Below are 72,089 nucleotides of genomic sequence, written 5' to 3'. Positions count from 1 at the left end.
CATATTTATGTGTGGTGCTTAAGATAGCTAAGGGATTGTGTGTGAAACCCACCCTTCTCACATCTGATGTGCCCACCTTTGGTTAGGTCACTGTGGTAGCAGTATAGGGACACCAGTTAAAACCAGGTCAGGCACTGTCACCCATGTCTGATTGAGCCACAACCCTGCAATGTTACCCATCAGTGGATATCTCTCCAGACTGTCTTGTTTCTTGTCAGCTGCAAGAGGCATTGCAGGATTAAGGCTACAGGAAATCCAAGTGGCAAAGACAGCGAACCAACACCAGTTTTAGGTGTATTTGCCAATATTCTCTCAGACAGCTTTTACTCTGACAATCTTAAATAGCTGAAGTTGTACAACAGAGGCCCTTTTTCTTTTGTGGCAGTAATCTTCTGGTAAATTCTGCATAGGCAAACTTCTCACTTGCATTATAAGGTTGCACCCCTTGATATTTCTGATTGCTGCTTTGAGCAAAGTGTTGGAACATAACCATTCAAAACTATCTCCTCTGCAACTGTGAAAAATCTTTTTTGCCATATGTCCAAAGTAATTGCACAAAATTTTCCTCGATTGAAGTGCATTGAAAGCACACCAACCCTTTTGTCCCAAAGAGGAACACACAAATAACTATAAACTTAGTCTCTCTTTGAATCTGTAAATACAGAAAACACAGTAAATAATTCAGATAAAGCCAAATATTCACAAGGAAAAGTAGCTGGGCACTAAGAATTTGCCTCAACAGTAGACAAAGATCTTTATGTGGATAGAAACTCTTGAAATAAGTTCTTTTCTTCCACCCTTTTCAAACCAAAAAGCATTCTCTGAACCTGTATGAAACAGACGTGATCTAATTTTCAGCATTAAATGGAACAAATAAAACAAATGTCTATTTCTTCTTACGGGGCAGGAGCACAATCAAATAAATTAATTTTGAGGAGAGAAGAATTTGAGGCAGTTTTCTTGAACTGGCATGAGTTCCCCTTCAACCTGTGGAGGGAAACAAGAAAATCCTGCTGTGCCAAGTGAAGGCATTCATTTTAATACAGTACATCTTCAATAGGTATAAATGTGTGTAGCCCCCTGCACGTTGATGGTTGCTGCACCCAAGCATCTGAGTTTTTGATTGTTCAAGTGTAACATGCTGTTATGAGCATTTGTGTATTATTGATTTGATCCCTACCATATCACCAAAGCTGTTTAAACGCATCCCAGATCTGTAAGAGATTACAGCACCCCAATTTCTGACTGGGTCATTTTAGAAGCTCCTGCCAGGTCAAGTTTTGAAGTCTTTGTCAAAATGTAGAAAAAAGAAATATTTGAGTGTCAGGCTGCAGTAGGTAGCACCTCTTGATGGTGGATCTCCATGCACTGTTTGGCATCTGGGTACTGGCAGGTGGCTGCGTAGTCTGAGCCTATCTGAGGGGGCTCCTACGTGCCTAGGGTTAGCACATGCACTTTCTTATAGGACTTTGTAAAAGGAGACCAGACATTGTAAGAATCTCTGTTACATTGGCTCTCCAGTAAATCCTCTTTTTGGCCTGGACTCTGTTCTTTTTTAAACCTTGTTCTCATTGTTTAACTGCTTGTTGCGTCCTCAATAGGTTTTGGTACTCTTGAGGCACTTAATAGAGATACAGATTAGTGATGGAGCTTATGGATGTTGCAATCTGAGCAAGGTGACTGACACTGATGTACATCCATCCACTTGAATGTCCAAGCACTTGCAGTATCTTTTCTCTTTCATACACATATTCAAAGAGCGTGTTGGGCAGAGAGAGGCAGCTCTGACCCAAACGAGGCGATTGCAGGTGTCAAGATTACTGTGAAGAAAAACTTGATATATCTGAGACACAGCTGGTCTGTGATCTGGTCCAGGAGTATTGCAGGCAGGGGATCTAGGATTCAAAGATTCTGAGCCCATCTTGCTCCACAGACATGATGTGGCAGCTCAGCTCAGCACAGCCTGCTACTGAATATATCCTGGGGCACTAGTCCCATGCAAGGATGGGCAAACCTTGTGGATCTTGAGGTTTTCTGCATCATTACTTAAAATGTTTATCAGAATGGCAAAACCCAGTCTGAGCTCAGACTTTTTTTTCCCTATAATTCAAACTCACAGTTGGCTTAATTTTCTTGCCCCTAGAAGTGACTCAACTTCAAAACCAAAGTATAGCTTTCATGAGACTGTACTGAGTTAGGGTTAGAAAGGTATCCACAAAAGGTAGGCTGAGAATGTGCCCATAAATATATATCCACTTACCCATCCCCAATTTTACTTTTTTTTTGCTGAATCTATTTTTCGGTCTGTCCTTTATACATAAGCTTTCTCGTCTCTCTTCTCAGTCAATTCTATTTTTAATCAATTTATCTGTACCTTAGACTTTAGAATGAGATTCTGACTTTTGAACCGTAAGTTGTAATACAAAATTAGTGGAATAAAATTTCTCCTCACTGTTTTAAAATTATCTTTAGTTATCCTGCAGTTACATGGGGTTTGTGGTTTTTTTGGTATTTTGTTTTTAATTCTGAGAAGCAGCTCCATCATAATTGTTCTCCTGTTTGTGTGGAGGGTTTTTTGTTTGTTTGTGGGGGGTTTTATGGGTTTGGGCTTTTTGTTTGTTTGGGTGTGGGGTTTTTCTTTTTGTTTGTTTGTTTTGGGTTTTTTTTTCTCCTTTTTTTTGTTCTTTTTTTGTGCAAGTGCTTGAGTGTGTATGTGTGTGAAAAGAATGATAGTCTCCCTGGTTATTTATTTTCCTCAGAAAGCTCTTTTGAGAAATTTCCTTTGAAAGTCTAAGTAAATTGTTCCCGGTTGATCCGCACTTTATTTTAACTTTTCAAGAGAACTTTAATACAATAGAAAGCAAATAGAAAGCAAATCTTTGCAGAATTGTGCCAGCTGAGAATCTAGGTGCTGTGTAGTTCATTGGTAGGAATGACCCTGGTTAGCTCTAGAAATAGGGAAGGTTCCTAAGATCTGAGCGTTTACTGTGGCCTTCCCCTACCTGACCCCTTAAGTTCCTTTCTTAGGGGAACTTTCCACTCTTCAACAGCATCAGCTCTTTGTAGCTCCTTTTGTGTGTTACCTGATGGCTTGCTGGTCCTTAGAGGACTAAGTCTGATCTGCTCACTTTTCTAATATTGCCTGTGATTTCTTGAAGGCCACTTTGTTTTTCTCTAAGAGTGATTTTATTTTATTGCTTTTCTATAGGTAAATTCTCAGTGGAATAGGAATTTTTCCTAAGATATTCTAGAAATGCAAAAGTTGTACCTGGTATGCTTTAACTATTTATTCAGAATTTCAGAAGGACCAGAGGATGTTGAGAGTACCTTTCTGGGAAGCTAGAAGTGTGATGTCTGTTGTTCTTATTGCTTTAAGATTGTTGTGCCATCTGTCTTGGTGTCTTGGGATAGTTGTTCCTCGGGTTCTTTGAAGGAGCATCTGGCTACCTTTTGTATTTCTCCTTTCCCATGAACACAGCAGTATTTGTGTCGCATGCTACTTAAGCTTTTCAGGCATGATTGCCATTTTGTACTTAGACCTGAAAGCATTTGTGTTCTTTATCAGCCAACCAGATTTGGTTTATTTTTTCAGCCTGTCCTTCATGGCAGTGGCTGGAGGATGTCTGGATGGAGGGCAAAGGAATATGTATGTTCCACAGTACAGAAATTAGGAACTCAACTGCCAAATGCCCAATTCAGCATTTGCAGTTGAGACCATGGCAAGGCATTTACCCATGCTTTTTTCTTGTAATATTTGAGATTTATGCATAGGAATGTAGTATAAGAGAATACTGTTATAGAAATACCATTTCTTCCCCTTCTTCCCCTTCTATCTAGTCTAAATCTCCCCTATTTTAGTTTAAAACTATTAGCCCTTGTTCTGTGGCAACAGGCTAGGCTAAAAAGACTGACCCCATCTTTCTTTAGGCCCCCTATAGGCATAGAGAGGCTGCAATGAGACCTCTGTGGAGCCTTCTTTTCCCCAAGCTGAATGATCTCAGATCTCTTGGAGAGGTATTCCAGTCCTTTGAAGGTCACTCACAAAGATAAGCCTACTTTAGGTAGGAATACCTAAAGCAGATATCTTTACAATCATATTCTGTGTTTAGGAAGTGTAAGACAAGTGTGAAAACATTTTACAGTGCCTATTGTTTTTGTATTTCTGCAGTGATTCTACCTCGGTTCAGTCTGTCGTAGCTACTAGAGGCATAGCCTCTCACCTCAGCTACTCATCTGGCTCATAGTACCCTTAGTTAAAACCATTGCTTAAATAAACCACAGATTCTTAGTGTGTGAGATAACCTCAAACTGGTTTGCAAGTCTGTCAGCATAGCAAACCCAATTTTTCTCTATACCCCTTTCCCTGCTCATCTGCTCATATCCTCATCACTCAAAGTGATAGGAGCTTTAGCTACATATCTCCTCACACCTGCCAGCAGTCATCTTTCTTAGTGAGAGAGCTCCTTGGGGAGAAATACACTCAGGCAGTATTTGTATCAGCGTTGTTGTGGGCTCATTGATCCTAGGCAACTTTGAACTGGTTGGATACAGCAGACCAGATCCTCAGCTAATATGGAGGAACTAATCCTCAGCTCACTTTCTCTTAGATTTCTCTACGTTTTTATTTGAGTACAGTGTTTTCCTAAAGAGTCTTGAACTTTTGTGTAGAGGATATTTTAAATGCCAGATAGATAACACATTTCAAAACTGAATGCTTGCCAGGTTAACAGGTTTCTGGCAAGTTTTCTAAAGGTATTGTTAGCTCTTGCTGCTGAGTTGAATATAAGATTGTGATTAACAGGAAAGGAACACCCATGCTTAGCATGGACACTGCCCTTGAGATGCTTGTTACTTCATACAAAATTAAACTCCTGAAACTTACAGATATTTAGGTGTGTTTTGTTGTAGCAATCTCCGAAGAACCATCCTTCCTGAAAAACACAGCCAAACTTCTGAACCTGGTTTCTAAATCTCTGTTTAAAAATGTGTTGTTTTCAGCTGCATTTGCAGACTTGGAAACTTCTGGTAATTGATATATTTCTTATTACCTATACGTACTCCATATTATGAGACCTGGACAAAAAGAATCTCTACTTGGTACTCTTAATTATGGGAGCCCTGGAGGAAATGTCTATTTCACTCACTGTAATTCTGTTTTAGTTTGATATTGGAAGTGTGTTGCTATTGTCCCACATCTCTCCTATTTCTACTTACTAGTCACATTGCAGAAAGGAACAGTAATATGTTGTTAGAATAGATTTTGGTATAAATGATCAAGTTTTATCCTTTACTACCACAGCACAGAAGTCCACAGGAGTTATTTAGGTAAGATTCTGTCAAGCTGATCAATTAGCATCTCTGCTGTGTGAATATTCGTAGATCTGACGAACCTAATCTTTTAGTGACATGGAGACATTTCTGGTGTTTGTCATGCCAAGCTTTGTCCTATCATCTGTGACCTGTATTTGCTAGAAGAGCTGTTTTATCTGCTCTGGTCACCAATAAGCCACCCTAAATATGACTGGTTTATTATTTCACATTCTTGGTGGTAATTTCTAGTACAACATGGCCCAAAATACTTTCTGTACTTTTGGAAGCTGTGCTTTAAGAATCTGATCCAATAGTCACTGAAGTCAGTAAGTCTCCCCATAGATTTCAGTTGACTTTGGATAAGGTCCTTGTTTAGGGGCTATAAATACATCACTGGAGGAGAAAAATTCCATCCCAGACTTCTTGATACTTCTTTTTTCTAAATTTTTCTTCTTTTTATTCTCTTATATTTTTGTCAAATGAAATCTGTAAAGCTCTGCTGCATTTGTTAATCTTCACTCTTCTGACAGACTGCAGGCCAGTAGAAAGACAAGCTTAAAACCATGAAAATGAAGTGCATTTTCCCATTATGCTGTCTAAGATGTTTTCAATAAAGCAGAAAGAGATATCACTTTGCCAGATTGGTGTCATGACGTTCCAAAGGTTTTGGCTAGCTAGCAGACTTCCAGTAAAAATACATGTTGCTCTTCAGACCTCTTGTGGGTGATCCACACCTCTCTTGGAGCCTCCTCTTATTATCTTGTGGCTTCAGATGGAAGAAAGTCTAAATTATTTTGGACCTGTACTAAGAGTTCTCTGTATTATTAATAGCATACTGAGTGAGCTTACTATGTGCAATACACTGATTGCCTCTCTGTCTTCGTTATAGCAATCATTTAGCAAACAAACAACCAATATTGGAGAAAACATGACTTGCTTCTCACATGGAGCCAAAAAATAGGAGACTATCTAATAGGACAAGGCGTTTCTGTGAGGAATAAAGAGCAAGCTCCTGAACTCTAAGAGGAAAGCAGTGCTCTACATTGTTTTGTTGTGTGCTTCTGCCTTCCTGAGATTTTTTTTTTTTTTTTCCTGATTCTACCCATTGCACTTTCATATTTTCATGATTTGGAAATTAGGCAACAGAGACTTTGCCACCAGGAAGCTACTTCTCTCACTTTTTTTGGTGCCTATTTTCAAAGTCAGTAGTCATAGACCCAAAATACTTGTCCGGTTTTATTTTCATCACACATAACATCATGCTATTTTGCATGTATCTAGTTATTCTGGAAAATGTCATTATCAGTACGTATAAAAATTCTGGGGTTTTATGTATGTGCTAATTATCATGTAATTTATTTATTTTTTTGATACATGGTTTAAAAAGGAGAAGGTGAAAGCAAAGGACTGTAATTGTTGGAATTAAAAATCAGCACAAAGCAAAAACCTGGACATTCCTTTGCCTAACTGCTGTGTTGGATGGATTTAAAACAGAATTTTCCACCATTATCCAGGGAAAAGAATCTGAAATGTAATAATACTTCTGGCACCATCTTTCACAAATAAGGCAACTGCATTCAGTTAGTAGGCATTTAAAATTCTGCAATAGGATACTTGCAGCACACTTCAGAGACTGCAGCTGACTTCAGAGACATCCTCACTGGAGTCTGGGAAGCAGCCAGTATCACTGGAAAACTTTTACAAAGAAAAGCAGTATTAGTATGACTTGCTAAAAAACCCTAAACAGCCAAAACAAAGTACTGGGCTCAATGCTACTTTCCCCATATGTGCCCAGAGGTGCAGCCAGGTCCTGCGTGGTCTGGAGAGCTTTCAGTGTGGCTGACTGGAGCTGGCATTGAGGAACCTGAGCAAAAGCACAGCAGCTTCACGTTGAAAGCTAGTTTTGATTTGGAGCAGCTGTGATCTTGAAGTGTTTACAGGTCTTTGGTATGAATGACAGGCAACATGGTGGCAGGAAGCTTGCTTCTCTAGTTCAATGCATCCCTTGATTCCAGGATCTTTTGTATCTGTTCCACACCTACACGGGAAACCACTGCCTGATAGGACATGAAAATACTGAAACAAAAAGGACTGTCAAAAATCCCTTTCTGCACAACTGTCAAATGATGTATTTGCATAGGCTGTCCAGGCAGCAGGTTGGAAAACTAAAATATTGCAATGAGTGCAAGCCAGCATGCTATCAGGGAAACTAAGACAAACAACATAGATAATTGTAGAAAGTATTCACCCCTGTTAAAAATCATTTCCCAAGCTGCCTACATGCATGAAGTTCTATAGCTTGTACAACCCTCAGTGAACAAAAAATTAGAGGACTGAAGGAAAAAAAAAAAATTAAAAACAAGTTTGAGAAACGCCAAACAAACAGAGCTGAATCTTATCTAAATTTTCAATTTTGAAACTGATGTTCAAGATGCTGATGTAGTGTAGATGTTTGATGAATAAACAGACCACTTCAATCCTCAAGTACAGCCAGGCCCCATCATTCCTGCTATGCTATGTCCTGCTAATAGAGTACAGTAGTTATCAAGGTCAAGAGAGGTGGATATGAAGCTTCACTTGGATTTTATTCTGATTTCAGTGGATTTACTGCAGTGCAGTCACTCTACTTGAGTGCTGGCTGAATAACAGAGCAATATTTATATACATATTTTTAAACTTTTTCTTAAAAAATGTTGAAAGAAAAAATGTTTGATGGATGAAAAATTAAAGTGAAAACTGTATTCTGTTTATGAACAATTTTTTTTTGTTTTTATTTGATTTTTTTTTTATGCCTGCAGTGAAGGTGGTCTTTTTCCACCCTCCCCTCTATTTCCTAGATATTTCTACTAGAAAGTTAAGGAATCTTTCTTTTAAAGCTCCTTTTTGCAAAACTTGTTTTACACCACACTTTCATGGGGGGGGGGGGGGGGAGATAAAATTTGTATGCTTTTTAGTCTGACTTGATTTTTGTCTGAATTTCTTTTTAGAGTTTTATGGGCATTTTTCTAATAACTGTCCTCATATTTTTCAGTATATAAATGAAAGAAGTAACTTGTTTTGATTAATCAAGACTATAAAGCCTATTCTGCTTAGTTTCCCCTTAGGAAGTTGGCCTTAAATTCTGAGTTTTTAGATGTTGAAATTAGCAGTAGTTCTTGTAGCAAAAGACAGGATCTGTAAGATAGACCTGCTGGAGCAGTAACTTGCTTTTACAGACTTGGCTACTTTCTTCCCTTCACCAGCTGCTTACCAAACCAAGCTTCTCAGCAATTGTTATGCACCCAGTGATTACACAGAGCAGAAAACCTTCCCTTTGAAACCCCATTTTGTTTTCTTATGTGCAACTAGTGAAAGCTAATTATATTATAATTAAGGCTCGTGTCTTCCCATGGATTGTTCTATGGTGATCAAAGATGGATATGCACAAAAGCCTTGGAATGCTAAAGCTCTTGGGCTGTTTTATAATCTCTGCATTATTATTAATTGGCATGTTGCAAATGAGGATGAGCAAATGTTATGTGAACTTCCACTTCTGGATTTTTTTTGATAACTACATTTGAGTAAACTAAGGGTTAACTACAGCCTCAGATGCAATTTATGAATTGATTATAAGCTTGATAGTAGATAGAATACAAAGCCACATTCACAAAAAAGGTCTCAGTGACATCATACCCTTGTGACATCAACAAATCCTTGAGTGTGAATTACCATCTTTGTCTGCATTGCAGGAGCAGGCATTGCTGTATATAGTGCTTTGTACAAGAGAAAGTCTTGCTGTTAGCTCGGATTGGAGAATGAGGATTGAATTTGGGCTCAGCGAATCATCGCTTTGCTGTAGTGGTTATTTTTCACTAAGTCTGTGAAAGGGATCAAACCACAGGTAAAGTTTTGTTGGGTTCATTTGTAATATTGAAAGGTCTTATAAGGCCATATAGTAAAGTTCTGTGGCTCAAGCATACTTCTCAGAAATACTATAATTTAAATATAGTGCTGCGTGAAAGTACGGACTTATTTTAACTACCTTCTAATGGCTATTTTTTGTAAGTATTTCTAATTCATGTTGAGTAAATGTTAATTGGGTAAAAAAGACAAGAATTTTTGAAGATAGAGTATGTTGAGGAGCAAAACAACTTATGCTCATCATCAATCATCCTGTAAACTGCCCAGCATTCAGAGAACAGCAAGTGTTTAGCAGAAGAGAAATATTATACCACTTGGGGAAATCTGCAACATGTTCGAAACATGGGGGAAATGCTGGCACTGCAAACAGAATGGTGAACAGTATTTTGAACTATTACTTGCTGCTTCTTTGAAGACACCTTCAAGGGTCTCCCTTTCATCATTTGAATGACTTTTTTTCTATAATGCTCATGTTACATATTTTTCAGGCAAATTTAGTGTGTTGTGGTTCCAGGAAATTATAACTCTCAAATCCACTCTCAAATATTCAGACTGAAAATGTTAGCCACTCCTCTAAAAGAATTTATCATTAAGCAAAAATCGGTATGAAAATATGCTTTAATGAGAGACAAACATCAAGCATTTAAAGATTAATTGCTGGCCCCATCAAAATAATGATGTTGTTATTACCTGAACTGCTACTGTTAATTGATTTATAGATTACCTTGCACATGTCTCAAGGTGGTTTAAAATACAGTCATAAAAATGACACAAAACCACAAAGGCATAATAAAATATAATTAGAACAAATAATAAATCCAAAAGTTGCTGGAATAGTCACATGGGAAATAGCTGTAGCTTTAGGAACTGCCTTCCATCAGTGAAGGATCAATGGGGGTTAAGTTTGCTCTTTTTTTAATTGCTACAGCTATTTTCTCCATTTCTAACAGTGGTTAGCAGTATTATAGCCTTTGAGTATCACTGTCATAAAGTTGGAGACACAAAAAAGAATCAAGTAGGAAAGCTTCTCAAATTCCTGCCTGTTCATTTTCACATTTTACAGTTGGAAGCAGTTTTCAACAACACTTTTCCTGAAATTAGGTAATTAATTTCCATTGCTCAAGGTCACAGAAGCTGTATCTATACCTTGGAATTAGTGTGCAATTTAGAATTTCTGTAGTTTTGAAGCTTCTTAATAGATAAACAGGAGTCTGTTTTCTAAGCCTCCCTTTTCTTTGTGTTGTAACAGGGCTTATGAAATACTAGACTGGAATGGATTTAATTTTCTTTTAATTCTGTATTAAAATGTTGCTATTTTGTTAAAAAGAACTTTCATTTTTCCTTCTTCCATTAAAACTTTTGTTTGTTCTGCTGCCCCCTTCTGCCCCTTGCCTTCCCCCCCCCCCCCCCCCCCCGAACTACATTCTACTAGTCGTGGAAGGAAAAATAGACAGTTTGGGATTTTGTTGTAGGTTTGGGGTATCTTTTGAAAGAAAAGCTACCACAAAAAGGTGGTAAGGTTTACAACAGTATCTATGCTTCTACAGCATCTCATGATAATCTTCTGCAACTACATACCACATCTTTATCAGAAGAGCCCATTTGATATCATGAGATTCCTTTCTGATTACTTAAAATGTTTGAGAAAATGCAGGCTTGGCAAAATCCGGTGAAGGTTATTATCTCATATACTACATTCTTTCAATCTGGTGAAGAAAATGCTAGGCTAATAAAACTTTATGATTCAAGTCAAAGACATGACAGCAAATGTTGCATGATTGCAAAATGTCTCAGTTCTCATACTGTTTACATTCTGCCCTCTGTGATTCTATATAAACAGACCTAATATATCTGTCATAAGTATCTGCTGGAGCAACACTTCCCAGGGCAGATCTGAAACATTTGGGAATCTATGGAAACATTCCTGTCTGCTACCATGAGTCTCAGATGAGGCCCAAGCCTTCTGGGTTATCTTTTATTATGTGCCTGATTTTGTTACCACTGTCTAGGGGCTGTAGCTAGATGCTCAAATGAAGCAATCAAGTAATTGCCAAAAATATAGAAAGAATCCTTTTGCTGAGAGTGATGTGGTCCATGATGTGGTCTGCTGCTCTTTTGTTGGTGAGTAACAGGTCAGTCCTTGAAGTCAGGCAAGTGTAATAGTGTGTGCTCTAAATATGCTGCAAGTGGGCTTGATATTGTGTTTTGGACAGTGTTAGAAACTCACTTTGTGATGACAGAGCTTGATTTTGTTTGATAATTTGTCTGTAGAGGGCAATAAGCCTTTTATGGTGATTGAATTTAAAAAAATCCTTCTGGAAAGGCAAAATACTATTAAAAACATGCAAAGAACAAAAAAACCAACAGTAACAAGTAAAACCAAAACCAAACAAAAGTTAGTAAAAAACCCACACAACATAAGCAAAGAAAGCACTCCAATCAAACCACCTTCCCTGTTGGGACATTAGCTACTGTGATGGAGCTGTGTCATGTGAAGAGGATCATAATAACCTGTCATGCCATAGCTATGAAAATATGCTGGTTCTCTATGGTAAAACCATTCCTTGGGATCAAAGAAGTAGGAAAAATACATATCAGTTGTCTAGTGGCTGGAGTGAATTGTCATGCTGTTTTCCTGGTGTGTGGGCCATAAAGCTGGGAGAGCTGACCTGTGATAGAGTGCATGCAAGTTTTCTGTTGGGCTGTGGTCACGATCACACCTCTCTCCAACCCTCAGCTAATGTTTAGAGGTTCTTGTCTTCTAGGCTTTTTGACCTGCACAGGGTTTTGCGTACAGTGTGGTTTGTGGTTTCTTTTGTTTCTTCGGGTTTGTTGTTGTTGTGTGTTTTTGTTTTGTTTTGTTTTTAAATCTGTATTTGTATCCTGTAAAATACTAAGTGAAAATCTATTGCTTCATTTAGAACAGAACCATGTTTGCCTTTAAGCCTTTGCTGAAGGGCTTGCCAGGGAGGGATGAGATTATTCATGTAGCTGAACATAAGCACATGTTGAAATGCTTCCTGAATCATGATTGTTACTGGTACAGGGAAGCACAAATAAAGGATCAAATCAGTGCAACTGATTCATTGTGATTTTCTTTTTCTTTTTTTTTTTTTTTTCATCTGAATGTAGAGCTGACTGTAAAGCTATATACCAGAGTTCTCGGGAAGGAAAGGAAACTTTACTAAAATCATATTTTCAGTAGAGGGTAGTGGCTCTGAGAGATGCTTGGACAAGAAACTATCAAGGCAAGGAGACATTCTTGTTTCATTTTGTAACATTGTAATTTCTAAAGAATACAAGGAAAATAGCTGTGACATATATTTGCGTTTTGTCATCTTGCAAAAATACCACATTTGACTATTTCTTTATATATTTATGTTTCTGATTTTCTGTAGAATTTTAGATGCTGCAATAGTGTTAGTGCCTTATCCTGCCATTTCCCTGGTCAGTTCTATACTCTTGTTTCTTGGATTTAATAGTAGGGATTTTAATTGAAATATTCTGTCATTGAAGAAGTATATAGAAGACATTGAGATCATTGACACCAGGCTGGTAGTTTTTACAACAACGTTGAAGGATGTTTTGATCTTAATATTTTTGGGATAACTTCCATCTTTTCCAACCCAAGCTTATATCCTCATCACGCTCTAACCATTGTATTTTCTATTAGCTGTGAAGAGAAAACATGCACAAATTTCTCTTTTTGTAGCCATATGTGTCTAGAACTAGAATCAGATGTTATGTTTTTGCTCCAAACTTATACATAGTACCCTTGCAACATAATACTGTGCCCCTTTTATGTCAAGATGTCAAATCTCTCTCTATTTTTACTTTCACCTATATGAAAATGTCATCAGGGCTAAAACAGGGCTGTTTTTCACACCCTGTGCCCTATAAAATACAGAAACATTACACTCATTAAATTTTATGAAAGGAATTCTTCTTTCATAGTCCACCGCAAGTAACATTTTGTGGTGTGTGCTTCGTGGTTAAAAGGCAACAGCAATTTGAGGACTAACACTCCATTCTTCCCTTACTAAATCCAGGGGTATTCCACTTGTTTAAAATTACAACTTTGTTTTAAACTGCAAGAGTGCCTTGGAGAGTACTTGACTGGTGAAATGTGTATGGCTGGAGAAACGAGAATGTATATGCACGTATATATGCATTTAACGATAACCAGAGCATGATGAAGCGTATGGGACATAATGAAATTAGAAGTACAGGATGTATAGTTCATTTTTAGTGCATAAATAATGTGGAGTAAACTAAACATGCTCAGATAATCAAGGTTTATGAAACTTGAAATAAATGCTCAGTATACTTTGGGAAGAAAGCAAAGGGGTATTGCTGCGGTGCTATGAGGCTCTTTCTTGGAATGCAACTACGTCAGCATTCTGTGATGTGGAGTAGCAGGAAGGTTTGAATAGCTATGGCTTGTATATTTTAGACCACACTTCTATCACTATAACAAAAACCACCTGGTGATGTGACTATTATATCAATTCTAGAAAATATGTAGAAAATAGCTGTTATTAATATTTCACTCATTCTGCTGCTAGGTTTGGAATTAAATACAATTGCCTAGTTTCTGTAGGCATTTTAGGATAGTAAGCAACAGAAACAAGCTCTATCCAGTGTAGTCTTTTAAATCAGAGCATAAGGAAGAGAAGTGTTATCCTGGACCCTAAATTTATATAGTGTGCTACCTATAATTTTTTCCCAAATGAAACAGCAGTTGTGTCAGTATGATAGACCTGGCTTCTGTGCTGCAACTCTTAGAAAATATCTTTAACTTTGGTTATTAATACTTTTACTACAAAGTCTGAATGTATTTAAAGCTACAGATCCTAGGATTTATGGCCCACACAGCAGGAAAACAGCATGACAATTCACTCCAGCCACTAGACAACTGGGAAGCAGAGCAAGATGCTTTGGCAAATTGATTGAAATGCTGAAACACCACCAAGGCATTTTGTAATGTGGTATAACGCTAATACCTGTGCAGGAGGTGGCCTGCAGACGTGCAGGGCTGGCCTTGCATGCAGATAGGGAGTTCCTTGCTCTGGCTTGCTGTCCCAACAAGCCTGAACAGTGTTGAGTGGAATTGCTGCAGCTGCTGTCCCTGTAGGTGGATGCTTTTTGGGCAATGGCTTGTGCTCCAGGCAGGACCTGGCTTCTTCACTCTTGGTATTGTGGAGAAATTGTTGGACTTATTCTCTGCGATGATAATATTAGAAAAAAAGAAATCTTAAGAAGTGATGGCATTGCATGTTGTATTTGGCTGTGAATATGCTAATTTAAGAAACATATTTCTGGGAGTTTGAAAAGTTGATATTAGTAGTAGATTCTTTAAAATTAACTCCATGATGAGGGCATTTTAAAGAACCATTAGAATCTATAGTATATAGAGCCTGTTTGTTATTTGGAACACCTTAAATTGCATATTACTGACTTGGGAGACTCTATTGGGTGCCACTGTAATGTTTTATATTACCTCATCAAACTCTTTTTATATAGTTAAAATGTTATTTGCTCACAGCCAAATAGCAGAAGCTTGCTGACAGGGCAACTGGAAAATATTACCTCTCCACAACTAGCACAACAGAAAAGAATCATTGGCATCCCCATGCATCACTGACAAGGGTCTTAATGCTTACGGTACCAAAAGGCCAAGGATCACTGCAATTTGTCTCAGCAAATGAGGATGGGGAACATCCTCAGCAACTGTATATTGATATTCAGTCTGCTAAAGGTCTATCCCAAATATGTCTTACCCCTGCAGATATAGAGCCATCTGTGTGCATGTAATTGTGTGTGAAACGTAAGCAGAACACGGTTATTGCTGCCAAGCTGGACTGTGCCACTTGGATTCTATGAAGGGAAGAGGCAGAAAAAATCCCCAAGTATTATAGTTGTGCATAATATCTACTGTCATGATACATGGAGATGCATCACAAGACACTTTGAATGTTCATGCCCTACTTTGGAGAGCTTCTTAGCTTTTTCTTATGGGTTGAAATTGACTTAGATGACTTTCCTCAAAAGCGAATATCTGCATTTAAAAGCTTACTCTGTGTGTAAAAGCAGAACTATGAGTTGGTCGTACCTTAGCACAGCAAAACAAGATTTGGTGGAACTCTGACTCTGCTGACTTCACTGGCCTTTGGATCAGTGCACCTTTACGTAACACAAGCTTATCCAGTTTGAGCAAGACTCATTTTAAAAACTGTATTCCACTCTGACATTCAGTCATTGGATTTTATATCATGCAGTGACTTACTTATGCAAAACACCAGACTTTCTGATAACAGCTATTTCTTTGGACCTGGAACTCTGGAAATAAAAAAAAATAAAAAATAAAGGAAGTACAAGGTTTAGTTTCTTGCAGAAAAGTTATTCCAAAGCAAACTGGGGTACTTCTGCTTTACAGCTAGCTAAATGATTCTATCTTGAATTCAGCTTTCAGGTATTTATTTAGAAAGCTTCTGCTGCCTAAATGATTTTCAATCTGTGTTGGTGCTTTGTTATTTTATCTCCGTAGTTTGTACAGCTGTCAGGTACTTGTGGAGGGTCCCTTATAAATCAGTTCCCCAGCAGTAATGTGCAATTGGCCTAAAGGGAGGCTTAGGTCACTTAATCTGAGAGGTGCAAAGAGGCATTTTATATATTGTTTGATTTTGTTTATTTTTGTGAGACTTGAGGATCCTTGAAGCTTTTGTGAAGTGAAAAGGGAGCTTTAGCCTGAAGGAAATACTATGAACTGTCACTAAATCATTTTGCATTTACTCAGAAGATACCTTCCTTGATTTTGAAGTTCTCTGCATTTACTCTGGTCATGTGTTTCTGCCAGCTGCTTTAGCCAAGCCTGGGAAGGGGATCTGAATCGTGACTAGGTTCGGTAAAGCATTGTGTTTGATGATGCAGATGCAGAAAATATGGCAGAAGCATAATTTTCTAAATCTCTGGGGAAAAGCAGATTTGATTTCTTCCTAAATAAATCTTGTGTGTGTGTGTCTATGCATGTACATATACAGGGAATTGGAAGAATGAGAGGTGGAAAGAGTAACTTGAAAACTAAAAGCATGGCTTCCCAGCACTTGGTTTTCTTTTTATGATAGCATATTTTGTTGTTGTGTTGTGGGCGGTTTTTTGGCACTGTGTTTGAGAACTGTTGGTCAGATGCAGCATTTACAGTGATGCCATTTTTCAGATAGGAAATGAATGGACAGGAAGATAAAGACCTGTGCAGGGTCCTGCGGTGAGTCAGTGGCTCATTTGAAATTAGGAGCTGGTTTTCCTTTGGACTTTTAGCGCTTTTTAGATCAACCTCATTCCACCCTCTCAAGCTCCCTGGTCAATGGTTTTTAAAATGAGGATTGAAGGCAGAGGTTTGAAGAATGCAACCAGACCTTTATAGGCTTTCTGGTTAGACTTAAATGCATTGTCATTTTATGCTTGAGCAAATTGTGTGTAAAACAACATGGATGAACTTTTCAGTGTCTGCTTCAAAGCTGAATGAGGTAGTGAGGACCTTCCCATGGAGTTCTCTGGGATTTGAACCAGACCTTTGAGTAATGTATAAAAATTATTTCAAAGGGATAATGTATGATGTAAACACAAATTATTTCACATTCATGCACTACAGGAACCTTAATGTGCAATGAACTTCAGTCGCTATTGTTCTATCTCTGTATTTTCCTTTGTTTCTGTGGGTATTGTTTATACTTTGGAGACCATATGTGTGAATGAAACATCATCAGTGAATTGTATGACTTAGGAACTGAATGCCATCAGAAGACCACAACTTCTATTAATTTGGCTCCATAAATATTTCCCTGATTCATTAAAAAGACTGTAAAAATATGAAAGCAAATGTAATAAACAGATTAACATAATTTGACATACAAATACTGGAATCCATTCACACACCCAGTGTAGAGGATTTTATTATTATCACAGTTTTGGTTTAGTATTAAATCTAATGGTGAGAAAAATGGATTCCAAATCCCTTGTTATAAAATAAATTCACATCTAGAATAAATTGTCACATATATGTGAATTTTTTCACACATACGTAAGTGAAAAATAATAATTCACAAAGCAGAATTATTTTCTGCTTTCTTACAGAAGAGAGTTTAGCCCTTGATGCTGAAGTCCCATGGCCCTTTTACTACAGTCTATTAACAGGGCCAGTTCTTATTTCCAGTGTTGATGTATGTAAGCAAACTAGCCTGATCAATGCCAGGTAATAGTAAGAAGAGAAATTAAGAAGGCTTTTCATCTTTAAGCATGTTGCAAAAACACAGTACTCAGAGTCCACCTTAGTGATATTTGAGTAGTGCTATAGATTATGGCATCTATTTAAATACACAACCATCTTTTCATAGACATTAAATAACATATGGTATTAGTTCCTCACTTTTTGTTTTCTGAAGTGATATAACAAAATACCTGGACTGTGCTTTAAGTATGTGAAGTCAATGAAGCTGCACATGTACTTCCATTTGAGAGCACAGATGTTTTGGTGAATTAGAAACACAATCTGAGACAAGTAGGCAGATCTTGAGTTTGAAGTAACTTTTCTCTGACCAGTGTTGCAAAACATCCGTTATTTTCCCCCCTCTTTCTTGGGGTGCTCTAGTACTTACCACACTACTGGAATTGGTTTTGGCTTCAGCAAACTCTTGGACAAAATGGAGGGCTAGTGAGAAAGGATATCTGCTTCGTAGCACTCAATAGATGAAGTTGGTAGAAGCCAGGTCAGTGGTGAAGGTGCCTCTGATGCAGACATCTTGCTAATATTGTGCAAATCATGTACTTCCTCACAGATGCACAGTGGTTAAAAAACAGCTGCTACTAGGTAAAAAACCAAATCAAACCCCTCCCCCCCTCCAAAAAAATCCCAAACCCCAAACAAATCCCAAGATACACACAAAACAAACAAAAAATTGAAACAAAACAAGCAAAAACTCTCCAAATAACAGAAACCCAAAACAAAAAGAAACTCTCCAGAACACCCAAACAATCAAGAAAATTTTGATGCTTGGTAGAAACCATTTCACAGCCTTCCCAGTCAAGGTCTGTGTTTTTCATCTAATTTATCTTCTATTTTCTAGGTCTTTCAAATGCTCCAGAATTATTACAGCAAACTAATTCTTTCCGACCTCTGGGGAATGAGTAGGGATGTTTAATTCCATAGTGTCCTTTGGTAGTGAGTCAGCAAGTTTCTTACTCATTCGGTTTCCATATGTGCTTGCTTTTTTTTTTTTTTAGCCAATGGGAATTTCCTCTGTTCTCCCTTCTCACACCTAGTGCAAAACCCTGCAGTTGGGCAGGATTCTATAAATTGCTTGACCAGTCCTAAGAAAACCCTTTATAAGTCATATTTTTCTAGCCCAATTGCCTAATCCTAGAGAGTATCAGAACATGTGCAAAATCAAAGAATACACTTAGATACTGGGAGTCAATAGCTCTATTTGTTTTAGTTTATCACTCAAATTGAAATGCCAAATGGTTTTTTGTATCCCAGGCAAATGATCAGCCCCACTTTGTGGATAGGTTTATGCATATTTAATTATTTCACAGAATTGCCTAGATAGGAAAAGACTTTTAAGATTATCAGGTGCAGTCATTAACATAACACTGACAAATTCTTGACTAAACCACATCCTAAAGCAGTATGTCTACAGGACTCTTGAATACCTCCAGGGATGGGGACTCTACCACTGCCCTGGGCAGCCTAGTCCAATGCCTGATAATCCTTTCAGCAAAGAAGTTCTTCCTAATATCCCCACCTGGATGAGTTCCTGTGTGGCCTGGTACAGGTGATCCTGCTTTGGCAGGGGGGTTGGACTAGATGATCTCTCAAGGTCCCTTCCAGCCCCTAACATTCTGTGATCCAATCTAAATCTGCCCTGGTGCAATTTGAGGCCATTTCTTCTTTTCCTATCACTTGTTACTGGGAAGAAGAAGCCAACCCTCACCTGTCTCCAACCTTTCTGGGAGTTGTAGAGAGCCAGAAGATCAGTCTCCTTTACTCTGGGCTGAACAGATCCCTCAGCCTCTCTCCACAAGAATTGTTATTTATACCCTTCATCAGCTTTGTTACCCTCCCCTGGACTTGCACCAGCACCTGAGTGTCTTTCTTGGAGTGAGTGGCCCAAAACTGAATACAATATTTGCCATGCAGCCCCACCAGGGCCAATTATAGGGGTAAAATTACTTTCCTGGTCCTCCTGGCCACATTATTCCTGCTACAGGCCAGAAAGCCATTCACTGTCTTGCCACGTGGCAAGAAAGGCACCTCTCTGGGCAACCACCCTGCTAAAAAGAGTGTCCTCACCTTTCTTACAGGTCTGCTTTAAGTTCTAAAAGGCCACAGTAAGGCCTCCCTGTAGCCTTCTTTTTTCCAGACTGAACAACCGCAGTTCTTTCAGTCTGTCCTCACAGCATGAGTGGTTCAAGCCCTCTGATCTTTTTTTGTGGCCTCCTGTGGACCTGCTTCAACATGTCCCCTGATGAGGACTCAAAAGCTGGACACAGTACTCCAGGTGAAGACTTCCATGACACCAAATGCTCTAAAAATTGCTGGTTGCATAAAATATGGCGGTAGCTGCAGTTACGTTCATGCATTCAATTTTGTGACACAGATAAATAATTACTGGCATATCAAATAAAGTGAAAAGTTTATTATTATTAAAGTATTTATTGTTTTCACAATAAGTGTGCAGAGAAATGTAGGCATTGGATATGCTCACTGGAATTCCTTTGTGTAAACATTGATTGATGCTCTTCCTTTCCCAGTAAGTGCACTGACTAAACAAAATGGCAAATGAGGCTGTGAATTGAGGTAGACATTTGCTCTATCTTTATATTTGTTTCCAGTGTGGTAATGTAAATTCTTATTTTACTCAAGCGGTTATCTGAATATATATTTGATAGGAAATATTATTTGACTGGCAGCTTTGTTAAGCCATGCAACAGCTCTCTGAGAACAGTTGTTTACCCCATTCTGTACCTATTTTAACAAAGGATAGTCATAATTATTTTTATTTTGAAGCTAATTGATGTTTTTGTTAGTAAACTGCATTCCCCCCCGGCAACTTCGATCTATCCCAATCTGCAAGTTACCGTCAGTTGACAAGCAGCTACACGCAGCCTAATTCTGGGACAAATTCTATTGAAACCAGTTGAGGTTCAGACCAGGATTTGTCTGTGTATCCTAGATGATCTGTAGATAGATAGTATTATCTTTGTGACTTGAATTTCTAATCTGAATTGGGGTGCTTTCTGGATTCACTCTTAAAGATTTCTCTATGTGACTTTGAGGTGAGAAAATGAAAAGTCTGCTCTGTTTTGAGGTTGGCTGTTTCATTCTAGATAAAGTATTAGTACTGAGATTAACTACTTTCTTCTGTGCCCATCATCAGTGTGTTGATGCTTGAGATGCATTCTACTGGCTGTTCTGCTACAGTTACAACTGGAAGTCTGAGGATAATTTCTACAAAGATACTTAAGTGGGATAGTTCATTAATACCTTAATAGAAAGAACAAAGAAAGGAACAAGAGGAGAAATGTTAAATTGCTGAAGTTTCAGAAAAGGGAGATTTCCCTAGTGGTAGACTGAGTAAATATATTTGTTGAAGAGGGAAAAAGGAACCAAGAGGATACGCATGCCTGATGCCAAAGAACAGCCAGTGTGCCTAACACACTGGAGAAATTGTTTCAGAGCAATTCATCCATGGGAAAATATGACCCTTATAATATTACCAAGGTCAGTGAAACCTATGGTGATGTGCTGAGTAAGGGGTTCACTGGGCAAATGAAAGATGCCTGTGGTGGAATACTTTCCTGGGGCTCCCTATATTTAAGATTTCAGAATTAAAATATATGGGGAAGAAAATATAATTTGTAGCTTTTCTCTTTGTCCTGTCTTGCACAACCCTGCTGATCCATTAGAGAAGCAGGAATTCTTGTCATTTACATACTGAATAAAAGCAGCATTAGGGGGAAATGCCTCTGCTGTCATTTTAAGCTAATTTCATGTTCTTTAAAACAGTTATAAATTTGCTTAGAAGAAATTTGGCTGAACCAAAATCTACAATTAGGATGAGTCATGGAATCTTTTCAGGCAACAAAAGGAAAATATTTCTTCTTTTATAAAATGAATGGGTTTTCAATGGAAAAACATGATGGGAAGCTGGTCGGCTGATTACAAGTTACATAAAAGGTCTTTTGCATGTGATATGGAGGATGAAACTGAATAGGGAAAAATAGTGAAGCTTGTACTATCTACTTGTCGTGTAGTGAAGAATGGTCTGTAAGGACTTCTGGTCTCTTACTTTCTGAGTTAGTGCAAATTTTCTTGTGGCGAATTGCTGTGACCTGCAGCCAGTTCAGACCTCTAAGAACATTAGAGAGGGGAAATAAGGCATCTTGACACCTTCAGGACTTATCTCTTACATAGAAGAAATTCTGACTACATGGAATTCCATGGTGAAAGCAAAGACTCCATATCTAAAGAAAAACATCAAATAAAAAGAACATCTGAAGAGGCTGGGATTTCACTGAAAGAAGGCGTGTGAAAAGTGCACTATTATCTGTTGTGAAATTTGCCATGGGGAAGGCTACACTGCATAATTAAAGCCTTACTATTTGAATCTAATTGAATTAAATTATTGGTTTTAGCTGTCTGTAATTCAGTGTAAGCCCAGAAATGCATGCATTTGGGTTTATTTAGTCTGTAGTGGAACAGATAATGTCAAGAGATAAAATGCTGTCACTGACTGAAATGAAGTGTAGGGTGTCAGCCTACAAGTTGGATGTTTGTCAGTGCTTGTATGGCTCTCCCTATCTATGGTAGCACAGAAGTCTGCAGTGGCTGTCTTTTCACATTTATTTGATGAACCTCCCACCTCCCTCCTTAATGTAAATGAAGTTATGTTGGTATTATAATGACCACATGGTCTTTTTCTGAGTTGGTGTGGTGGTATGAGAGTGGTAGTGTCCATGCCAGCATGCACAGGCGGAGAATTCAGGAGACTCTTACCTTTCCAAGTGAACCATTGCGCTGGCAGGTCTGTGTAGCTCAAGTAGCACCAGACTCCCTGAGGATTTCTGTTTAAATCAACAGATTACCCATGTGTTAGTGTGATCAGTGTGGGAAAAGAGAGCTGGAATTTGGCTTGTAACAACTAGTGCTACTGTGAATGATATCCACGCAGTCAGTGAGGGAGTTCTTGTGGGAAGTAAAGCTTTCTTCAGAATTTGGCCCATATTTAGATTAATGAACGTTTTAGTATGTGCTCTGCGACAGAGTATTAAGCACTTGCCTGATGTATATTGAAATTCCAAGGATACTTGAATATTTACTTCTCTTCTGAGTAGCACTGATGTAAATATAGAATGTCCGTTCTTTTCAACAACATTAATTTTGAGTGAAATTAAAACTGAACAAAGGATCAGCCCTTTTGTTCTGTTGGTGTGCAAAAAATCCCTCTCTCTCAAAAAAAAAAAAAAAGGAAACAAGTCTTTGCACTGGTAAAAATGCAATCTAAGTGTTTTTTGGTGGGGGTTTGTTGGGGTGTTGTTTCTGTAGCTTCAATTACTGCCCATCAAGCCCCTGTTATCATCATGGACTGCTGCTAAATTCTTTTTAGACACTTCCACTTTTACAGGAGTTTCCTTGCTCTGCTTTATCAGGAAAAGGTCTTGGCTTGAAACCAAGAGGGCCATTTGGATTTAAAATTTGACAGGTTTCAAAATCTCAGTTAAAAATACATAAACCCATAAATAAAAGATTACATTGTATTTAGAATAGCAGTTTTCCTCTAGCTGAGATAACGAAGCAGGAGAGGTGCTCTGTGATGTGTAGATTATGCAGCTTCTGGGATGGAAATAATAAAATGTTCTGTAAGAGCTATGATGAGGCATTAGAACAGTATAGTGTGGCACTAATGCCTTCCAGCTCTAAGAAATGTGAAATGCTGGTAACACGAGAAAGCTGTAAAGTTCTCTGGCCATTAAGAAGCTTTTTTTGAGATATCTGTATCAGCCCACTGATAAGGTATCACAAAATAACTGCCATCTCCACCCTTTACATCAGCAACTCTGACTCAATCAGGCTTGAGAGAATGTAGCAAGTGGAGGTTCATCAAGTGATCAGGTAACTACAATATTTGATCAAAATGTCGTGAAAGAAAATTGTGTGAATATCTGCTCTGGCCTTTGGATGCCAGGGTCCAGAGGGCTGATGCTAGGAAAGGAGTGTTTATGCCTCTGTAGGGTTAGGAAACTGGATGGATAAATGTCTTCCTTCTGACATGAAAAGGACTGAAAAAAGAGTTTCTATTTTCAACAACAAACAGATGTTCATTACAGACCAAAAAAAGGTGGGGAAGAAAACACAAAGTCATAGAATATGTTGCAGTTTCCCCTCCAGGTTTTCTTCATGAATCACATAAAATTTTCTTCTAAATTTTTAAGCAAATAAGGATGATGAAGGAATATCACATTGGCCTAAGCAGCTTAACTGACACGTTCATTTGGAGAGTTTGGTTTTCATCATTCTGTATGAAAATAGATTGACATCATTTTAATGCAAAGTGTTTTCTTTGCTAATCTGGGTGAGATTGATGCATGAAATAGAGAGCTTTCTAGCCAAGGACTCTGAAGGGAAAGAACCATGGACCATGAATAAGAAATTTGAAGCAAGACCACAAGATTTCTCCTTTCTGAACAACAGCTGTAAACAAAGTGTGGCTTCACTCACAGATTTAGGTTTAAATTACATGATTTATGCCCGGGAATTTTGGAGTCATGGTATTTTTATCTACCTTCCCCTCCCCCTCAGTAAAATCCTACCTTTTATCTTTGGAATTTTAAAATTATGACTTCCTAATAACGCATAGGATTCAAATAACAAAATCTTGACCTTGCAAAGCCACTGTCTAGAAAATAAATATAAAGATAATCTTAAATAAATAATCTGCAGATGCTGAGCCATATGTTAATTTTCTTAGTGCCTCATACATTGTTAGAAGTCTTCCCTTTTACCTTGTGTCTGGGACAATCAGCATTCTGCATCTCTGTGGGCTACAAGGTCAGCCCAAGGCACTAGTAGCAAAAATTGCCCAGATTTTTCTATAAACTAGATATGAAACATTTCGGTAGTCTGATAAGTTTCCATCAGAGCTACTGGGTGCTGCACCTTTAGGTTAGCCCTTGGTTTGAATCTTGAGATGCAGCCAAGGTCTTCTGACTCTGGTTACAAGGCCTGACCATATTAACATCTCCACATGCTGTTGGATTGAGCCCAGGAAGACAGTCCCTCATGTGCATGAATCATTGTTTTCTTTAGGAAGTGCTCTGGCTGCCTATTTGATGCTCTTCTTTCTTCCCTGGATTCATAGAGAGGTCCATGATACAGTTCTACATGTGTGGGAATGGGGGATGACTGCTAGTGCAGTGCTCAGCACAGAAACCAGATCGTTCTCAAAGGATGGAGAAACCTGGAGAGCAGGGAGTGTGGGAAGGGAGCAGCTCAGTGACTGCTAGGAGGGGAAGGGATGAAAAAGGGAGATAGCCTTTCTAGTTGCTTCTTTTGTGGCTCTTTTGGTGGAAGGGTTTGGTAATGAGTGTGATCCTGTGTGTGTTATGTAATAAAATTGACCATTGTAATGCTAGACACGATGTTTGCCAGAACAGAAGTGCTAGATCACAAAAATGATAGGGGAATATTTGAATTTTATGTAATGTCTAGTGCCAGATTGTGCTTTCCCTGCCTCGGTGTACCCTGGTACTAACTCTGCTGAAGTCTGAATGGATCCAGACTGAGAAATTCCATCGCATTGGCATTTCCTTATCTACAGAGTTTATGTGAATATTCTGTGTTCCTTTCCTTTTCACAGTGGGAATTTTTGTATAATCAAATTTAATATCTGATTGAATTGCATTTTGTGGCCCTCTTAAAGTTCCTCTTAACTTGCCTGCTAGAAAAGGTATTGTTGTGTTTTCTAAATTGTTGAAACAAGAAGTCCTAAATCCTTTCTGTAATAGTTTATTAGGGTCTCTGTGGCTTTGGTTAATTGTCACAGTCTCATTTCCCTTATGCAGAGGAATTTTAATGTATAGAGTAAGATGGCTTTATTCATTGAAAAATATTTCATGTTATGATTCTCTGAGATGGAGGTCACGTAAAATGCACTCTTGGGGGCCCAACTTTATTGTAGTCTCATGTCAGAAGCAAACCAAGAACATCTATAAATGAAAGGCAGAAAATCCTGTCACAGACCAGGATTTCCCCCTGTCTTTAGTGTTCATTGTGTGCCAGAATTACTAATTTTTCAACACTTATTTTAAGAGCAATGCTGAGCTGCAGCAGATCATCATATCATAGCATGTTAATGAATTGCCTTATCACATCTGAAGATCTAGCCAGCCAGAGGTTCCTTGGAGCCACAGAAGCACAGACTGGTGGTAGTGAATTCTCAGAGCACATGGAGAAGGGCCTAGAATGGAAGGTGGTCTGGTGTGTAATTGTACTATGCTGAGAGGGCCTTAGCAGCTAAAACACCTTGGCTGCAGTCTGCTATTTCAGGTTTTCCAGCAAGCTGCTATCGACGGGAAGCAGCTTGTTTTAGCTGGCTTGCTTTTTTTTCAGTTGGGGGGAGGACATGTGGAGAGAAAGTAAGAAGAAATAAAATAATTTGCTTTTTGCTTTTCTGCTTAAATTAAGGGTGTCAGGTAGTTTTAAGTGAGTGTAAGGAAATCCCCACTGTAGGTGCACATGGTCCCACTTGACCCATTTTTCCTAATGCACTTAAAATGAGGTTGTGTTTTTTTAATGCATCCCATCAGAGTACAGGAAAGCTGAGTTTTCTTGTGACAGCTCAATAATTTAAGTGCACTCTCTTACAGCAGTGGCTTTTCAAGTAGAGTGCAGGTGCGCCTTACATCTCCAGGCCAAGCAGCCTGCATTTTCTTCTATTTCTAAAAGTGTAATTACTCCTGACTACTCGTTTGTTTTCACACATCTTTTTCTCACAGTGTTTTTGCTTTGTAACTATCTGGATATTTATATAGCCTTCATTGCAGTCCTCTGTGATCACCTCTGAGCTAGCATTCAGCTTTATCCTGGAGACTTCCTATGAAGTAGCAAAAAGTTACAGGGGAGATATGATTTGCTTAAGGTTATACTAAAAACCTGTGCCCCGCCTTGGAAGCGAGTGCTGTTCTCTGATCCCAGCCTAGGGCCTGATGCAATGAAGTATCTTTCTGTTACACAGAGTGTCATTTCTTCTTGATGTTTTCCTTCTTGGTAGCTGATGTCATCTGCTTTCCCCCCATCAATTAGGTTTTTTAACATAGAAGATAATTGCAGGGAGCAAGAGAAAAAAAGCTTTTGAGAATTCCCATGGATTGTCTTCTACTTGAGGCAAGCAAAGATCCCTCTGGCATCACTGGAATTTTCTTGCCTGCTACTATTGAGACGTCCTGAGGTTTGCGTACAAAGAAACAGAAAGGCTGTATTTGAGTACTGGGAATCTTAACAGTACAGTCTGACTCAAGTCAGAGACACTATCTCATTTGGGACCCAATCCTGCTGTCATTACAGTCCGGAGGAATAAGATCAAGCCTATAGCTGGTGGTTCAATGACAACAGCCCTCACACAAAACTTTTAAAGGGGTTCTTTGTGTTTAACAGGCCCTGGCAAATTGAGTCCCAGTTGTAAGTACAGAGGGGAGATAGAGCTGGTAAAGTTGCCAGGGCCTGTAATAAACCCAAGGAGAGAACACAGCAAGCTTCATGAAAACCTTAGTTATGCAGTAAAATTTTAAAAAGATATAGAAATGCATTGAATATGACATTTCAGCTAGGAATCGGGCACATCTTGTCCCTGATAAGGCACCTCACTGAGGGCCTGAGCTTAATGGTTCCAGCCATTTGAACTGAATCCATTGCTGGCGCATAGGGTTTGTGCCGTGGGAACACCCAAACATGTATTTTTCACTTTCCTATCAGTAAAAACCCTGTTGTAGTGTAACCAGCATCACAGAGCTTTCCATTAGGATCAGGGAAACAAAACAAAACTAAGGTGGTTTTTATGCCTTGCTCACATTAGAGGCAAAAAACAATCTTTGACTTTGCTTGGAAGTGTAAACTAAAGTCTGTGGCTTTTCTCTCTCTCTTTTTTTTTTTTTTTTTCCCATTTCTTTGGGTTTGTGTATAGGTGGGTTTAAAAGTCTCTCCCATATAATGTAAATCAGAGCTTCAGATGTTCTAGTCAAAAACCTGAAATCCTTTTGCACACCTTGCAATGTAAAAAAAATGCAAATAAGAATGTCTTATTTACAAATTGACAGCTTTGTGCTGGAAGACCACATGTGAAATATTAAAAGCCAATGTTTGCTGTCATCTCGTTTAAGTATTTTGTTTCCCTATCCTTTTGCAAACATTACTGGTAAATTTCTATAGCAAACAGAAGAAACATGCCTATTAAAAATACACACATTAAAAGCCCAAACAACAAAACATTGAGGTAATTAAAAATATGTAAATGGATCTGTGTAATTACTTTGCAGACAGTTAGAATTTAGTAGTAATGTCCATTAAATCACTTTGGGAATTTTGGCTCTACATAGACAGACAATGCACAGGCACCTCAGAGCAAGGACTTGTGATGAAATCAGTTGCACTGCAGGGAGACACAGCAAGCAGAACTCTGTCCTTCTCTGGAAATTGTGATCTTGTATGATAAGTTTTTATGTAAATTTTACTTGAATTGTTAATCAAATAAGATACTAAGCAGCTGCTGCTCTTCATGGTCTAAATAAGCAGTTTTTAATGGGAATTCCATAAAAGAGAAAGGCCAAAACTGTAATTATCTCACATAAGCAGGTATTTTCCTCCTATGAGAACAGATATTTTTTCCATTGAAAATGAGAATACATTTGCAAACATAATGGTTCTAATTCACCCAGATAAATGAATTTACAGTTATGTACTCAGCTATACCTGTGGCAGCCCTTTTGTTCCATTCTCAGGTCTCTAGTGAGTCTGGAGATAAATTTTATGTGAAAAATCTTTCTCAGCATAGATGAAAAATTTTAGATTATCTCCCAGAATGGGACATCAAACACCTAGTTAAGGTTCTACTAGCCTTCCCGCTGGCTCTCTTAGAAAATAAGCATTTACAATTGTAATTGAAAATCCTGGGGAGAACTGCAAAACAGAGGAGTGGCAGGGATTTCTTTTAGAAGAAGCAAGGTTTTGGTTTTTTTTTTTTCCTCTGTTGTTCTGAGATTTGAGAGTGTGTATGAGAGTTCATATTTGTGTGTTGTATATATATATTCTTCTACCTATACGTGACACCTGTATAGGCGGTATGGTTCATGCTGTGCACCCATGCTTAGTAGTTTAATACTTCTCATTTCATCATGCGCGTAGGGGTAGTTAGAGCCTGAGAATTTAGATCAAGGTGAACTTTTCAGTGACTTAGTTATGGGTTTAGGACCATAGAAACAAAAGTCCTCCCAGGCTAGACAGTTCGGGGTGGACACAGAATATTGTGGATTTTGTTATTTTCATCCCATCATGCAGCATGTCCATGTATAAAGGGAGCTTACAGTCTGTTTTCTCTTCCTCCCTCTCTCTGCTCGCGACACAGTGTGATTCCTGTTATCTCTGTGGTACCATGGGGGAGTTTTGCCCTTCTGTGGCCCTGGCCAAATGAATTTCTTGCTCCGCAATTTTGGTCTAGTGTGGGGGGGCACAGAGACCTGAGCAGGGGGCATTCAGCCCTGATCAAGACCTTGTGTGTGCAGCCTGGTGAGGGGAATTGAGGCCTGGTAAAACCGGCCTGGGGGCAGGAAGGGATGTGGGGGGGGTGCCATTTGGCCTGCTCTGGGCCGGCTGAGGTTGAGTCAGGCAGGAGGTTTTGGAAAGTTTTTGGCCTAGTATTGAGGCCCACTTGGAGATCTGGGCTTAATTTGCATATATATTCCTTTTCCCTGTTGTGTTTCTGTACATGTATTTGTAAATAACGTTCATAGTTAATCTCCAACTCTGCACGAGTGCTTTTATTTTGCTCCCTTAGGGGTAAAATATATCTGTCCTTTTGCCCTGGGCTGCTGGTGGCTCAAAGGAGGACACACTTGCTTTTGTGCGTATGGAGTAATACCTGTAGCTACCTCATAAGGATAAAATTCATATGTTGCTGCACAGCTTAGGTTTCTGTATAACTATGTGGAGTATGAATCAGATGAGAAAGACTTAAAAAAAACAACTGAGGTTTTCTTTTTGCTTCAAGGTTGGTCTTACAATACAAGATCTTAGGCTCAGATCGTTCTCTGGATTAGTTTAACCCCTATTGCACACGACAAAAGAGAAATGCTGTTGGCTTTAGTTAGCTTCTGTGCTTGAGTTAAGTGACACTTATGTTGTAACATACTGATCCAGTAGCCAGTTACATTTGTTACTGTTTCCATTTTTTACTTTATTCTTTTGCTGTTTGTGTTTTGATTTTTTTTTTTTTTTTTTTGGTGTTTTGGTTTGGCTTGTTTTTTGGTTGGTTGTTTTTTTCCAGCTTTGGTCTTGAGTTCAGTTCTGGCAGCTCTTTGCTCCCTGTGCCATTTCCAAGTACGAAGCTGACCCCTTTTCTTGACTGGGCAAATGCTCATCCGCACTATGTTTGCTCCTTTTACATTTTGTTGTTTAGTATTAATGCTAAGGGCAAAACTGTAACTGAGAGGTGATAAATGTTTCAACCTCTTGTAAAGAGGCATAAATAAGTTTGTATGATTTGCAACCTTATATTTCATGATTGACTTGAATGAGTTTTCCTGGAAGGTAATCACACATTAAGTAATGATATCTTGACACTAGCATGTTCTGGTCATGAGTATGATTTCTGCTTGCTTACTGAAAAGTGAATTTTCTGCTTTTGAAAAGCTAAAATTTTAAAAGAGAAACAAACACATCAACAGAAACCCAAACCTCAAAAATGCCGTATGATAACTTTTTTTTTCTTGGACTGTTTGCTTTGCAAATTTGCTTTCAAAACTGTTGCAGAACATTATCACACAGGCTAAAAAATAAAACCAAATACATATTTTTCAATTTAGACCACTTAAAAATATTCCTTGGTTTTAATAATGAGATGAAAAAGCGATATTTATCAAAACATACATTTTCAAAAATTAGTATCTAAAAGGGAAACATCTCCAGTTGGCAGTAGGTTTTGCTGGAACATAAATGCATTTTGATGTAGTAAGTGATGGATACAAAGTATCATAGTGAGTTGAATGTGCTGTTTGACATGAGGGGGGAATGAAAAAAATCCAGTATCTAGCAGTGTAGCAGTAATAAAATCATCTTGAAGAAAAACAAGTTATACTTGGACCTGATGATCTCTTGAGCTCCCTTCCAACCTCTGAAACACTGTGACTGTGATACTATGCAATAATTAATTTTTTTAGGAAAATATGCCTTATTTTATAAATTTTCAAGTTCTTTGATCATTGCGCAGTTTATAAGATGTTTAAACTTGAATTTGTGCCTTTGCCCTGTGAGGTTTCCACCATGGAGAGTCAGGTTTTGAAGTATTTTGAGAGATCGTGGAAGAGGTGTTATGAGAAGATGACAGAAAATACAGTTTGTTACTGAAAGAATATCGTTTATTCTCTGGATGTATGACAAAGAAGAATCTAAACTGATAAATATGAATGGAATTTGCAGGCAAAGAGTGTTTTCTGACTTTTTTTCAAAGTAATTTTGCTGAAAAGTTAATCTTTCTTAGAGTTGTTTGCAGTAGCGATAGTTTAATCCTATTTCCTTGTGAGTTCTTTTGATAAATGTTCCTTTTAACCAGTCCTATCACTAAGCACTTCCTAATAAATTGCTGAAGAAATGTTTTTTAAAAATCATAAGAGCAATTAAAGCACAAGGAATTTTTCTCTTCATTCTTAGAAACCCTTATTGGTAATGCCAAAGAACTTTAGTTTTCCTGAATCTAATGGTTAACAATAAACCTATATAAAAAGCAAGGCCTACCTAAGGGGTTGACAATTAGTGAACTGCACATAGGTTTAGACAGATGGAAGCAGTTATAGCTGAACCATGGGGCAAGAGAAACCCAACTAAATGACTACAATGCCAAAAAGACTGCAAGATATAAAATGCCCCACCTATAAAATATGTAATAAAATATTTACAGAATTCCACAAGATCATTCGAAACTCAATATATTAAAAAAAAAAAAAAAAAGGCAAGGGAGAAATCTGAGCTGCCTCTTGCCAAACTTACTGCCGATACCAAGGAAGAGAATTCCATTTTCCCTTCCGTTTTCAGACAGGAATGTGCTCTGAGTCACAGGGTGTTAAGGCAAACCTTCTCTTGGAAGAGAGACAAAGAGCATTCCTGACACGAGTCAGAGCAGTTGCCAAGGAAAAAGGCTACACAAAGACTGGAAGTCCCTTACCTGGCTTCATTGTGTAGTATAATGGAGAACAAACCTTTATGCCTTAACTTGCTATCAAAAAAATGCAGGCTAACAAAAGAAGAATGTCCTAAAAGTCTGTAGCAATGTAACCAGTAAGCAAACACTGAGTAATCCTCCTGCCTACACCAAACTAAGCGTTTCCTATCCAATAGACTAAATTCTAAAACATAAATGCTAAACTCTGTTTCATAAGTGTAGGAGCTTAAAAACACCAGGCTTTGATTTGAGCTGAACACTCACCACTTGCTTGTTCTTACCTGCAAAAGGATGGTTTCCAAAGGCAAGTGTACTAGGAACACCATTGCCTTCACTTACAATGAAACCTACCTTTGTAAGTTACTTAGGTGCCTATTGCACATATGGAAACAAATGTTTAATTCTAATCATAGGATACATAGTCCACGTTATACTGAAGGTATATTTTGGAGTATAGCAGTTATGGACCATATTTTAGTATGAGCTACTATGTTCAGATGGAAAAGCGTGCGTGATCAGGATGTGCCAGGAAAGATAGCTATTGTGGGCTATCTTTTAGTCTTCTGAGAAGTGCAACATCACTTAATCAGATGAAAAAGAGTAACAAAAGTGAAAAGGCTGTCAACAGGAGTGGGCCCTTGCAAGCTATGGCATAATACTATGTGCTATTATATATACTTTCAGCCCTCTGTGTTAAACGTTTTTGGAGCAGGATCAGCTATAGGGTAATAACAGCTGGAATATGACTGTAAAGCATTGCTGAAATTGTTGTTTCTCCCTCCCCCAGTGTCATGATGAGTTTTTAACTAAGTTCTCTGAAATTTAATCATAATTTGCAATGAAGTCTCAAGGGCAAAATGAAATCTTAAGCAGAACTATCTCCTTAAGTCTGATAGTTTGCTTTGATTTTCAAATGCTTTAGGATATAAAATTAGAGTACACTGAAACTCAGACCAACAGGTTATTTGGATACCTATTTCTACCTCAGATCAGCAAGAGCAAATGTGGTCAATAACTCTGAGAATTGTATTCTGAGTATGTCAAGAGACATACTGAAAATTTACCAGTTAAGTTCAACTCAATGTCTTTATATCAAATTTAGCCACAGGAAGGAACTATAAATAAATAAATAAATAATCTGTGAGATTCTAAGATATCTATTTCAGTTTCTAAGGTAATATTTTGTGTGCTCAGAAAATGCCCACTGTCTCTCAAGGCAGATGAATAACAGAGCCAATGGTCTTGTTTTCAGTGAACACCATCCCACGTAGCAAATGACTGACTCTGCACTGAGTTTCATAGCACAGTGGCATAGGCCAGTCAACTTTAAGGTCCAATCCAACAGTCAATGGGAGTGTTGTCTAAGAACTGCAGAATCTGGCCTGTCTCCAAGTTTTTACAGGTCAAATAACATAAGGGAATATTTTAGTCTGAACCACTTCCTGAATTCCCAATGAAGAATGCAGAGTCAAAACATAATGAATGGTGACTGCATTCTACTCTAAACAATAGCTGCTATTTACCAAACAGTGTGTAGAGTGTAAATTAAATGTGAGATTTCCCCCTGGTCCTTTGACTTCATAGAAACTTTTCCTTCTTAACGTTTGGAATTTGGACTGACTACAGAATTTCCTAGAAATGCATATGAACACCCTCCTGAATGATTTCAGAGATGTTAGACTTCCTTGCAAACTCAGGCTTTTTTATTCTTTGAATACCATGCATACAGAGCATATGCTGACCCTAGCCAGTCTCTTTTGCTAAAACCTTTTTTTTTTTTTTGTTAGCTTAAGGCATACTCCATCAGAGTTTGTTATTGTTTTTTTGTAAACACTCTCACAATCATTACTACCTTCCTCCCCCACCACCCTCCACCGCTCCCCCCAGAAGAATAAATGGCATGAAGAACAGCTCTTCCATTTACATGGAAATCCACTGCATCTCCATAACATCAAACTGGTGTTCACTAGCTTGGGTTAGACAACTATAAAGCATGATACTCTTTTAACAGTTTTATGAAAGTAGTGAGGGAATTACCTAAATGCCTTTCAGAAAGATTTGCATGACCTTCTTCACTCCATAGTGGCTTCATCAAGGTACTATCAAGATTGTAGTCGTCTTGTTTTGATTAATTAGAAAAATTCTCAATAGTGTTGGCTGCAAATATTCCCCAAGAATTGGCCAGTAAGAGACTATAACTGCTGTCATCTGCATAGTCCTTCCTCACTTTCCTGTTAGATGAGGTGACAGGTGAAAGCTCACTTTAGGCTTTTGTATCTGCTCTGCATGAAAACTGGAGATGCTGTAATAGACTTGATCTTAAAGGTCTTTTCTGATCTAGATGATTCTACAGGTGTTAAGAAAGCTTTTTTCACGAAAATGGTTATCAAGCATTAGACTCTGGTCTCTAGCCTTAAGTATGCCTGATTCATTTTCTGCAGTCTGCAGACTGAGTCTTTCAGGTTGTGTTTGCCATGGTAAATGGACAGCATACATGGAGATTTCAGAGTTGTGTGTATCACTACGCACTGGTATAAAGTCAAGAATTACTGGAAATGGCTATACAAGCTTTTTATGGAGCAAACAGGCAAAGCTTCAGGCCAGCTTTGCACAAGTCATGAAAATAGAAAAGGCTGATTAAATAATTACTAAATAAGTGGTTCTAACTATGTGTAAAATGTTACACAAAAGCATTTAAGTCCCAGGTTAGCAGTTGCTTAATTTCAAGTGATGAATAGCTATTCCATTAATGGGGTACTCATGCACTTGAAGGTGAACATGTGTTGAAGTACCTTGCCAAATCAGAAACATAGCCATTAATTTTAGCTGCCAAACTATTTTTGTGGTTTTGGACTGCAAAGAGGAATACCCAAAGAGATCAGATATCAGTATCCCATGGGAACAAATGAATAAATGGGAATATCAATGTCTTCTTGGACTTAAGATTGGGGTAAAAAAAAATGAGCTGTAGATCCAATATCTTAGATCACTGTGAAGGGATTTGGAATAAAAAGCATCCAGGAGACATGCTTTGCCTGTAATGGTATAAAACTGACTCTGCCCATAACGTTTCTGCAACATGTGATTCTAAGGTGAGCCAGTTAGTACTAATTTTCCTCTTGCTATGTTTTCTCAGTAGTGATGCGTGCATTTTATTAAGCCTTCAGGATTTATCATTAAGTCAGGAGGTGCAATTATTGCTAGAGAAGGCTGGAACCTGTTTCTGCTAATTCTGTTCAATTTTTGTACTTGCCTGCTGGCAGTCTGGAGGGTTGTGGGTTGCAATTCAGTGTTCTTACCCTGTAGCTATTACTCACATGAGCAATCCCACTGGTTTCAATGAAGTTGCTCATAGTAAGAAACACTGCATCTTGTGGATGTGTCCCATGACTTACTGCAGTTGTCAGTGTTTGCTACAACAAAGGTTGGAAAAAGCTGCAGTGAGTATCTGGGCCCTAATGTAATTTTTTTTTTTTTTTTGTCTTGTCTTTCTGCATTTTACATTTGGAGCTGAAGTCTTCAGCACTGCTGCTAGAAAAAGATGAGTGCCCAAAGCTGTTTCCAGGTTGTTTGATTTGTTCCATGCCCAAATCATCCTGTGAGTTCCAGGGATCAGTCTAGAAAGAATATAATCAATGCCTGTATGGATCTGGATCTGGAAATTTCTATGTAGGTTTAGATGACAGCTAATGACAGCTATGTGTTTTTTGGGTTTTTTTTTTTTTTTTTTTTTCCTGTTAGCTGTAAAAGACCTCTTTGTGTCACAGCTCTTTAGGAGATGCTACTTGAGTGATGCAGCTGAGCTACCCCATGGTCAGCATAGGCATCAGTCCTGGCTGAGCAGATCAAAGTCAGAGCATGCATGTGTCCATGAAAAGCCATTCACTGGCTTGTAGGAGTGGTATTTGTATGTGTACATGAATGTGCAGTTTTGTATATAAAGCTAGTTTATAAATAATCTGCTGCTTACAGACTGGAGCAAGAGGTTCTTCAGTGTAGTTTGGCCTGTTTTCCGTGAGGCCGAGTTCCAGTTGCACCGGATAGCTTCAAAAGGCCACTGAATTATAGCTGAGCTACCCAGAAAATATTTTGATTTCTGTATTACAAGGTAAAATAGCAAATTAAAAGAACAATTTTTAACTGGAAAGCCAAAATCCAACGTTGCCTCTTCAGTTTATAGCAACTAAATGCATTTTCAGGTGAGAAGTGCCAAACCCCCTAAAAGTTTGGAAAAAAATCACTATAAGTAAAAAGAGAACACTAACAATGGCAAACACTTTCAAACAAAAGATTAATAATTTCCCTAGGGAGGACATTAGACTCCTGCAGTGCATAGGACAAGAAAAAAAGAAAAATAAAATTCAGTTTGAAAAATCAATTTTCTGACAAATGAAAGTTTAGAAAAGGTTTCTAAGCAGCCTGGTAACAATGTGAATACTGCTAATCCCCAGACGGTTGCAAAGGCAGTTTGGACTGGATAGCTTGTGGAGTAATTAAAGAGCAGTTATATGGTGTCTGGGCATCCCAGCTTTATAGAGCTGCCAAAATGCATTGGCAGGGAGACAAATCCCTCTCCCCTCCCTTTTGATCTTTCATCCCTTTTTCCTCAGTGATGGAGAGGTAGGGCTTGAATGTCTCCCTCACCTCTGTTTCAGACCATTTCAACTAGGTCAGGCTTTTATTAACACCTGCCATGATATGAAAGTGTGGTTAACCCACAAAATGGTATCCAGGAAGGTTCTGTTCTTGTTTCTGACAACTTTGCCTAGAATACACCTGGAATAACAATGATGGTAAATCCAAACTATTAGCTTAAAACCCCTTAGTGTTTTGGTGGCATATCTAGTATTTCCTTGAAGTTTGCATCTCCTTTACAGAGCATAAAGAAATTTACAGACTTCAAATGGGATTCTCAAGGTGGGTTTGTTTCTCAATACTTTGATGGAGTTGGTTTGTAGGTGGATCTCATTTTTTGGTATTTTGGGATTAGACTGCACTTTTGTCTCAAGCATTCAGCAAACAGTACCAAGACAGAGGTGCTATCTGCCCTTTTTAAGCCCACACATTGACCCAAACTACTGTTTCACTGGTGACCTGCATTTTAGTCAGTGATGTGATGACAGAGCTCTTTCAATGTCTCACTACAGGTTTGGTATAAGCATTCAGAGATTTGGTAGGCACAGACACATGATGATTTGTCTGACATAACAGATATAATAGGTGATTTGTATAATGTGGGTTATGGTATGCGAGCAGGGGTTGTTGCAGGTTAGACTTTCAGAAATTGCTCTTGAATTCCATGTAGTTAGATCATTTTTTTCTGGACTGCTTTCCTCGGCCTTTTTATGTACACCTGAAATCAGCCCTCATGCAAGATGTATGTAGTTGGAGGCACACGGCCTGTAACCTGGGTCCTGCTCTCCCTTTGGTCTCCGTTCCATGACACTGATGCAAGCCAGAGCATTTAGACACTGTGGTAGTGTTCCATTGTCTTTCCATAGTCCCACCATTACAGCTGTAAAGGAGGACTAGTCTTCCTCAGTCATTGGGGAGATAAAACCCTCAGGTTAGATCAACCCACTGCACCACAGGAGTAATGGGATGTTTTATCTGATATCCTGGGTACAAAGTGTACAGCTGGGTATGTTTGTGCATATGGATGAGCGTCTCCACCTGCTGTACTTTGGATTATTTTGCAGCAGATGCCTTCAGTTTCAAATTTTCTATTTGAGCCTTCTTCAAGTACTTGTAATTTACTTTTACAATGGAGTGAAAAAAATGCATTTTTCACATCTCTGCTGAATCTATAAGGTGAAATGTCTGCAAGCTTCATGTGGCTTATTGGTAGAACATATCATAGATTCGTAGAATGGTTTAACTTGGAAGGGACCTTAACAACACCCCTGCCATGGGCAGAGACACCTTCCACTAGACCAGGTTGCTCAAGGCCTCATCCAACATGGCCTTGAACACCTCCAGGGAGGGGATACCTACAACCTCCCTGGGCAACCTGTTTCAGTGCCTCACCAGCCTCACTGTGAAGAATTTCTTCCTAATATCTGGTCTAAATATCCTCAATCTTCAATCTGTTCCCTCTTGTCCTATCACTACAAGTCCTTACAAAGAATCTCTTATCAGCTTTCTTGTAGGCCCCCTTAAGGTGCAGGAAAGTCCCTGGTGCCTTCTCTTCTCCAGTCTGAACAGCTCCAAGTCTTTCAGCCTGTCCTCACAGGGAAGGTGCTCCAGCCCTCTGATCATCTTTGTGGCCCTCCTCCGGACCTGTTCCAGCAGTTCCACGCCCCTCTTATGCTGGGGGCACCAGAACTGGATGCAGTACTCCAGGTGGGGTCTCAGGAGAGCAGAGCAGAGTGGCAGAATCACCTGCTTTGACCTGCTAGTCACACTTCCTTTGATACAGTTTGCCTTCTAGGCTGTAAATGCACATTGCCAGTTCATGTTGAGTTTTTCATCAACTGACACCCTCAAGTCCTTCTCCTCAAGACTGCTCTCAAGCCACTCCTCACCCAGCATATATTTGTGCTTGGGATTGCCCTGACCTAGGCACAGGACCTTGCACTTGGCCTTGTTGATCTTCACTAGGCTGGCTTGGGCCCACCTCTCAAGCCTGTCCAAGTCCCTCTGGATGGCATCCCTTCCCTCCAGTGAGTCAACCACACCACACAGTTTGTTGTGGTCTGCAGGTTTGCTGAAGGTGCCTCAGTCCCACTGTCCATATCGCTGATGAAGATGTTAAACTGCACTGGACCCAGTACCAACCTCTGAGGGATGCCACTTGTCACTGGTCTCCTTGTGGACATTGAGCCATTTCCTGCAACTCTGAGTGTGGCCATCCAGCCAATTCTTTACCCAGCGAGTGGTCTGGCTTTACATAGGTTTACTGAGGATTTCCATTAATGGTTTTGGGAGCTCTTTTAGAGAGGATACATTCAACAGATTTATCCTTTTCCACAGACACGCAAAGATATTTAATTAGAGTAATAATAGCTCTGTATTTCCTCCTTCCACAGAACACCATTCAATAAAGGAAACAGCTCTGTTAGTCTGTTGGCATCAACACTTATTCTTTCCTCTCTCTTTTGCTCTAGAACAATAACAGTGTTTTTGCAAAAGCCTGCTGAAGTTTAACCTAAAACCTGTTACTGACCAGTGATATCTATTTCCATATGTGAGTTTCTAGAGAGATGGACATCACTATTTGAAAACTTATGTTAGTAGTCAGTTCCAGTATATGCACAAAAGATTTAGGAAAAAATAAATCTTTATTCAAATCATACCTGAAGGTTGTTCTGGTTTGGGCTTATTTGTAGTGTAGTATTGCAGGTGTTGTAATCTTTATGACTTAGTCTTTTGTGATCAATAGTTCATACCTTGGTTACTCTGCCTCTAGATCCTCATGGGAATGCATCAGTCATGTTGTGCAGCAGTTAGTTGGATCACCCCCAAAATATCACAGTTACCAAACTCATCTTCCTGCCTTCCTGTAATTCTTACAAATCAGTGTTACAGCTCAGTTTTCTCTCTTCAGTGTTCACAAGATCTTAGAGCTTTATACTTATCACACTACTCTGTAGAGTTGGAAATATGCTTATCTTATATTTCAGTCTTCTCACAAATTAAAACCAGATTATGCTAAGTTTGTTACAGCAATTTTCTAGCAATTCAGTTATTTATCTGTTACGTGTACAGAGTTCAGCCAGAGAATCAGACATTTGGAAGTTTGCCCTCAAGTATTCCGCTTTCCTGTTATCTGCTTTGCTGCTGTTTGTGCCAAGCTTTAGATTCATTGAGTCTCTTTCATACAAATGGTGGCCAGCACAGAGACTCCTTATGCCCTGGGTGCTTTGAGGTATAGTCAGTTTAAAGTAAAATTCCATCTTACAACAAATTGCATCCACTCCTAGAACAATATCAGGAGTGAGAAACTGATATTATTTTAGTTACTATCTGCTTAGCATCTTCCTTCCATAAAGAGACAAGAAGTGGATCTAAATATATTTCTAAACAAATATTTCTAAAATATTTCTAAACACAATCTTCAGCATAGCCATACACGTTTTATGTGTTTTCACATGAGAAAGGTTGTTACAGAAAGTCCATACATATAGCATCCATCTGGGTGAACATGGCTAGGAAAGTCAACTTCACATACTCTGCTGCACAGCAGCTGATTCTCGTTTGAGATAACCTCATATGCTGACTGGAGATCTCAAGTTAATAAGCATTGGCCTCAAGGTGGAAATGTAAAACTGGCTCTAGGATAGGCATTTTGACTGGGCCAAAACATGTGGCTTTCTGTGCTTCGAAGTGGTGCATTTGTAAAATGAAGAAAGATGCTTTATAGTCACACTGGAATTAGAAATCTGCCTAACTGGAAGCCCTGCTATATTTTCTGGTCCCTGGATGGCAGCCACTGCAGTTACATAAATGCAAAATATTATTGGAACAGGTAGTAGGTGTCCTTCCTTCCTTCGGAATTGCCCCACTTAAAAACCTCAGTTCCTGTTGCTTCCCAAAAGTTCTTTTAAATCTTGCCTTTTTAAAGTTATGACTCAGTTCCCCTGCTGTCTCCTCCTCTACGTTGAATCCAAGGTTGTTCATTTCTTTCCCCTACATGGTCTGAAGCAATGGATATGATGTATTTTTGTTTACAGTATGCTAAAGCAGAATATTTCTGAGATGTTTACAGGTACTTCCTGCCTCAGAGGAAGAATATAGGATTTCCATCCTCCTCAGCAGCAGTGCTTTGGCCTTACTGGAGCCAAGGAACTCAAGCTGTGTGATCTCTCCCTTCCTGTTTCTTTTGCTTGACGCAACATAGGAGAGTTGTTTGATGTCTAGAGTGAAGGATACAGAAATTTCAGCTTGCTAAATTCACCACTTACTTCCTTTATTATGTTCACTACTAGGAAGCTGTGAGAATTGACTTTTTTTTTCTTTGCAAGTTAACTAAATGTCCAAAATACATTTGAAATACCTAGCAGCTTTTTTTCTTTCATATCAAGAAAGATGGATTATGCCTCCAAAGGCTGTCTTTTTTACTTTATGCTTTTATGACAGTTTGGGATAACTAAATGTTTTCAAAAACTTTTGCATATCTTCATGCAGAAGGCCTTTAATTGAACCATTTTACAGGTGAGCAGCAGGTGGAAGTGGCACCTGAAAAATACTTAAAATGTTCTGTTTGGAATTTCAACACATTTATTTCCTGCTTAACTTCCTTGCAGGAGAATAATTATGTCTCTGTAATTTCTAAGATTTTCTTTGAGCCCTTCTCTGACTCTAAATAATTGTCTCCATCTACCACTACTGGGAAGTGCTCAGGTCTCCTATTCATCACTGTGTAGTTCCCCATATTAGTGAATAATGCATTTGACTGATCCTGCCCCACCCATCAAATTCTGTATCTCAGCCAAAGAGCCCATGGGGTGCATGTAGCAAGACGTGGCTTTCTAAATACTGAGGCTGTGTCAAAACATTCCATGCTGATGGCAAATATTTTCATTATCATTGTTGTCATTTGCCATTTGTGGCCATAGTCATCTTTGTGACAACTCAATGTAATTCCTTCACTAAAATAGAAAACTATAACTTCAGGTTAAGAATAAGCAATAGCATAGATGCATGAAATTGAAGAATCGGTGTGTGAGTCGCCTTATGAATTTTTAATCCCATCCTGCAACAATGAATGTGTCAGTCTGAAGTCTAAGCCTGTTTTCTTTGTGATGTTTGGCACTGTGAATGTGTTTTACATGTACTCCAATTCAAAGCTCCAAAAGTGTCTCCATGTTGCTTCTCTTAAAGCCACCATACTCTTTCCTTCAGGGTTAATATCTCTTAGGGGAAGTTGTTTTAAATGTAGGTGATACAAAATGGAGCACTCCATCAGCAGACCTTCAGCTCCTTTCTTTGTATCAGTCTCTACATTAGCCTTAGGAATGGGATGCCTAGACTAGCCAGTATGAATGTTGGATATTCATGCATTGTGACTCTCTGCAGAATAGAAACAGAGTATATAACACAATTCTGTGCAAGAAGGGCTGGTTTTTGTACTCCTCCAACATGGCATTTACATGGCACATCAACTGCTTATATTGCAAGAACAGTATAATAGCTGATTGTTTGTCTCACTGCCTCAGCAGTATCTTACCTGGTGGTGGTAAGTTTGGGTCAAACCTTTAGATAACATTTCCATTAAACTCTTGAAGTCTAAATAGGGTTCTGAAACATTTTTCATTGTATGTTTTCAGATCATTTTTTTCTTATGTCAAGCAAAAAATAAATTGGTTTGACATTTCCAGAAAGTCTTTTTAAAGCTAGACAGAAAAATAATAGAGAATATTTTATTCTGTTTTTTTGGACGAAGATCTATTGTATGAGCTTGAATACTTATATGGGTGTGATTTTGGTTCAGATTCTTTTGGCACTAACACTGAAAAGATGTGGATTGTTCTACTTAGAATATTCTAAATGATGCATCCTTTCCTGCAAATCTGAATGCTTCATGCCTATTTTGTTTTTATAGACCTGACCTTCTATCCAGACTAGATCATTTTCCCTCTTGATGCTAAACAAAACATTATTAGTATATTTGCATGTTACTAGGAAGAAATTAATAGTGATTATAGCTGATGCAAAAAACCCAAGCCTTTATCTTCCTGCCTGTAGTCCTGTGTTACTGTTTGTTATACCCTATTGCTGTGTATTCCTTATTGTGGACTATTTAACCCACTTTCAGAATTTATTTCCATCAACTTCCTTATTCGATTGCATGGTTTTTGTACAGATATATTAGGACAGGGAAGTCTCCATAACTGCTAATTTGGAAGCTACTGAGCATTTTTTTTAAATTGAGACTTGCCTCAGTCCTGCAGGTACAGTCCAGTTTCCCTGTGTGATGAAATCAAAGCATCCTTGATAAGTACAGGTTTAAGTCTTAAGATTTTGCTGTTGTGGAAGAAAAGTCTCGTTGCAAAATCTTGTTGGTGCTTTGCTTGATAGAGTTCATTTAAGTGCTGTTGCAAAATTCAGCTGAACTCTGATGTTCTGTCAGACTTATCTTTGGCGTGTGTTCCATTTTGGAAACTTAAGGGGGGAAAAAAAGTTAATAAGAGTACAAGCCTTGACACGGACTATGCAGAGCAAAAGTTGGAAGATTCAAAGGAAATACCTAGTGAAAGCTTTCCAACATGAAAGGAAAAGAAAATTAAGAGCCATTTCAGAGTCTAAGGCAAACTACAGAATTCTTTTGGATCTTTTAGAGGAGTATGGATGGGATGACTCTAAGTGCAGTGTGGTGTCTTGTAGAAATATAAACACAATGGGAGAGATTTGAATGCTCCCAAATCCGTCTGGTTGGTGCTCAGAGCCTGTATACAAGAAAACCAGTAATTGCCAGGACAACAGTGTTGTCGTAACTTAGGTAAAGATAAAGTATTAACCATTTGGAAAAAAAATGTTGACTTTTAAGATTCCATTCTTCACAGCCAAGTGGGACATGGTTTGACTCAGTGATACATGATGGACCACAAAGAACTGGTCCATGCAGAGAACATAATGAGTAAAGTAAGGGAGAGGCACATGAAGGCAGGAGAAACAGCATATGTGCAAAGGAGCCTTGGGAAATAATGAGACAGAATACATTTCTGTAACGAGTTACTTAAGTGTGTTCTGCATAAGTACCAAGTATCTGCAATAGTGTTTGGCTGATAAAGTATGAACTAAGAGTATAATCTCCCTTACTTGACAGATAGTATTTTCTATATTTTTTTCCCATTTCTTTGTGAGCAGAAACTATTTCAGGATGGCTTGTTTGGAAAGGTATCCTTGCTGCATCAATGGCCACAAAAATCAGCTTTCTATCACTAATTAGAAAATGCCTCATAAACATCTTCAATTAAAACTAAAGAGTTCTTATTATGTTGTTCCTGTTGGCATCCTATAAAGTAGGTAAGATCTTGGCACTGCAATTATCCATCTGTAAAGGCAGTGGTTTCAAAATCCATGATATGTTGGACCTGCTTTACATTCTGCTCATGAATGCCTGAGTAATGTCATAAAAATGATGTGGAGAAAAAAAAAAAGACTTCTTTTCATGCTGATGCACAATAGCACTGTAAGTCAAAAGAATTTGGATACATTCTGAGGTCAGAAAAGACCATTATGGCCATGGTGCCAGACCTACAGGCCATAGCGTTTCACATAGTGATTTCCATATGGAGCCTGAAAACTAGGAAATATTTAAAGGAAAGTACACTCTAGTTTTGAAATGTACCAACATAGATCCTCTAAAAGAGATTTCTTGAGCAGGCTTTATGAAAAGGTACAAACTTGAGGCTCTTCATGTGAATGTTAATAATATAAAAATTTTAATAACTAACTGGGGGCAATTTGTGCTCTATAATAAAATGACATAAAAAAAAGACAGAGAAACCATTAAAATCAGAAAGCTCTGAGCTTCAAAATAACTATATTACTTTGCATCACTATTGCTTGAAGACAGAATGAAGGGTGACTGGGATCAATTGGAACTCCCTTTGTTGAGGCAAAAATGACTCTGAACGAAGAGAAGGGAACAAGGCAGTTGACACATTAAAAATTCAATCCTTCCTTAAATCATGCAACAAGGATCCAGCTGTGGGTATATTTTTGCCAAAAGTCCTCAGGAGATTGACATCGGCAATATTAAGTCAGATTATTTTTGGTGGGCTCATGTTTTGGAGACATAATGCCAAAAATTATAAATAACACGGAGGTTTTTGGATTACTGGGGATTGTCAGGCCTCTGGATTTGCCATCTTCTGATCAGGCTTGAGGAAGGCATTTTCAGTGATGAGTACAGAGACTAGTTCTGGTTAGACAGATGTCCATATTTGCCACCCTTTCCTACAGTAAATTGTAACACCATGCAGCCTTGACAGACAAAGAAACCACCTTCTGCCCATGAGTGTATGAAGTAGAAACTACATCCCCAAAACCATGGAAAGAGTTCAGCTGTGAGTGTTGTCTGTGTTTTATCAGCCACTGTTTGACATTCAACCATTTCCGGCATAGGGTGAGACATTTGGTTCCTTCTCACTGCAGAACAAAGCATATTAGGAGGAAGACGGAAGCAGATAGGTAATAATCCACTCATGAGTGTCTTCCAGCTGAAGGCGAACTTCAGCGTAACTGTTTTTTCTCATGGTTTCTTTAGGGTGAATCAGCAGAGGAAACTGAGGAGAGAAAACGTGCATCAGAAGACATAAACCAATGTGACTCTCTAGTATTGTCTTTGCTTTTTGAAAATGCCGCTTGATTTTGAATGTCTAGGCTTGGGAAACACAACAGCAAACACTCTCTCCTGTCCAGTAAGAGTATAATCAAAGTGCTATGGGTGATTATCAGGCATTTTTCAAGACATTTCAGATTCTGTGACTTGTAGATGTGTGAATGAATTCTCAGTCCCTTAGAAGTCACTAGCAGCTTTGTCCTGAGCTGGGGCTCTTGTCAGAAACAGCTAACTGTAGTAGAGGTCTGAGCCTTTAATTTTATACTGCCTTGAGGCACCTCTGTGATTCATGGCTCGATAATCTATACTGAACAATGACAGACACAAGTTCAGTTGTGGTATGTTGCAGATTTGTAAATTTTGGTTCAATGTGTGTAAAAGTCCTTCTTGAAATGTAAATCTACTATTTACAATTTATTTTAGTAAAATTAAATTTTATTTGAAAATTAGAGGTAAATGTATTAGCAGAAACTTAGAACAAGAGCTATTTTCTAATCCAAAAGGCTAATGATGCTTATTGCATTTTGGGTGGAGCACTTAATTTCTATTCAGGTTTTAAAGCCAAATGTATCCAAGTTTGCATCACAGCAGGATTGTTTGGCACTCTTGGAAAAGGGCTCTGAGCCTGAGCAGGGAAACTGCCTGCTTCTCTCTGGCAAACTAATTGAATTGCAGATTATGGCTCTGAACTCTGGACATCTTTTTTCCCATCCTTGCCCATGCTGGACAAAAGCAGAGTCTGGCCATTGCCTAAGATATCACTGGGTAACAAAACTTCTGAGAGAGATATCATGAGAGTTCAGCATGCCAGTGATTATCTTAGTGTGTAATGGTTGAGAGAGATTTTTTAGCTGCTTTAAATCTTCCACATAAAATTGGTCAGGGTGACAGTGAATGTAGAAGTCCAGTAGGACTTTCCCATCTTTGCTTTTGCTAGGCAAATACTCATTCTTCTACATGGCCCTTTCTTTGGGGACAACTATGAAACTTATTAAGCTATTCATCACTGTAATAATTTCTGGTGAAGTCCCACAGGCTAAGTATAAGTTGCTTAAATATATGTTGTGTAATTACACATCATGTTAAGAAAGACAGAAAGGAATAAGACTTCTGTTCTCCCCTCTCTGTGTAAAATGTTGTGATGCCTTTTTGGATTTCCTAAGAAGGTGGGGTGGTGTCCCCCTTTCTTTGCTTAGAGAGATTCGTTATGTCCTGGCGAAGATTTTGATGTCATTTTGTTAATAAAGAGGCTTCCCCCTTTTAGGCTTCCTGGGAACTGCAAGGCATTTTCTCATGAATTTTTGTGTCATGACATTTGACAACATAAAAAAATACATGTATAAAACCCCCATGCATTCCTTGGCTTCACCCGTGATGGCTGGTTGCCATATTTGTTTATTGCCCTGAAAAGCTGCTTAAAGGACATTACAAGATCACAGAAATCCCCTTTCTGTCAGGCATCTTCTTGGGAGAAGTTCTTTCTGAGTGAGACTCCTCAGAATAATTTAAAATAGAGAAATTCTGTCAGAGATCACCCTTTTCAGTTCAGCTCATTCATTGTCTTTTCTTGGGGAATAAAAGTGATTGTCCTGTAGTATCTCCTTCTTTATTGCAAATACACTCAATACAAGTCGTTTCTGTAGCTGGCCCAACCCTTGTGTATTTGTACACTTCATCCGATTGCCTTTTAGAGTTCTGTAAGAAACTAATTGAAGCAAACCCTAGGCTTTTCCCAAACAGCGTCATGCCAAGATGTTTAGGCCCTGGTTCCCCCCACATTACACAACTGTTAATTGGGAAAGATCAGCAGCAGACAGTTCCCTATGGGAGATTCAATCCCCACTTCTTGTAGCAGCACGTATGATGTTTGCGAGATGGTTCATGGACTCTCCGTTTTCAATATTTGGCAGTTCCTAAGCAGTTGCTGGGCTAGGAGTTACTATAGCTGATTACCAACCTCAAGGGTTTAAGCAAATACGCCTGCAACATCTATTTGTGGAAAGCAAAACTCTTTGCATTCGTACAACACCAAGTCCTGGGAACGAGTACAGATTTAAGAGATCTATACCAGCACGTCCCTGTGCATCACAGACACAGGATGTTCCTGCAGTTTGTGTTAAGCTGTTAGGCTGTTGTTACTAAGCTTCTAGTACAGGCTGCTGTAGCTGTATGGTTGAAAGAATCAACGTGATAATCTGAAGGAAAGAAAAGACCTTATTGTTAAGCTGCAGAGAGGAATAGCAGGTTGTGCTGGTACTGCACATGTTGAGGAAAAGGAAAAAACAGTGAGTCTGACAAAACCCAGGCTTTTCGAATGAGGTAGGTTTGATGGATCAGTTTTTGATCTAGTCTAGATTAATAAAAAAATGAAGCTTGGTTATTCTGCAACAGATTAAACCTGTGATGTCTACCAAGATCAGATCCTGACCTGAAATTTCCATCTATAACTTAATGTAATCTTCAGCTTTGCAAAGGTTGCAGAGACCAGTAGAGTATTGAAAGAACAGCTAATACATCATAAAATGATAAAGTTTGTGGAAATTGTCTATATGTGTAGAGTAAGTTTAGGGATAAATTCCCTCCCAGCTTTGCTTCAGCTGTTCAGATTTACTTGTCTATCAGCAGCTATTCCCACAGCCTTTCCCTGTGACTATGCTTGTGATGCTTTCAGAGTCTGTGATATTACTGCAGTAGCTGGCACATAGTGTTGTGTAACAAACCCATACCAACCTTTGCGCAGACCTAATGCCCATGTGCTTACTGGAGGAATTAGCCTCAGTCCATTCAGATGAGAGTGGAATTTGGCTCCTTAGGGCTCCCTAATTTATCCTTATTTTACTTTTCCTTCATTTTGCCAGGAGTGTAAAGTATAAATGGGAATCAGTTCTGCACTAACCAACTGAAAGTTAGAAACAAAGACTAAGTCATAATTTTTCTAAATTGTAGTCATATTTTTCTGTCTTATTGTGAAAGAAAGTCTTTGAGGACTGGTTAAATTCTATTTAATTACTTGCCTTGAAGTTTCAAATAACCAAGCAAAATCAAATAAATAATGAAAAATTCATTTTTAAAAAAAAGTAATTAAAGTGCATAATTTTCTTAGGGGAATGAAAAACATCACAAGATACACATGTAAGCCATTCTTCCTAAGCACAATAATCCATGTCTAAAATAATTTGCACTTAAAATTAACCAATCTTCTCTAATAAAATGAATGTGAGCTTTGAAATTGATGGTCTAATCTAGTTCTTAGGCTTTACTGGTAGACACCAAATGAAAAACAGGCAAAAAAATCTTCACTAGAAGCCAGTCCATCTGGAGCTGGGAGGTAAAAAGAATAGTCTACATAGCAAAAGGCCTTCCAGGATATGAACAGGTATTTTTGTCTGTACAGCAAAATTTTGAGTCATCAAAAACCTTTTCTCTCCTATGGGGAAGGCTGGACGACAATATCACCATTTGATGTTCTTTGGAATTATGGCCATAACCTCTGGGAGCTAATATGTGTATAGGGTTTAACATAAACCTGTTTTATGATGATATATAGGAGGGGAGGGCTGTGCACATCAGTATCAACTTGCTTCCACCTCGTTTCCTTGGAATGGTTATTTTTATTTTGTCCAAAGCAGTTATTTGAGATCTTTTAACTGAAATGTGGATGTACATAGATATTTTCTTCCAAGCTTATGTTACATTTCCAGGGTATTCCTTGTCTGGAATTCATAATTTCAATAATCACAGGATAACACTGCTCACAATTGCTTTTTTTTTTTTTTTTTTTCACCTTCATCTGTCTCTTTCTGTTACTCTTGAATGGCTATTTGGTTGTTTTCCATTATTCATATTGAAATGACAAAAGAAAGCTATTGACATCAGTATATAATATGTGATTCAGGTTGCAGAAGATGGAGGAGTTAGAAGGGAGTCAACACTAAAAGCAGCAAGCTGAAAAAAGGGGATTACTTTGATACAGTGCATAATCAATTTGTGGTTCTTGTTCCTCTTATATTTGTGAAGCCCAAGATTAGGTAGGATTCTATTTCTAAGGCTATTGAAAGTGTTCACAATTAAAAGATCAGGGATGAAGGAAAATCATGTTTATAAAGTCAGGGTACAAGCCAAGTGGTTTATGGGACAGCATAAGGAGAAATGTGGGTGCCTCTCAACTCTTTTACAATACTTATCTTCTCTGGAGTATCTTGCACCTTGCTCTGAAGTGTTTGTGTTGGTCATGGTTTGATCATGCCAGATAGATCCCTGGTCTGGTCTGGAATTGTCTATTTATGTGAATCACTATCTAGGGTTTGTTTTCAGCTTAAATGAGTTGGAGCAAAGCTGCTATTTTGGTTTTAAAATTAAAGATTATGAACAAACTAATTTGCTTCGTCTGCTTAACCTAACCTGTTACACTGCACATAAAGAGGCAGTTTGAACAGCAGAGAAATGATAATACCCATGCTGTTGCTTGCCCTTCTGGACAGAGGCCTCATGTAGATTAATACCTTAATGCCAGACAGACCAATTTATCAAGGGAAGGAGAGCACTCTGGTTCTCTCTCTAGCACACAGAGTTCATTTTACTACATGCACAGTCTACTTCCATCCAGGAAACAATTGTGGAACCTGGAACTGTCCTAAGCAGACCAGGAGATCTGGTCATATTAAACTCTAATACTGAGTTTTTCCACTGTAACTTAATTCCACTTCAGCTTGCCAGAAGTTTCAATCATTGGTTGATTGTTTTCATGCATTTGTTCTGCAGTGCTCTTGACCATAGTAAAGCGTAATTTAAAAGTACATGAAGGAGCAGAGGATTATAAACCAAGGCAATATTTGTTCAGAAACTGCATAATATATCCAGGAATTTCAAGCCATTTTTACAGCCATTAGAGCTCAACCTGACAAAGAACTGATAGAGTGGGAAATCATTATTGCAAATAACTACTGCAGTGGTTAGCTCCATTGTGAAAATAAACATCCCTTAATTTGTGGTAAAGGCAGATGATAAACTTTTTACACATGCAGGATAATTTTTAGAATCCCTCTGCCTGCTAGCCAGTGTGAGGTCAAAATCAGGTTTCCCATCTGCTAGTGCTTGGTTAAAGAAGTACAGGGAGTTAATTTAGCTCAAAGAAGTCTGGGTAAATCTCTAGGAAGGAAGTTTGCAGACAGGAAGGAGGGGTGTGGATGGGAAAGGCTTGCCCCGTGCTGGGCTGCATTGAATGCAGTCTCAAATCAGAGCACATGGATAAGAAAGAATTTAGAAATTAATGTACAATCTTGAGAATTAAATTCTCTATCAAGCGACCTACAAGTCTGGCAGCTGTTCTGAAGCTGATAAGGAAGGGACCCGCTGAAACATTCCCATGGAACACTCTTGTCCCTGGCTGGCATTACAGCAAGTTACAGAGCATGAATCAGAATCTAATTCTGTCACCCAGTGATAGGGCCTGAGAGGCACTGGCCTGTGAGCTGGCTGAACAATATGCTGTTATGGGAATCATGGAGTCCCTTTTTCTTTTTTCTCTCTCTCTTTTTTTTTTTTTTTTTCTTCCCTTCAGTCTGTTTTTCCCACACTGCCTCCTGTCCTTTTCATTCCAAAGCATGCAGTGCATAAATACATATGTGCATTAGCTCATGTGTATAGTATATCAAAGTGCATTTTAAAATGACTTAGCATAACAGTGTTATCATACAAAGTAGAAGCAGCCCAATACCACATAACATATTGACTGTGTTTTTGACAGTTGGGCTCCAAGTATAACAAAATTATGTCTTGTTTTATGGGTGGGCAAATCTTATAAAATTGAGCTTGCAAAGAAGCTGAGTTAAATAAAAGTGAATCTCCACACTTGTGTCCCTTCCCCTTAATTTTTTCAATGTAGTCAGGTTCAGTGTCATCATGCAAGCCAACCGTTTATTGTGTGTGACAAAGTAAACATCAGTGCAGTGACAGTGAATGAAAACGCTGTGGGAGAAATAATTTGGTTTACTTTAACCTCACAGAAACTAAAATGTATTAAATTGAAAATATTCCATTTACTCTGCCTGAAGCCAAATGCCAGAGACACGTTGAAACATCTGTTTGTGCTTACAACAGGATTGACTTTGCCAATGATAAAATGGATTTTAATATGATAATTTGAGTACCCAAAGAGGTGGTATTAAATAGTTTGCTATTTTTGCCCCAGGTCATTAATCATTTGAGTCTTAACCTGAAGTTCCATAAAGTCAAAAGGTATCTTCTTGCTGTCAGGCTTTAGCTGAGATACATTTCTTCCTGGGGCTATATAAATGTGCTTGAACACCTTGTTGTTAACACAGTAGTTCTGCTGGGTAAGGATTCATGCTAAACAGATTTTCTGGTGAGATTTCAATGCTGTTGACTTACTCTGTTTTAAATGAAGAAGCCATGGCAGGTTATCTTACTTTACATGCAAATACTAACCAAGTTAAAAGTTTATTTTAGCTTGCTTTAAAGTTAAACAAATTAATTTGAAAAAAATCATTTACATTTGTTTGATGTCAAACATACTCACACTCTGGGATTTGAGGTTCAAAAATTACTGTACTGTTGAGAGACATAATTATGGGCTTAAATTCTTCAAATATGCAAGAATCTATAGAAGAATAACTTTAAAAATAACTTCTACTCTGAAAATTCCCTGTGATTGCTCTAGCACAGCAATTAATAGAGCCTCAGATCACTGTGTAATGTCAGCTGAAAACTTGTTGTGACAGATTATGTTATCCCTGTTTTCACATATTAGAAAAGTCAGGTATAGTGTTTGCTCTTTCACAGATCTCTAGATTTCGTCAGCCTGTGCTGTGGGTGCAATTCTTGACTGATTTTGCTACTCTTGAGACTGCTAATAGTTTCTGAAAGTGCTGTCCTATGCATCCATACTTTGAGGTAGGATTGCCGTTAAGCCTTTCTTTAAAGGGGAATCACTAATTTGCATCTCTCTTCTACTTAGCTATACGTTTTATCAAAACTATGAGAACAGTGTAGTTCTTGCCCCTGTATGAAATTAAAACTGATAAACAAGTTCAAAATTTGGGAGATAGAAAGTTCATTTCCATAAGAAACCAGGGTAGAAATTCCTTCTTACAGGCCTTCCTCCAAATATGCTTGCTTCAGCCTGTTCTTCTCTTCTGGATGAAAGATGATGTATGACATCTCATGCCTGGTTCTGAAGGCATGTTGGGTTAGCAGTGAATCATTATGCTATAATGGGAACATATGGCTTAACGTTAGGTTCTTCAGACAGGTTTTTGGATAGTGGTGTCTGGTACAGATACTGTTCTGTAATAGTTACCTAGCACCTAGATGCTGCACCAATAATAATAATAGATCTTCAGCCCCTAATGAGAGCATCAAGCTAATGTTATGAAAGGAAAGCTTTTCATGCACATTCAGTAAGCAGCTTTTAAATAATTCCTTTCTGTCAAAGGCTTTTCTTGGTCTAATGGTCTCCAGTTAGCAGAGCTCTGATGAGTTTCCCAAAAGCTGAAAGGGATGCTTCAGTGTGAGATTGTGTGATGGTACAAACTCAGTGAAGGCCTGAAACAGCTAAGTACCACAGGTGTATTTCATGGACTTTTTGGCAGTAGTGTGTCCATATAGAACATGGGATTAACAGATGTTGCCAGTTTAGTGCAATAGCATGTATCTGTTGTTCAAAGTAACATTCAAAGATTCATAGGTTTTAATGCCAGTGGGGACAGTTTGGAGTATTCTGATCTCAGTTCTGAGTGCAGTGCAGAGATTGAATTTCTTGTGATGTGGGTTGAGGCTTTACATACAGCTTGAGATAAAATACCAGCTTCAGAAATGCATCAAAAATTCTGGTAAGGACTTTCAGTGACTGAAGAACCTCTAGGCAGACTGTTGCTATCTAGTAATATACTGTGCATTAGTTTTATCTCCCAGTTTTGAGGATTTTTTTTTTTCTGGAAATACATTAGTGTATAGTAATAAACTTGTTCTACTTTTTGGAAAATTCATTAGCAGAATTCATATAGATGTGAATTTCATGAATAAGTATTTCCTGAATAGTTTGCAGAATTTGATTTTAATGAAGGGATTGTTTGCAGCCTCTGCATTTTGATTTTTAATGTACAATTTCAGCGGGCTAAAGCCCTCTATATTTTTTAAAGCTTTCTAAATAATGTTCCATTACTCTAAAATGAAGTAGAAAAAATGAATAATTGCACTATAACATGAAATAAAAGAAGTGAATAATAGTTACTCTAAAAATACTGATCTGAGCAAAATGTTTAGCAAGATTCATCATTTGTATAAGCACAAATGAAATGATGCCTATAAAACAAGCTAATGTAAGGCTAAATGAAATCCAGATGAGTCTCTCCACAGACCTCAGGTAACTAAATCAGTTCTCTAATAGAGATACACAATAATTAATAGTATGACATTAAAAAAATCCAGTCAATTCAGTGTCCTTACTAATCAATGTTTCATACCTACCTCTACTAATTGCTGTCTGTGGCCACTTTTAACACAGAATTAAAGTTCATGTGACATCAGGACTTCAGGCCATCTTCCAGGCCCTTCATACGGATAAGCTTTTCTTCTAGCTGGAGACTGCCAGCAAGGCCCTTAGTCCTGCTTTAGCAGGATCTGTGCCAAGCAATTTTTTTGGTTTGACTATGAAGTGATCCTCACAGGACATGAGCTGGGGAAGCCCCATACAAGCTCCATAGCAAAACCCACGGAAATCGGATTTTAAGCAGACTAAAACATTAAAAGGGAATGATCTAGGCATAAATTGTTTTCATTTTTTCCATCCTCCCCTGTTTTTAACATGAAGCATCCCTTCTTTATTCCCCACATATTTTCACAGGGAAATATCTCAGTAAGCAATTACAGGATTTTCTCCAGCATACAGGGATCTTGCAGCGTGATGTTTTTCATCTGGCATGTCTTTGTTACTTTCATTGTGAGCCATTCTACTGAATAGAAGGCAGACATTACTCAGAATGAGAGTGGAGACTGTCTGTTTTTGAGTACTGAAGCTTTATTTAAAATGCATGCTTTGCCAGTGAAGCTCGTGTATGCCTCTTTCATACTGCAACTCCAGTCCTTCAGATGTGTGTTACAAGACTGTAGTATTGTAATATTCATGGACCCTTTGTCTTCCAACAGGCACTAATGTTACTTTTTTTTTTTTTTGCTAAGTTCAACATGAACAAGTGAAAGAGAAGAGAGACCCTGAATCAACTTACCTGCTGCTGTTATAGTACATAAAGCTCAGGTTTCTGCCTAATGTTTGATAGAACAGGAGATTTTTTTAAATTATTATTATTACTTTTTTTTTCTTTAAACATATTTTCTTATTCCATTAGAAAACATATACATGAAAAAGTTGTAACTAAATAAACCTTGAAATCCTTTCATAGCACTTCCACGCCTGTTGACCTGGAGTTTTTGCCTTAGCTGCCTCATTATGTTAGCATGGACCATGCCAACCCTAAGGAGTCTGAGTGGTAACGTCAGTCAAAGATAGGCAACCCAAAAGGGTTTGTTCAGTCTTGTCACTAGGGTGCATTCAGACTCGGTGTTTTACTTTGTCATGGCCATGAAGACGTGCCATTCAGAAAACAATGCTGTCTATATAAGAGAAAACCAGGATGCATTATAGGGAGACATGAAGAATTGGTGCTGCATCCACTGTTTGCTTGAGTCCTTGCTGGGACAGTCTGCAATGAAAAGTAGTCTATAAATGGAGAGAAAGTACCATGATGGTCAAAGGCAAAATATATAGATGTAACTGTTAACAATCTCACCTTCTCCTCTCTGTTTTTGGTTTGGTTTTTTTTGTGTTTTTTTTTTTTGTGTGTGTGTGTTTGGCAGGGAGGGTTGTTGGTTGGTTGGTTTTGTTTTGGTTTTGTTTGTTTGTTTTATTTACATTATTGTTTGATGCAATTTTAAAAGAGACCCCAAGTACAAAGTGCAGTTACCACTGGAGTTGCTGAAATTGAATTTGTGCATGCTGCACTTTGCTCTTATTTCTTGTGAAAGAGATCTTCTGCAGCCAATATTATTTGTAGCTAGAATAAATGCAATTCATAGGAGGACGTGCATACCATAATGAAATAAAAGTAGAATTAAAGTGGTAGTTGTCACAATTAGTCACCAAATGCATGATGTCGAAGCTCTGTCGTTGATCCAAGACTGGGTACAGCACATGGATAGGACAATGTGTGTCTCCATCTGCCTTACACTTGTGCTTCACAGCCCATCTAGAGTAGCAATATTACATTAGCGGTAACAGTGATTATGGTGAGAATAATAATGACAGTCATGTCGGATTCTGTGTTTTAGTGCTTTGGCTTTTCCCTGACAGCACCAAGCAATGCAATGCATGGTGCTCTTGAGGTATCTGGGTGTATGTTCTCTATTGAAACCACAGGTTTATTTTACTTAGGTCACTGAATGGTGTCATATTTTTAGTGAATCAGTTGAGGTTTACATGCAGCTCTAGCTGTCAATGGCCAATGATTTATTTTTGATTCAAAGTTCTTTGAAGTTTATGAAAAACTTTCCTGCCTTTGGCCTGTTTGCACACAGACAATCTTTTATGACGGTACTAGCTACCATAGGTTTACTGGCATAATAGTGAGTGAATTTTAGGATACTTCATTCTAAACCTGAAGACTTTGTTCAATTACAGTATTTTAAAAGACGGCTGTCATATTCATGCATATCCTTTTCAGAGTACCTGAGTGTTCCAGAGTACCATCAGTGTTTTGGCCTGTGCTTGATCTCAGATAAGTCACTTCATCCAGGTGACTCATCTTGTTTGTATAGAGTTGATGAACCTGATCTTGTCCATTAAATGTTCTGAAACTTTCACACAAATGCTATCTAGGAGAAAAGTGTTATCTTAGGCAGCCTGAAAACCCAAGGGCTGAATTCACCTGGGAGAGGACACTTCTAATTCTCGTAGAGGGCAGTGAACCAGGGAATGTCTAATAAAAATCACAACTTTCAGAACTTGGATTTAGCTTAGGCTACAGTGATTCATGGTTTAAGGTTCCTGGCTCAGTCCCTGGTGTTAGCCACGATGATAGACATCATGCTGCTTAATACGACAACTGGTCTTCATTTTGCTTGGCAAAATGCCATGTCTTGCAGACAGATTCATGTGGCTACCTCACTACTAAGTTACCAGAAAACTACAGGTTAAGAGTTTGATAAATATTTGAGAAAGTCAGAGCATTACAAAGGAAATGCAATGCTAATGTTAATCTATATTTGTTAACTATGAGATGCAAGGAACTTTTTTTTTTTGCACTAAACTGGAGAATTTGAAGGACTAGCAGGGAGTAACTCTTACAGGATACAAATGGGTGTGGGATGTTATCTGGTTTTATTGCTGCTCAGTAAAAATGATCATATTACTCCCAAGTGGCAGAGTTGCTTATGTAGAGTAGGTTTTCACACAAGAAACAGTGAAAGTGTTATACTTTGTCATGCATGTTTACATGTTTTACTCGTGTCTTATGTTTGCAATACCTCATTGCCTTGTCATTGGGACCTTTTCTGGGCAACTCCTCCTTTTTCTTTCCATTTGTTATGGAAACATTATTACTGGCAGGTATATTGTTAGCACAGCACAAATTCAATTTATTTTTAAGGTTTCTTTGATAAAGATATTTATTCACTGGCTATTCTCATCTCCTCTATTGTTTTTGCTAGAGATGGGACTGAATTCAACTTATGAAACTAAATATCTCTGAACTTTACATTCTTGTGCTCCATGATGTCATTTTCAAAATGACTTGTGTGTGTTGTCTTCCTAATTGCTTAAAGAGCACCTTGAAAAACTTTTCTTGTGCAGCCAAGTGTGTGTGGACTCTATGTATCACATTTACAGCAGACTCCCTTCCCCTGTGAAGGCTGGGTAATCAGGGCTGTGCTGTACACCGTGCAGTTCAGCATTAACACAGCCTAAAAATCCCAGCAGACCAGCCCATCTCAGGGTTTTAGTACTTTTTCCTCCCGCTCAGCTACTCTTCTTCCAGAAAGCCAGCTGCTTTCAGCCTTCTCTGTAACCCAGGTTCCTTCCCCATGGAGAAAGCTCTGGAAAATCTAGTCTGCTATTCTCCAAGACCAGTTTTCTTCTTTGCTAATGGAACACAGTATAGCAGTGCACTGGATTTCAAAAACTTGATTTTGGCTGCTGGAAAACCTTACTTAGTTTTGTTTAGTTTCGTTTTGGTTTGGCTAAAAACCTTTACCTCCTCTAATTAAGGAACATGAGACTTGTCCTGGGATGTCTCCCTCCCATCTCAGTGGGAGAGGTATCTTGGGTCCGTTGTTATGTTCACTGGTGTAGTAGAGGCGAAAGCTATGTATTGCAATTCTCTTTCCATTACAGACTTGAAGGATGTGATTTGTTCCCTCTTTCTTGGAAACTGAAATGTTCATCTCTGCTTTTCATTGGGGAAAGTATCTTATAGTAAACTGTTCAGAGCTCTTTCAGTATAAGTGTTCAAACTTGGATAGATTAAAGCTTTTTGGGTTTCTTACCCATGCTTGACATCGCTTTGGCAATATGAACCACTTCATCCAGCCTGTAAGAGAGTCTGCAGAGAATTCATGCTGGAATGTTATGCTACTCTGCACTCTACATTGTGATTCTTCCTGACAAAATGCATGCTAGGAAAATCTTATTCCAGTTTATTTGTAACTAACAGGGTGGTTTTCTTGTTTGTTTGTGTTTGGGTTTTTTTTTTCCCTTTGCATTTTAACAATGTCAGAACAGGCATTTAACTTATACATTAGGATCTTCTACACCTTTTGGAACTGCATCACAAACAATGGCGGTGGTGGGGGGGGGAGGTGGGGAAAAAGCAGTAAAAGTAGAAACACAACTTTTCTAATTTTGTTTAGAATGTTGTAGTTCTAAATATCTCAATTTCCTTAACCTAGCATGTGCTGCTTTCACCAAAGAATCTTCATTTTAAAGAAAGCATTGCACCTAAAGTGTTAAAATACAGAAAGATGATAAAAAGAAGTTAATGTATGGTTAACTGATGGATTTTGTGGTTTGGTTTATTTTGAGCTCTTTAAGGTTAGGAGTATTAGCATAGTTGAAAACGATGCATAGACTAAATCTCTGTATGTCTCTAATAGTTTTCTAACCTTGTATCCCCAATCAGCAACAATTTTCAGGGATTTATGAGTAAACCAGTTTTGAAATCAAGCCCAGAAGTTATAGACATTGTCTGTTCTGGGCAAGACCGGGGGAAATTGCAATGGCTGGTAGTGTATAACTAAAGCATTCTGCCAGTAACCCTGTTTTACTTGTTTGCACACAGACCTGAACTTCAGTACCACATGAGCTTTACTGTGGTCTTTAACATGGTCTGTCTTTAAGCTTGGAATTAAGATCTGATGTCTAAACCTGAGTGGAAACTTTCTCAGAACATTGAAAGGATGAACACGGTTTTCATATTGATGGTTTTACCTATTAAAATCACAACCATACCATCTTGGGTAATATCTAATAGGTCTGAAAGCTTAACAGTGATGGATCCAAAGAATGCTGCTGTGGAGGTTTCAGAGAACACAAACATCTCGCAAGAATAGTAGTAACATAATCCCGTGTCCTTTTATATTTTTTTTTTTTTTTCCATGATTTCACGTGATTTTGAGACTACTTCAGTAGAATAAATTATCTGAGTTGAGAGAATTTATTCTCTTGGGGAAAGATAGATTTTTCTGGCACACTTTTCAAGAAGAAGGTTGTTGATGGTGGGTGTGCCAAGCCAGGTTCTAGCATGGTGATGATCGCTGCCTGTCTCAAGTGATATTTTCTCAGGCTAAGCTTCTAAGGCAGTTGCTACTTGTGATTTTCAGTTCTGTCTGAACACTAATGAAAATCACCAGGACCTCGGCTTGACTTTGGATCTTGTAAGAGCCTGAGCTGATATTTCAGGTGACCTAGATACCTTTGGAAATCTAGCCATGCACAGTTACAAAGTAGTCAGAAGTTTGTGCATCTTTTCTTAGTTCTGGAGCAGTGCTGCAAGACACACCATGTTTTTACCCAGGAGACTGCTCCATTTCCGTGGTGGGTGAAGTGATGCTTAAATAAATAGTCTGCCAATTTGTTAAGCATGAGGGATCCATAAAAATGAAAGTTATTATTGCAACAGGAATTTTCCCACAGCAAAACCAACACAGAACCAAGCTTCATCCATAAAAATATTGCAAGTGAACCACTTGTTTGCTTCTTACCTCTGTTAGCCTGTTTTATAAGCCAGTGTTCTACTTCTCCTTTATGAGGAGTTAGGTGAGTAGCACAGACATGTTGATCCTTGCATCTACAGGAGAATTATATGAGCTAAACACATGTTCTGCCATTGGCACATTACTGTTATCCTGCCAAAACCCTTCTCCATGCTTGGCTTCCACAGCAATGAGCATGGGTGGAGGAAGGAAGGAACAGCTGGGAGGCGATTATGGTTTCCTGACACCCTGCCCCACCCATGGCACAGGTTAGATCAGTTCTGAGTCGCAGGCAGCTGGTAGAAATCCCCGGGAGACTGTCCATTCATCTCCTGCATTATCTCCACCCAGTACCTGGCACATATCCTGGAGAAGCTATCCAGGCTGCTGCTGAAGGAATCCATTTTACCAATTCTATGCTCCCTCCTGAGGCGCTTTCTCACTTTGTGATGTTGCTCAGAAGAGGAACAGGCTTGATTCTGTTCTTTGGAGCTCAGGACAACTTTGATTTTAATAAGACGTATGCATGGAGCTTTACCTAGATAGCTGGGGGCCTCAACTGGCTTTTCTAGTTATTTTAAGGATATATTCCTGGAACTATTGCCAGTTAAAAAGTCAAGGTCCAATGAGAACAGGAAACTATTCACTAAGGGGAAGAACATTGTGCTAGGAGAAGCAGAATGATAGTTGTTGAAGAACACTGTCTACTTCTCTGTCCTGTTAGAAAGTTCACCTTTTCTAGTACAGTACAGAGGTAATCTTGGGCATTGAATGATGGATAATGTTTGTGCCATTTAAAACACTTTTTTGTATTATCTGCCAATAAAACACACTGCCACAAAAATGTCAGCCAGTTCCAAGGCCAAATTCATCATCAGCATTTTCTAACAGTCTGTAATGTCCCTTTAGCTGATAAATATTTCAATACCAATAAAGTGGCAAGACAAGTTTCATGGGCTAATGCTGAAACATTTTACAGTTTAGCAGAGATCAAAATGAATGGTGGATCAAAGGGTGACCAATGCTAAATGCAGGACTCTAGGCTATAGTTATCTGATGTCCAGGTAAAGGGTGAGCCACAAACAGATCTGTTGGCTGACACCCCTGGAAAGTAGTAGTAGTAACAAACATCTGGAGGGTTTGACATATTCATACTTGCCAGTAAATAATCCCTGACTCCTAAGCAATTGTTTTGGAGAAGCAGTTTGAGGTATAGAGAAGCTAAAAAGTAACTACTTAATGGAATGATGGGCAATATCCTGAGGAATCAGAGCCACTTATGTGTCAGCATGAGTAATGAGCAGGGTTGTAGGAGAGAAAAGGGGAAAAGACCTTACATTCAGCAATAGGGATCAGCCATATGGGGGAGGGAGAGAGAGTCCCAGAGAAGAACAAGTAAATGGTAGCTCATCCATTACCGAGAGCATCTATGGACACAGCCCTTCATTCCTTATGGGCACCAATGGCAAAATCATTGGAGTGGTCTTGTGCAACCAGAATAGGAAATGTTTGTATTCACTTAGAATTTGATCCAAATTTGATTGAATTCAGTGGAAATCTTCCAATAACTGCAAAGAGACTGGGATCTGGCCTGCAGAAGCTCTGTTTACATCTCAATCTGCAAACATGAGTCCACATGCCTAAAGGAGAACTTTACACTTTCATGTTTAGTCCTATCCATTTTTCATATGGAGATTCCTTTTGATGAATGCCCCAGTTACAGGTTTGCTGCATCTGTCATTTCCTTTTCTGTGGCAATCTTGTCTATCAATATCTCAGGAGCATAATGGTAGTGCTGCTGTCATGTATTTAAGACATCTTGGTCTAGTTTTCCCCTTTCTTTCCCCCCTGCAATCACACTTCAGTTAATCAGGGTGTTTGTGCAGATGAAATCAGTCTTGGTCTCCTATACTGCACACATCTTAGTCTTTTAGCTTATAGACTAATAACCTAAGTATTTATAATGTAATTTCAGCTGGTGGGAAGTCTTCCTGTACAGAACTAATGGTGCTACTTCCCTTCAGGTAAACCCTGTTGACAGGCAAAAGGTTACTGCTTGTGCAGGCAAGTTTGCTGCTCTGGTGCACATAGCACTGTGAATACATCATTAGTTTAGTCAAATGTCTGAAAAGGATTCTGTCTCTAGCTACTCCAGCTACTCCTTGCCTGCCTTTGATATTTCTGTGGTTGCACAAGGTTTGACCATGTTAGCATTCTGCAGGCCTCTCTCAGAGAGGGCTCATTGTCTGTGTCCTTTCCTCAACAAAGGACTAAGGTGTGGGGCTTAAATATAGGTGTGGGATGTATTTCCCATAAAAATAATAACCCAAAATTTATTTACTGTGTTTTAGCTGCAATATCAATAAGCTGATAAGATAGCTTTTACTGAAAGAAAAAACCCCACCCTCCTATATGGAGTCTTTGGTGTTACAGAAGAGGTGGCAATTTCAAGCTTGAGAGCCAGTCCTTAAAGACTGAAGGTCTTTATGAAGGTCTTTACAGCCATAGGGATTTCCAGTAATGAATCCTAGGTGAACACCTGCCCAGGAATGTATTAAATGTCATGGAAGAATAAATGGTTTGATTACACTGCTGGTGTCTTCTGCAGTTATAACAGAAGTGGCATGGAGAGGTACCAAGTCATTGCAAATAGCAGTTATAGTCACACAGTACTCTGCCTAAGCTCATTTGAGTGACATATTTTTACTTATTTCACATGGAATTTTATTTAATTTTATTTTTTTCCTTTTCTCTCCAATTGTTTGACTTTTAAATTGTAATGTTTAAGATAAAATTATATTGGTGAAACTTAATCCTCATATCTCATTCAATACTCTGTGTATATCATGCTCTAATTCCAAGTAACATTATACTTAGTATTCAGTATTTCCAAGATAATTTTTTTTGAGGAAACATGCATACTGAAAAAAAAGTTTTACTTGTTCCAAGTTGGAGCACAAAACATGTTTTGGAACACTGGAATTTCCCACGGGGCAGAGATCCTGTTTTCCAACCAACTCTGGTATATGGGCTACGAAGACCCCCTTCTGATTGCCCCAAAGAGAACTTGGCTCATGATCACTTCTGAAGTTTATTCAAGGGCAAAAGATAGGGTGATTTTTATGAAGAAGTCTCATTTTAGTTCATTCCCAGAAGACCAAAGTAAAAGCCAGTAAAGAGCTTGATGCTGTCTCACCCACCAGCTGTCATTTCTAATCCAGATGCTCCACATCTCTTGCCAACTTCTTGCTGGGGGGATGGGAGGAGGAAAGCAGGGCTTAAAAGTAAAATGATTTTAAAAGTAAGAGGAAGAAAGTCAAATCTCATTCGTGCAAAGCAAAACATAAATATGAGCCCTTGGTATCTCTGCCAGTCATATGTGCTTAAGCTTGTGACAAACTGTATCTGGTTTGCATATTAATGGAAGTGTCTAACAATAATTACCTTACAGCTTTCAGCTTATGGAGATCTTTCCACGTCCTGGTTCAGAGGAGTTTGTACATGTAGATACATATGTGGCTCCCATCACTCTGTTAACTGAGCACGGATTAATGTCATCTTCCTCACAACACTTTTGGGTAATAAAACGTTATCTACACTTTATGGTTGAAAGCCAAGACACACAGGGATTTTGAAGGCTTCATCGACAGCCTACAGACATTAGTGGGAACCTCTTCATTGATTTCAGTGGTCACGGATCATGTTCTTAGTGACTTGCCCAGGGGAATTATTATAGTGATTCAAACTGCTCATCTGGTCTTTGACTTTTTTTTCCCAGCATGAAACTATGTCCCAATACTTAGGCTGATACACAGTATAGAAAATATGTTTTAAACTCACAGTTTTACACTTACTGCATTTCATATCAATAGGAGTAAAGAGCAGAATGATAGCCCAGGTTACTACTTTTCAAACTTAATTAGCTATAGTGCCTAAGAAAAATATGAAAATATTTTTTAAATGACTTAATTTTATGCCAACTGTCCTCAAAGCCATAGATGTCTGCATGGTTAAGTTAAAAATCAGTTGTGTTCTTTCTTTTTCTTGTTCTGTATATTATGGTTTTAAAGATAGTAAATATCACAATAGTTTTGAAAAAGTACATACTTACTCTCAAGGCATTTATATCAATATTATGTAAGAAGACAGATTATTTTATTCTTTTGTTCAGCACTGGAAACTCAGATTTATTGCTTTACAAAATATTATGCTGCCAGTACAGCTCACAGTCAAGTGTAGAACAGAAGTCTAAACCATGATTCCTTGATAAAGACTGAAGTAGTTCTAATATTTCCTGCTATTACTGAGCTTAAGTCTTGGTATTACTGAGCTTAAGCTTTACTGTGCTTAAGTTATTGCCAGCTATAATGCAAGTGTCAAGTTATGTACAGGAGAGCAGCCCACAACAGACAAGGTATTTCACCTCATACAGAGGAGATGAATGGGATAAAATGGAACAAAAAGACATATTTGGACTGCACATTAGGAAAAAGTTTCTAGCAGTGAAAACTGTGCTCTCCCAAGGGAAGCGGTAGTAGCAGTATGTGTCAGTTACTTTAAACAGAAAAACAACTTGAGGGTATACTGTAAGGAGTGAACTATTTTGGTGATGAGGAGTGGTTGGTTTGATTGTTAAGCTCATTGCTAATCTTTCGTCTTCTCTGCGTCTAATGATTCATTCTATGTTCTTGAATGTACCGTAGAATTAAAGCTTGGTTTGGAACAACCAAAAAGGCATTGATAAGCTTGCAAAAAAAGTTTTCTATCTGTTCCAGCCTATAATGTTGGTCTAGATAACTTAAAAATCCTGTATAACCTATTGTGTAGGTGTTTTTAATTGTTCTTTTGTGTTTATTTATAGAAAAAGAACAAATTGTTCTATTGCACTGAGATGTGTGTTTAATGTTACAGACTTGACCAAAGAGAAAGGTTGTGTTACTTCATTGGAAACATGGTAGAACACCTTTAAAATGCTGACCTCAGCATCTAAACCATACATTTCAAAGCAGTGATGTAACTGGTCAAGAGTGGGCCAGAATGAAGTAATAGTGACTAAGCAATGTTGTTAGTGTTCACTAGTTTTCTTCTTTAATGTCAAAGATGCCTGAGAAGTGATATAAACATAGTCCTGACTGTGACTAATGGTCACTGTCTCTACAGGGTGCAAAGTAAAATGGTGCAGCTTTTGTACAGTTGCATTGTGGACACTTGGCAAAGACCATGAAGGAAATGCTTTCAGAGGAAAAAGCCCCAAAGAAAAGAAATGCTAAAGATGTTTTCATTAAGCATGTAGATTTTAGTGACTTTCCTTTTCAGAGACAGAGTATTCCTTTTTTATTTCTCCTGCTTTGGAAGTTAGGGACTGGTTGTTCCAGTTGGAGTTATGAGGCAGCTTTAGTTGGTACGCAGGCTATCAATGCAGTGTGTGTCTCAGATTATTGGTTCAAGAAACAGTGGGCTGTTGTGCAAGGAAGATCAGTGAGACCACATTTAATGTCAGCTAGTGCTCCTTAAATAGTTGAATATGCTGAGTTAGTGCTTGCCTAGCTGTGAATGGGTTTCTAGAGTGATAATTTGGAATTGCCTGTGACAGAGAGTGAAGTGATGAAATACAGTGGAGAAAAAAAACCCGTTTCCCTGATGGTTTTTTCGTTTGTTTGTTCGTGTGGGGTTTTTTTGTTTTTTTTTTTTTTTTTTTAAACATACAGAGATATTGTCATAGCAGGAGAGAGGTAGGAAGTACTTGGATGTTGCTGAGGGTAGTGTGCAAGCTCAGCTGTCCTGTGTCAAGCCTGAGGGAATGGCTGCTACTGAGTACTTTTGTAAAGTGGTGCTGACTTCATAAATATTAATCTGAAGAGTTGAAAATGTTATTATTTAATAGTTATTAGTAAATAACTTACCCATGATTGCATTAGGTATTAGGTAGCTTATTTGTTTTCTTCCCCCACCCCCCTCCCCAGAAATCAATAGAATGTTTGATTGTATGTTCTTCCTTTTCTGATTTTTGATCATCAGGGAAGAAAAGTAGGTCCTTGTGGATCAAATGCTAAATATGATTGTCAGCTTGGTATTGAATTCTTCATACATCTTCATCAGATCATTCTTCTATTTTATGTGTACTTCTTTTTTTCCCCTTAGAGAGCACATCATGTCCTTCCCTGCAAATTGCAGTTCAGCAATTTCTGTAACAAACCTGTAAACCAAACACAGTATTCTAATTTGAGAAGTAATGAAACTGCTCATGTAAGGCATTCTTGCATAGATTTTTAAATATTTTGCATTGAGATTTTTAAATATTTTGTTAGGATGTTACATTCTTCTCTGTTCTACTGTAACTCACAGAGCTTTTCTGTCTTGGGGGGAAAGAAAAAAACAAAAAAAAAGAAAAAGCAAAAAGGGAGGAAACCTCTGAAAGCTGTGATCCTGTTTGCATTTGCCCAGATTTGCAGAGGCATATGGGAACATACACTGACTACACAGGAACTAAATGTCCTTGTGCCTCTTCCCAGGGGAACCATGATGAGACTCCTGTTCACATTGCAGATCAGGATCTACAGAACAAAATGCTTCATTTTGTCTTAGCACTTTTAAAAGGAATAACTTTTTAATGATACATGCTATTGGCATAATCCTTCCAAAGTGGACAATGATTTATATATTTCATGTGAGGACAGGATTCCTTAGGGGATGACTCATTGTTTTAGTCTGGAATAATTCCAGTGGGAACCTTTTTCAGAACTGGTTGATACATACCTTACATGGTCTTAGTTTGGGATTTTTTTTGTCTCTCGTTTTGTCTGATAATATGTGTGCTTAGCCTATTAAAATTAAACTGTCTCTTTCCCTTCCGAGTCAAATCCAGTTCGTATTTACCAAGACCTTATATGGAGAGGGAGTCTGTGTGTGTGTGTATATATATATAAAAATATGCATATACATAAATGTTTTTATGTATATATACATATACAGGGGAGAAAAAAGAACTGGATCCATTGCAAACCAGAGTTTGTTTTTAATAAAGGGGTAAATTTTGCTTTAAACACCTCTTTTCACATCTTAGTTTCAACCCAAAGACAACAATTGCCAGAGCAACTGCTTCCATTTATAGAAATAACTCAGTATTGCAGAGTGTGGGACTGTACTGATACTACAGCCTATGAATTAACAGCCTGGGGAAGCAGTACAGACTTGTATCATCTGAGATGCAAAGAGACTGTCTTCACTCACACTCCTGGTCTTAGCTGTACATTTCTTCCCCTTTTTCAACTGACTTTGCCATTGCTATGAATTGGTGCAGTCAGGAGCTCTGAAACATGCATGATAAGGTTAAACTGGGAAACGTAGTTGCCCTAGGGAGTCCTGAAAATGTTCCAGTAAAAGGCCTACTGCATCAAGGATTTAAGGTAATCCCCCATTAGTTGCCCTTTCTGAAGCTGGGTAATACATTTGCCTTTCTTCAGTCATTGGGGACCTTTCTTGATCTCCATGACTTTCCATGAATAAGGGAATGACCCAACTGTGCCATCAGCTGTCTCTGCACTCCTGGCTCCATCCCTGCTAGTGGCATGGGATTTCTCAAAACATTCCTGACTTCTCTTAATCGCTCATAACTTCTCTCATCCTTGCACCCTGTCTGTGGGTGCCAAGACTGGGTAAACACTGCTTGTGAAGCCTGAGGCATAGTAGAAAGCATTGAGCACCTCAGCTTTACCTATATCTGCTCTTGCTTAGTCATCTGCTCCATTCAGCAGTAGTCCTGCTTATTTTTCCCATTTTGCTACTGATGCAATTTTTAGAAGCTTTCATAGTTCTTAACTTACCCTGCCAACTTTAATTCTGGCTGAGCTTTGATTTTGCTAAAATCATCCTTATATGCCTGACAGTGTTTCTGCCTTCATCCTTCATAGCCTATCTTTGCCTCTACCTCCTGTGTATGACCTTTTGTACTGGAACTCTGTCAGGATTTCCTAATTTAGCTACATATAGGTCACTGATATGCCTATTTGCTTCCCTGAGCAAGAGGTGGACCTTGTCCTTGAATACAGCCTTAGTCTTTCATGGTTGTTACCCCCAGGATGCCACTACCAGTTCCCTAAATCAGACATCTGCTTTCATGAGGTTCAGGGTCCTGTACCCTGATCCTTGCTTTCTTCATACTCTTTGGAATGTTGAATTGTCTTCTATACTACTAACACATGCTAAAAGTATTTATTTTGCATGTGGCCCCAAATGGTTGAAGTTCAGTTAAAACATTTGGAATATCAGTTGCAAATGTCAGGTTTTCAGTATGGATTTTTTTCTGTGCATCATGGAAAACAGTGACTGAGGAACAGACATTTCAAGAATTTACCCCAAAAGAAACAGTGCTGTCCATCAACCACCTGTAACTATAAAAATATTTCCATTCTTGGGGACCCAAATCTCAAGACAATAGGTTACAAGATTTCAGGTTGCATGAATCACAGAATTAACCAGGTTGGAAAGGACCTTTGAGATCACCAAGTCCAGCTTTAGAATGTTTCATCATCACTGAGTCTGTATGAGAAGCCTAGCTCTGATTTGGTCATGAAACCAAACCCCAAACCACCGACTAAGCCTAATTTAGATCTGGATCTAAACACTCACTTCCTTTTTCTCATTTCCAATCAAAGCAGGTTTCAGTTTCAGTTGGTTTGAGTTCTTGGTGAAATCTCTTGTTAGTTACTGTCAATTTTTTCTCCTCTCTTTATCTGTGATCTCAAAAAAGAGAATAAAAACACCAATAAAACCCCCCCGAAACCAAGCCCCAAAACAGTTTCCCTTCTCTTCACAGGCCACATGTTTCTATTAACCAAAACCACTGTCAACAAATGAAAGTATCACAAAACAGTGGTGGTTTCCTATCCCTTGTTTTTATAGTTATTAATTATATTTGGTTTTGGTCCTGAAATGAGATGTAAATATTTCATAAATCAGGTGCATTTGTTGGCTTTATAATTACATTTTATTAGATAAATGGCAGAGTATATTTAAGTGGGCATAGATTCTACCCAAATATTTTATGTGGTTGTATTAGCAGGCTGTTACAGATGTTTGTTAAATCTGGCACTCAGCTAGGGATTAAAAAGTCATTCTTTCCTCCAAGTATTATGACTAAAGCAATTCTTGGAACAATTAATGCACATCAAACTTAAGGCTCAGGTTTGGGCATAAATTGTAATGATTTGGCTTAAATGATTAGAAGAACTTGACAGTTAATACAGGATTAGATTTATTGATTTTATTCAGATTTGTTTCTCCTTTGGTGGTATACCTTTAGGGAAATCCCTGATGCTTTTACAGTATATCGATAAAACAAATTGGAAGTTTTTCTTTTCTTTTTGAGCCTTAGATGAGGCTGAGCTACTGAGAAGAGCTAACAAATAAAGTAAGCCAAGTGCTACTGGCAATCTGCTCTCGCTTCTTTCAAACATCTTTGTTTTCAGACATTTCTACAAACTATGCCAGTTTATAAGACTCATATGTACTTAGACCATTACATGAAAATGGTGCTTCTTGAGTCAAAAGCCTGACTGGTTCCGTTCCTGGTGACTACTCTCAAAGGAGCACCTGTAATGAACATCTTCAGCAATAAGGATCTTATTCCAGAGATCAACCTGCCATAGTGTTCACCTGGAACAACTCCTCAGGTTGAGCAGCTTGCAAACTGATCCATACAAGATGAAAAATTAAAGATGAAAAATGAAAGAAATACTCTACCTTTAAAGACAAGATAATTTTTAAGTACATGTGTTTTTTCTTCCTTTTGTTTGTGTTCACGCAAATGAATATCTGGCAACTGAATCATTCTGCTTTCTTTTTGGTTAGTATGGCTTGTGTAGAGAGTGTTGGTAGGTTAAGTTCATGATTTCAAAAGCTTTTTATTCATTTATGGTGGTGATCACCCACAGAAATGGTAAAATGGGTGCTCTAGAAGTAATGAGCCCTGAAGTTTGGTATCTCTGGTCTATCTAAAAAGTCAGATGATGTGCTTCTCTTTCATGAACAAATTTGCATGCATGTTAGTATTACACCGGCAAGGAACAAAAATCTATCCTGAAGTGCAGGCTGGTACGTAAGATACAAAATGTAACATACCAGATGAAAACCCAGAAACCCAGATTGTCAATGCAGATATAAAGGGATTAAATAGATCTAGACCCTGCCTCTTCCTTTCCTCAAACAGGTGCAGGAACCTGGCAAGATGTGGACAGAGATTTTTCTTATTTACCACAGGGAAGGTGGGACTATGGATTGGTTCAGGACAATAGTAAAGTATTAGTTTATGGTCTAAGGACAAGAAAAAATTGGAGGGGAGGGAATCTGAAAGTTCTGATGGTTTTTAGCCAGGTGTAGTTTAAACACTCTCTAACAGCACAATCTAACCTTCACACCACAGTGTCAGTATGAAATACAAAATTTTCTTTATTCAGAATAGAGGGAGCAGCTGTGCTTTTGGGCACTGTTCTGATTTGCATTCGAGTGAGCCATCCTTTAGCTTGGTGGAGTTTGGTGAGCAAAACCAGAGCACATATAAGATTTAAGTATCTACTGCTCAGATGGAGGCACTGAGCACAGGAAGCCCACGGTTTGTTTTACATGCCAAATTCGTCAGAACTATAAAGCGTTTTATAAAATTATGATTTTAGCGAGTCAGACAGTGTTTACATACACAATACTAGTCTGTATGCAGACAGAGGCTGGCATTATGCCAGATGCCTACAAATTCAGAACCCCATCCTCAGCTGGTACATATCACTGTAGCTCCATTGACTTCAATGAACTGGCGCCAGTTTACATTAACTGAGGAGCTGTTGCATTATGTGGAACAATTTCTTTTTTACTCCTTCCTTTTCTTTCATTTTTTTTTAATAGAAAAACAGGAAAATGTCATTCTTGTTAGCTCAGAAGACTCCTTATTTGGAGGATCTACCTCTTCTCTTCCAATAATATTCTTTAGATTGTTCCTGTTTCTATTCAATTTATGATATGATCATACTAGTTTTCTAAAAGTAGTGTGTTAGGGGTGCCTCATACTTCTTGACCTACCCCTTACATAGAATTTTGTAAGTTAAAATTTCAGCACTATAGGGTAATAATTCCGTATCTTGCAATTAATATATACATTATATCATTGACATGGTATCCCTTTCACATTTTTGTGATTCATAAGCATATCCCACAAGAAAGCAATCATGTATATTTTTGATCATTTCCCAGGGGTTTGTGGAAGCAGTGGCTGAAGGGAGACTGCAAGCAAAAGCTGTCAAAAAAAAGATTTTTTTTTTCTAAATTTAAATTCTCTCAAGGCTATAAATGATACAATGGAAGCTGCCTCAGACTATGATGCAGTTAGCTGCAATGGGTAATGATGTCAGAAACTAATTTTTGTGACACAGTACTTTTGCCCAGACAAGTCCGTTTATACTTTCACCTTCCTGATCTGTCCTTTCACTTAAGAACTGGTCCAACTTGGGAGAATATTTCCTTTACATAAACATTTACCCATAGGTCCATTTTATATCCAGTGGGCCTCACAAAAGTGAGACCTTTATCTTTGCTGATTTAATGGAAGTGTTCTAATCTAGAAAACTGTGTGTAATAACTTAAGGGACATTTCATTGTTTCTGGATTTCTGTTTAAAAATTTCTCTGGGGCTCTAAGGATAACCTTTTCAAAAGTCTTTTCCCTTAATTGTTATGTTATTTCTTGTCCTTGAGAAGAGGAATCCTTTGGATACCTCCTCTGCTATATATAAAAATTGTTTTATCGTCATCTTTGCCATAACTGCTTTACACATTTTCCAATTTGAAATGAACCTGTAGTAAGCAATGAGTGTTTGAAGATGGACTTCATGTGTGTAATGTTGAATGAGTGTCTGAATATTTTTTCCTAATCTTTTGTTACTTGTTACCTACTCCATATTTTCTCACGTAGTCATCTTGAGTCATGAAGCCACAGTCTGGCCAGATGTCCGGAAGAGATCTGCTCCCATTTGGGCATTTTAATAACTAGCCAGGTTTTGTAAAGTGCCCACTGTGTGCATGAAAGAAGAGTTTCTGGGCAACATAAATTCTTGAAAATTAATGTTACATGTCTGAATTGGAAGAAAATTCTTTTGAGAAGTGGGCCTATATCTGCAGTTTCTGAATTACTGAAAATCCTTGTCACTACTATAACTTGTTAACTTAGGGTATCAGCAGCCCTTTCCAAAGCGTCATGTTTTCCTTAAAACTAAGAAAGAAATTCCTAGATATAGAGAAGCATGGAAAAAAAAAGTAACTGTTGACAACACAACAATTCATTCATTTCCTAACATCACAGGTCATGTACTGTATTTTAACTTAAACAATAAGGCCATTGTTCATACGGGAAAAGAGGCACAGTTTATGTAAAGGTTAAAAGACTGAAAAGGTTAGAGGCTGGTTTGCTTTTGGCAAGCTGTGATTTGCTTCTCTCAGGTGAAATGTGGAGGTTTCATGTTTGGCACATTTTCTGGGCAGTTTGCTGAAGAGAAGAGATGAGAGGCAGCAGTTTTACTGTGATTTGGTTCCTCAGGATGGCCAGCCTTGCTGTACTGTTTCCTTGCACTGTGTCGAGCTCTACTGTTTTCATGTATGTTGTAAACGTTGCAGGGAAGAGATAGCCTCTTTCCTCTGTGTTTATGTGGTATCTTACTCCATGCGAATCACATATCATCCAAAATATTTCTTTTCCTTCATAATATTTTAATGCATACAAAGAGGTTTTTCAGTGTTATAAAGTGGATGCAAGGTTCAAAATCCTTGGAATATCACTTGAATTGACTACTTAGTCTTCTCTACTCTTTC

Source organism: Indicator indicator, chromosome 9 (genome assembly GCF_027791375.1).
Source record: "Indicator indicator isolate 239-I01 chromosome 9, UM_Iind_1.1, whole genome shotgun sequence".
Taxonomy (NCBI): Eukaryota; Metazoa; Chordata; class Aves; order Piciformes; family Indicatoridae; genus Indicator; species Indicator indicator.
The sequence above is the reverse complement of the archived record's forward strand: the minus strand, read 5'-3'. Positions refer to the sequence as shown.